At 53.6% G+C, this 55,066-nt stretch overlaps 1 protein-coding gene across 6 annotated transcripts; it reads right to left on the reverse strand.

Moving 5' to 3' along the window:
* Window positions 1-1,011: 1,011 nt before the first annotated feature.
* KIAA1614 (KIAA1614 ortholog) lies at window positions 1,012-45,984 on the reverse strand. 6 transcript variants are annotated; one of them, XM_045165677.1, is made up of 11 exons: window positions 45,136-45,981; window positions 44,683-44,921; window positions 42,533-43,479; window positions 41,576-41,660; window positions 30,092-30,235; window positions 18,534-20,020; window positions 15,742-15,871; window positions 13,564-13,822; window positions 10,094-10,221; window positions 9,239-9,423; window positions 1,012-2,265 (listed from the first exon to the last, which is right to left on the reverse strand). In XM_045165677.1, the coding sequence occupies exons 3-11, from the start codon at window positions 43,443-43,445 to the stop codon at window positions 2,072-2,074; spliced, it is 3,525 nt and encodes a 1,174-aa protein (XP_045021612.1). In that variant the 5' UTR covers window positions 43,446-43,479; window positions 44,683-44,921; window positions 45,136-45,981; the 3' UTR covers window positions 1,012-2,071. The 6 variants fall into 6 exon arrangements, with proteins under 6 accessions (XP_045021612.1, XP_045021611.1, XP_045021608.1 ...); XM_045165676.1 differs by having other exon boundaries at window positions 44,683-45,024; XM_045165673.1 differs by lacking the exon at window positions 44,683-44,921 and having other exon boundaries at window positions 45,136-45,982.
* Between the last annotated feature and the right edge of the window lie 9,082 nt (window positions 45,985-55,066).

Genomic DNA, 55,066 nt, shown 5'->3' on the forward strand with positions numbered 1-55,066 from the left:
AGCACCCCACTTCCCAGCTGGGGCTGAAGAGGCATGTTATTCTGATTATCCTCACCAGACAGAGAAAACAGCGGGTCTTTTTGCCTCTAGAAGCATCTTTCAACATGAAATTTCCTCAAAGTCTTATGAACACAAGGCCACGAGTTGGGGTGCAGGAGATGCCAGGGTTTCCCCACTCTTGTAGTTCCTGTTTTGGGGCCATTTCAGCTGTGGGGGGCCCTGGGCTGGTGTCTGAGTTATCCCAGGGCCTCTTCACACCTGGAAGACCCAAGTAGTTGTTCCACTGATCCTGCTGCTCAACCCCATCACCCTGACCCCAAGCCAACACAGCCTCCCCAGCCTGCAGTGCCGGGGGCTCTGGGAGCTGTCCCTCCCCCCTAGCCTCCAGGGAAGTAAAGAGGGGTTTTAACTGGCTGCTGCTGCTAAGGCCCTGGGAGAGGAGAACACTCACCACCCCCACACACAGGACTGCCTGACTTCCCCCGCAGCTGCCCGTCATCTTTCTCTCAGGCCACATGTCTCCTGGGAAAGAACACTCACCACACACACACACACACACACACACACACACGACTGCCTGACCTCCCCTCCACTGCCCGTCATCTTTCTCTCAGGCCACAAGTCTCCTTCAGCAACCGTGCCTGCTAAGAGCTGCAGCCACACACACGGTAACCTGATTCTGCAGTGTTTTCACCACAGCCTGCCCCCAGCAGCCCGGGGCTGCCCACCCCAACTGATCCCATCTGAGGACCCTTAGCTCCAGTCTGTCTCCTGCTCCTAAATGCACCTTGCCCAGGGCTCCTCTTCCAGCCAAACAGCGACCTCTGGAGGCTTCCACCTCAACCCTGGCATCACCCCAACCCCAGAGGCCTCCCCAGCCCCTGCCTCTGGCATGCCAACACAGCCCACTGCCATGCCTGTGTCCTCCTTCCCCCTCCCCCCAGGCCCCTGCCAGGCTAGTGAAGGTCAAGTGAACACATCAGCCCAAAATTTAGCGACTCAAGAGTGGGAGACGTTTCGGTTTTGCTTTTTAATAATTTAAGACTACTTCCAGAGAGTCCCAACACTTTGGGCCATGGAAGAGCCAGGTGGGATGGCCCCTCCCTCTGCTCGCATGCCCTGCCATCTCCCTGCCAGCGACCCACCCACAGCTGCCCTCAGGGAGTCTGGGCTGAGAGCTTGTGGCTGGAGACAGCCTGGCACCAGCTGCAGCCTTGTCCAAGGCCCCAGGAGAAGGAAGACAGAGCCCCTCACGGCCAGGCTGCAGTGGCTCCAGCCTCCCTCTGGGCGGGAGCAGAGGTCAGGGCGGAGTGGGGCAGGGCTGCCCTGGCCAGTCCCACTGGCCACAGCTGCACTTCCCTGAAGTTGGTCTCGGTTTCATTTTGTTCCTTCAACCTCGTATATCATAAAGATTTCCCAGAAATCCTTAATATTCTGACTACCAGATAACATCTCTCAGCTGTTCTCACACCAGACACGTTGCCAACTTTTGGTTTGGGATATATGGTCCATGGCTGTAAGGCTGTGACTCCCGGACACTTGGTCCATTTTTGGAAAAAGAGCAAAGGCGTCAGATGGGAGCTGGGAGGAATGAGACCAAAAAAGGCAGGCTCAAGGCCAATATGGCCAAGTACTTTCTTTGGCTCTGGAGTGAGAGGAGCTCGGGGAGCCCGACAGTGTGGAACGACGGGGCCTGGGGGTAAGGCGATGCTGCTTGGGGACCATCCGAAGGACCCACCGAATCTCTCTCCTCCTGCTGCCAACAAAGGTGCCAGAAGACGGTGACTCCACCTCAGGCCTGTTCAGGGCGGGAGACCCATTCCCTTCCCTGCTTCTACATAAATTAACATCCTTAAACAAAACACACAAACAGGCTCCTTCCCTCTGCAAGGACGGTCAGTCACAGAAGCCTGACTGAGGCCCGAGGGGTTGCACGCCACCGTGTTCATTTTCAGTAGACAAAGCAGCTTTGTGTAGCACATTCCCAGCCACCCCGGGGGCGGTTCGGGGTTTCCATTGGGCGGGGCGGGGTGGGGGGTGTGGTAACAGTGAGGGGCAAGGCACCTCTGCGTCACCGTGGGACAGGCCTCTGCCTCAGCACCCGGATCGACAAGCTCTCCGCGTGGGCCAGGAGCTCCCTCACGTGAGCCAAGCCCAGCCCTGCAACCTTGGCCCCGTTCACCTCCAGGATCTCATCCCCCACCCCCAGCAGCCCCGAGTAGAGCTTGGCTGTGTTCTTGTCAGCCATCTCCTGCACGTAGAACCCTGCAAAGGAAAACAGGAGAGTTAACGCAGGAAATCCATACTGAAGACACGCAGTTCTGTGGAATGCCGACCAGGTGGGTGGCGTTGGGGGGGGTGCGTGGAGGGGAGGCAGGTGCTTATATAAGGTGCTTCACGCATGCACGCACACTCCCTCATTATTCCACTTCACAACCACAACTCGCTTTATAATAGATACAGCAGGCCTGCCTCCACTTCATTTTTCCTTTTTTCTCTTTTAAAATGCCCCTAATACAAATAACACCTTAAGCTGTTATTATTCATGTATACCTCAGTGTGAATGAGCTAATCTTATCTTTTTCTGGGAGAAGCCTTGATTATAAAATAAGGAAAATGTTAAGACCTACGACATGCCCGGCACTGCTCTAGGTGGGGATTCACAAATAAGACCCACCTGCTCCCTTCAAGTAGCTGGGGGTGGATGGTATCACTGGAGCCGCAAACAAGTGAAAGAGTTAGTCACTCAGCCATGTCCAGCTCTTTCAAGCCCAGGAACTGGCCCATCAGGCTCCTCTGTCCAGGGTTAGCCATTCCCTTCTCCAGGGGATCTCCCTGACCCAGGGATCGAACCCATGTCTCCTGCCTTGGCGAGCAGGTTCTTAACCACTCGCGCCACCTGGGAAGCCCAGGGAGTTGCTGGGCTGAGGTCAAATCCAAACCTGGTTTGCTTCACCGGATTGTCTAGGGCCAGCCCCGGCTTCAGTCTTCCCCGGATATGGATCCTTAGAATTCAGAGGCATCTGGGCAAAAGCCCAGGAAACAGAAATTCTGGTCGGTTGATTTAGTCGCTAAGTTGTCCGACTCTTGCGAGCCCATGGGCTGTAGCCTGCCAAGCTCCTCTGTCCATGAGATTCTCCAGGCAAGAATACTGGAGTGGGTTGCCATTCCCTTCTCCAGGGGATGTTCCAGACTCAGGGATCAAACCTGGGTCTCCTGCATTGCAGGTGGATTCTTTACCAACTGAGCTACGAGGGAAGACTCCGTAGAAACTCTAGCCCCCTATTTACAGTCCCAGTGGCTGGCTTTTCCTTTCTGCGTACACTCTCCCCTCCAGTGCCCCCGAGGGGCCCCACCTGGCGGGGACCATTTCCTGGGTGTCTGAGGTAGGGTGAACCTCGGAAGGAGCTGCTTCTCCTTCTTTCCCCAGTTCAGTTTGAGTAACTCATGTCAGCGGAGCAGGCTCTGGGCTCCCTGGCCACACAGTGTAGGACAGTCCAGCTGACTGAGCCGCTCTTGCCTCAACTTCTGCGGAAAACCTTTCAACCCTCCCCTTCAGCTGTCTCTGCCTGAGGGAGCAAGGGAGCACAGGCTCTTCCAGGGAAGACTGGGTGTCCCTCATCCATGGGTCCCCCCAACCCACCAAATCGCACTAAGTGAGCATAGGTGTGCAGAGCAGGAAGACTGCAGGCTGGGGAGCCTGTGCGGTGACGGCCCCTGCAGGGTGCCCTGGGACATGCTGGCGTGGCTTTAAGCACCCTTGCTGCTCCCCAGCCTGAGCTCGGCTGGCTGATTAGGAACACTTAGCAGCTGTCCACGCCCAGCTCTCTACCTCCTCTTCTTAAAAATCAGTGTTCTCCTGGAGAAGGAAATGGCAACCCACTCCAGTATTCTTGCCTGGAAAAGTCCATGGACAGAGGAGCCTGGCTGGCTGCAGTCCATGGGGTTACATGACTGAGCATGTGTGCATGAGGTGGAGGGTCACGGGTTGGTAGCAATAAACTGGTAGAACTAAAAAAAAAAAAAAAAAAAAAAAAAATCAGTGTTCTTAGAAGGGACCTGAAAGAGCATCTCCTCTCTGGCTGCAAGCCTTTTAAGGGTGGGAAGTCATCTTTACAGTCCACCCAGCCTCGTAGGAGCTTCTGGTCCCAAGAGAAGTCAACCTTTTCAAAGCTGGGGTTTGAATGTGCACTGAAATCTCCTCTAAGGCACCCGAAGGTTTGCAGCTCTTGGGTTTAGCCAAGCCTATCTGTTGACATGTTCCTGCTTCCCGGTCTGAGCTGTGGAACTCGCTCTCAGTGCTTCTTGGCTGAACTGATCCTTTCCTGCAAGGCCGGCTCCCTCCTGGCAAGGCCTGTCTGTCATCTTGGCTGCACAAGGCTTTTCTCGAAGCCCTTGCCCTAGCCTTCCCCTCTTCTTTTTGGGTTCTCTAACTGCTTGCCCGCCTTGTCTGCGTGCTGGCAGTAGTGGGGGGAAGGCAGGTAAGGAGGCAGGGGAGGAGCCTGCAGAAATGGCTGCTGTCCAGCAGAGCGTGTCAGTGCGGAGGGATGAGAAAACCCAAAAGAATGGAGTCGGAGGACCAGACACTGCTGTCACGCCTGCCATGTAGGGGGACGACTCCAGGGTGCGTTTCACAGTTGGAAGTCGTGACACAAGTATGACAGAGAGGCTGTTGTGGACGTTTATTGTCTGCTGCCAACGGCCTCTATTCAGGATGTATGATCTCTGTGTTGTTTTCAATGAGAAGCAGACGGCGAAGTCTGCCGTTCTCACATGCTTGTATGGACTTAGATGTGACAGCCAGCAAGGACCACCCACATTATGATGTTTTAGTGAGGAATGCAAACCAGCCCCAATTCACAGCCCCTCTGAGGCCCAGGAGAAGTGACCCTGGGGGGCTGGAGCACGGTCTGAGGCAAGGACGCACCAGTACCAGCCACATTCCAAGGGTGAGGGCATCTCTGTGGGACAGCTGATAGCCAACCGCAGTGGCCGGAGGAGGGTGCCACCTGGGCAGGACAGGGAAGAGCTGGCACTCACCCAGGCAAGGGTTGCCCCCAGAGCAAGCCAAGGCAGAACCCAAGAAGCTCCTGGTCACTGGAGACCCCTGCCCATCAGCAGTCCGTGATGGGTTGATCGGGGAGGGAGTCCCACTGCTGGCAAAGAGGCCTAAAGGGACTTGTGGGAAGGATGGGGGGCAAAGGAGAATGCCTGGTTGGGCCTGAGCTCACACTGGCAGCTGGTGCAGATCATGTCTCGGCCCCCTTCCCCCCTGCCCTCTGTCTGGAGTTCTACTCCCCTAATACACATTCTTTTTCTGAAGAGGGAAGGAACACATGTGCCAGGTACTTTCCTAAACCCCACTGAAATGACTTTTCCAGGCAGGGTTTCATTAGCTTGATGTTACAGGTTAGGTGTTCTTTATTTATATATGGGCTTCCCAGGTGGCAGTAGTGGTAAAGAACCTGCTTGCCGACGCAGGAGACGTAAGAGACGTGGGTTCGATCCCTGGGTCGGGAAGGTCCCCTGGAGGAGGAAACAGCAACTCACTCCAGTATTCTTGCCTGGAGAATCCCATGGACAGAGAAGCCCTGTGGGCTATAGTCCATGGGGTTGCAAAGAGTCAGACAAGACTAAAGCGACTTAGCAGCAGCATTTACTTATTTATTGGATCACATTGCCTGGCATGTGGGATCTTAGTTCCCCAACCAGGGATTGAACCTATAACCCCTATAGGGGAAGCACAGAGTCTTAACAGTTGGACCCCCAGGGAAGTCCTTCATTTTACAAATTAGAGACTAGAGGCTCAAAGAGGGTAAGTAACCTGCTCAAGGTCACACAGACAGCAGAGGCGCTGGAGTACAAACCATGCTCTGTCGTCTACGCCTGCATGCTGCCTCTCTGGCAAGGCCTGACCCCCTCACTGAAGGGTAGAGGAAACTGGAGGAAAGGGCAGAGTGGCTAACAGCCTGTGGAATGCTTTACGATGGTCAACACATGCTCAACACATCCCCCTTAGAGGATAGACGAGTACCCTCCTGAGGGCCAGAGTGGGGAGACTTTTGTCCTCCCTTCCTCTCACACTCATATAAAACCTACCAGCAAATAGTCAAAACTACCTTCAAGTCAGCCAGAACCCGGCCACTTCTTACCACCTCCACAGCTGTGCCAGTCTAAGCCGCTGCCACTGTGTCTATCCCAGATTATTGAAATAACCTTAAAACTGGGCTCCTTGGCTCCACTTGCATCCCACTAGGGTCTATTCTCAACACAGCAGCCAGGGACCCTGGTAAAAGCGTTAAATCAGAGCATGTCGGTCCCAGCTCCAAGCCCCTGTAACTCGTCTCATTTCAAGGAAGACGGCCCCTTCTGAGCTCAGCTCAGTCTCTCTCCCACATTTCGAGGCTCAGCTGTCCCCCAACCTTCCTACCCTCAGCTTAGTCTCTCCCCCTCACCCCCTGCTGTCCAGCTTGACCTCCTTGTAGTTCCTCCCATGGGCCAAGCTCATTTCCAGCCCTCAGGGCCCTGCATGGACTGTTCCCTCTGCTTGGAATTCACTGCCCCAGACATCACATGGGGCCACCCTCACTTCATGCCAGTGTCTGTCTGCTCAGGGGTCTCTTCTCAGAAAAGCTGCCCCATCAGGACTCCCAACTCACTGCCCTTGGGCCTTATCCTGCTATATATATATGTAGATGTAGATAGTCGAATCTAACTGCCTCATGAGAATGTATACTCCTGAGGATAAGGATTTCATCTGTTCCATTTACTGCTCTGTCCCCAGTATCTACAACACCTAGGAGATGTGCCGGGAGCCGGCGAGAGACATTCCACTCGTGACAAAGGTCATGAGGAAGGGGGCTCGGCATACGCAAAGGCGGGATCGAGCCTCGGGAGTGCCCCCGGATATTCTCGAGCATCTACCCCGCAAAAAACCAGAGTCTGCCTACTTTATTGCTTTGTGCTCTCACCTCTGACTTTACTGGGGGCTGTCCCCCACCACCATCTCACTCTCTCTGTCAAAGAGTTAACTTACAGCTCCAATTAATAAAGTTCCTGGGCAATTAGGAGTGTTTAAATCCAAACCCCTCAGATGGCTCTCTAACTCGCCTGACATGTTTACCCGGACACCTACAGCTATGCATACGATTGTTTACAGTCTCCCAGCCTCCAGAGGCACGGGAAGCTTAAGATATTCAAATAGCTTAGAGCCTCTCAGAGAATTAGAAACTGTCAGAATAAAACTAGTAAAAGATTTCATTGATGAGCCAATGTTTGTTGCCAAGTTTTCACATCCCCTGAATTGTATCCTTGAATGTGCATTAATTAATATAGTTGGTATGTAGAAAAAATAAGTAGTGGCCTGGTGTTAGTAACTTTAGACCCTTAAGGTAGTAAATTCTTTACTTTGTAAACCCATTACACATCCACCCTATAGGAATGTAATCTTATCTTCGGAAGATGGCGCCAAACCTTAAAATAATTACTCTTAGAGAAAATAAGTCTTTGTTGATAAGTGCTTGTCAAGAGTCATAAAATGTTAATAGGCCTCTGGCCAGAAGATGATGTAAATCACCTAAACCATTTGTATATGATAAATCTGCAGGAAAGAAACCCTGGTTTTTGATAAGCATCAAAGACTGCTGATTTTGCATCCCCTATTGTCCTCTATGTGTAACTTAGGGTATAAAAGCCCCTGTTGAAAATAAAGCTATGGGCCTTGCTCACCAACGCTTGGTCTCCCCATGTCATTCTTCCCTTTAACTTCTAGCTGAGTGTCCATCTGGAGCGTGGATATCCTCTGTGACCATTTATTTGCCTGGGCTTCTAAGACCCACTCGAGAAGGTGTCTAAGGTGGGGCACCTTCCGCTATTCGAGAGGGCGCCTGCGGCCTCCGGTGGTCAGAGCTAACCTGGTGTCACGGGTTATATTGATTTTCTGCGTAAACCAAGCCACTCAGCTTCTTTTCTCCACTGAATTTTCCTACTGAGCTATTCTCATTCTATTCCTCTTTATTATCTCTAATTAACATTTGAATAGGTCGCCTAGCCGTCTCTCCTTCGAATACCCTGGATCAGCCGGGGCTGGACCCCGGCAGAGATGCTCAACGTACATTGTTGAAAAACAAATGATGGAACACATGCAAGAACTCACTTCAGTCTGCAACTCCAGCAGCAGTAGTGTTCTGCCACCTAAATGGCTTTGCCTCAGGAGATCAAAGCACAGAAGGACTAAACCCACCACGGCACAACCCATCCAGGGCAGCTTTGAGTGTCTTTCTGTGTCTGCCTTTCTGTTTTTCCTCCTCTCTCTCCTCTCCTTCCCACTCTTGCATGTCTGTCTTCCTTCCCTACTCATCTCAGCTGAGAAATACCTCTCAAGGTCCATTGCCCTGTGGTGGATCCCTAGTGGCTCAGCTGGTAAAGAATCCACCTGCAATGCAGGTCCCTTGCCCTGTGGTGGATCCCTAGTGGCTCAGCTGGTAAAGAATCCACCTGCAATGCAGGAGACCTGGGTTCGATCCCTGGGTTGGGAAGATCCCCTGGAGAAGGAAATGGCTACCCACTCCAGTATTCTGGCCTGGAGAATTCCATGGACTGTATAGTCCATGAGGTTGCAAAGAGTCAAACACAACTGAATGATTTTCACTTTCACTTCACTTTGGCTCACAGACCTCGGGTAAAGGCCTGGGCAAGTCATTTTTTCCCTGAAACATTCATGCGGCAGGGCTGAGAACTAGCCGGGGTGCAGAAGGACGTCCAGAGACCCTCCCTGATCCTGCCAGTGCTGAATCGGGACCTAGCAGGCCGCCCGGCCAGAGGCTTAGAGCCAGGATCCATGCGAACATCCCCAGCAGGAGCCCGCCCTGAGGGAGGGGCACAGACAGGCAGGCAAGGTCCACGTGCCCGGACACACTCCGCAGCTAGAGGAAGGGAACCACACCAACCACATCAAAGAGATCTGGAGAGCCAGCCAACACAAACAACCTCCCTCTGACTCTCCCGTGAAAAGATGGGAGTCGGGATTCTGATTTCAAGATGGACGGAGGGACAGTGGAGCAAGCCTGCCGTCCCCACCGCCTGGAGGGGAGAATTCCAGTCTCTTCATTGAGAGGCTCTCTGAGTCCGGAGCTCTCGGTGAAAACCCGAAAACAGATACGGCCACGGCCAGAAGGCACTGCTGCGGCCTGCTGATGCGCCGGGGCCGTGGAGCCAGAACAGGGCGGCGGGGGCCTACCTGAGTCCCGGCGTCCATCCCCGGAGGCCACGCTGAAGCCGAAAGTGCCCTCCGGGGGGCGCTGTAGCTGCAGCTGGCTCGTGCCGTCGGGGAACACCTCCACCAGGCGGCCCACGGCGCGCGCGGGGCCGGGCGCACTCACGTCCTCCACGCTGAGGGCGCGCCGGGCTGGTGCCTTGCCCGGCCTGAAGGGGCGAGAGGCGAGGGAGGGCAAAGGGGGCGGGCACTGGGGCCTCTAGGCCTGGAGGAGGCCTCCAGCCAGGCCCGGGCCTGGCGGTGCCCACGGCTGTGTGAGGTTCCACAGAGCCCCCTCCCCCAGTGCTTTTTAATCATTTTAATTGGAGAGATCTCTCTGGGAATGTGACGAAGTTTTTAATTTTACACAAGAAATTCCAGGAATTAATGGACCCCCTGAAGTCCCTCCGTGGAGCCCGCGGTAAGAGCAGCTAGCCTAGCGGGTCTCATCAGAGAGGGCGGTTTCTCTAAGCAGACCTGGTCAAGGGGCAAGGACCTCTTTGGGGACCCTGTCTCTGGATCTTTAATCAAATCTTCAACTGGACCAAGGAAGCTCTCTGAACATTCAGATTTCAGGATGTCATTAGATAGTAAAGGGATGGAGGAATCAAACCTTCCAACTCTATAGAACCCCCAACCCCTGTCCAGTTGCTCAGGACAAGGGCACTGAGGTGTGCGCTCTAAGACCCCTGCGGTACCTGAGGCACAGGTAGCTGGCCTCGGTTTCTCTTTTAAAGGGACCCTCCCCTGGGCCATGCTGCTAAGGCAGGAAGGAGTTAAGTGTAGAGCTCCACTGTTCATGCTCTGGGTCTCCCCTCCAAAACACTTGCCCACTCTCACCTGTCAGCTGCGCTGTGATCCCCTGGCTCCCCTACCAGGTAGAGGTTGGACCGGTCCACCTTGCCACTCAGCAGAGAATGGAGGTTCTGAAAGGAGGTGGCTTTCCGATGTTGGTGAGAGGGTGACACCTGGTGGGGAAAACCCAATATTGCAGGTAAGAAGAGCCATCTGATAGGGGGTTGACAGGGATCCCCTCATTAAGAATCTGCCTACAATACAGGAGACTGGGTTTGATTCCTGGTGTCAGGAAGATCCCCTGGAGAAGGAAATGGCAACCTATTCCAGTATTCTTGCCTGGAGAACCCCATGGACAGAGGACCATGGCAGGCCACAGTCCATGCAGTTGTAAGAGTTGGACACAACTTAGTGACTAAACCACCACCAAGGGGTTAACAGAGAGGGAACCCCAACCATGAACTTGAGGGCCTGCTAAGAAAGTGCTTAACAGAATAACCATAACTCACTTAAAGAGATGGGCCTATGCAGGCACTCTGAAGCTTCAAATAATGAAAAAAATGTGTTGGTTGAAATAGCAACTGAATATGATAATGCCAATTATCTCACTGATTAAGAAAAGCTAACTTTCTCCTTGATTAAGAAAAAAAGGTAGGACTTCCTTGGTGGTCCAGTGGTTAAGAATCCACTTGGCAGGAGACAGTTCGATATCTGGTCTGGGATGATTCCACACATCATAGGACAAATAAACCTGTGCACCACAGCTACTGAAGCCTGCATGCCTAGAGCCTGCACTCTGAAACAAGAGAAGCCACTGCGGTGAGAAGCCTGCCCACTGCAACTGGAGAGTAACCCCACTCACCACAACTAGAGAAAGCCCACGTGAGGCAGTGAAGACCCAGCACAGTCATAAATAAATACATTTTTAAAAAGGTAAAATCAAATAATTACAGAATAATGAACACAATTTTAGAGTTGAAATCTTAGTTTGTGATTCTTTAGTATCCCTTTTATGATTGCTGACATTAAAAATTTTATCAAGTATGCACCTAAAAACACTGTGCATGATGGATAAGACTGAAGTCCCTCAAGGAGCTCAGCCCACGGTGGGGGTGGGGTGAGCATGGACAGGTCAGAAGCCCTAAATGTATATTGTAAGTGTGAGGCTAGAAGCATGGATGACGCTGTGCAGGGAAGCAGAGTGACTCAGCTCAGGAGGCCTCGGGGCCCTGGAGGAGCCGCTGCCTGCGCAGCACCTGAAGCAACAGCTCTCCAAATGAAGACAGGGGTGGGGAGTTCCAGGCATAAGAAACAGTAGAGGCAGGCAGACAGAGATGGGAGAAAGCACGAATGTTCTGGAACATACTTGTGGTCTGGGGGGCTGGGCTGCAGAGGTGATGGGCGGTGGGCTGGAGCCAAGGGCCAGACCCGGAGAGACCTCATCTGACCTGCAGAGGAGCCACTGCATGATAGTAATCAGAATAATTACAAGGTCCTATCTGTGTTCTAGAAACTGACCCAGTGAGGAGGCTATTCTGAGGGAGCGGGTGGGAGGCAGGGAGAGGCAGACTTCTAAACAAATACTGCACACATTATTTATCACATTGGGAATCTGTGCTCTCAGGAAGTTGTATTATCTAGAAGCTTACAAGGGGGCCCTGAGCTTGCTCTGAAGTTCTGGAGGGCTTCCTGGAAGAAGTCGTGTTCAACTCAAGAGTGGAAAGCCAGGGAGGAGGGGAAAAGGGAGGAATGAACGAGCCACAGCCACTAGAGGACGTGGGAGCCGCCCACATGGTGAGGATGCTCACTGCCTACTTAGAAGGGCAGAGTGGAAACCAAGCCCGTCTGCACTCTCACCACGCACACTCGGCAGCACAAGAGGAAGGGCTTCACCCTGAGATAGGTCATGAATATACCAGAGTGAGGCGGAGTCTTATTTTGTTCTTTTTTTAGTTCTTGAACAATTCTTTCTGCTGCTCAGTCCTCCCGGCACTTGCTCCCACCCTTTCTCGGCCAGCTTGCTTCCTAACTTGGCGCACTCGGATTACATGGCAGATGATGGGCTGTCATCTCCCTTGGGTACACAGACTGAAGCTCTGATGGCTATACATCTGAGCACCATGGCTCAGACACACCGGGGACAAATTTAACTTCAGGAGAAAAGCGGTGAATTCCTGGAGCACCATGTCACTCTAGGCTTTTGTCCCAAGCTTGAGATCATTTTGCTTTTGTTTCTTTGCCTTCCAACTTCATCCAACCAGCAAATATTTATACTCTACGTGATGCAAGACGACCAATGGAACGTTCATTCAGCCTGCATTCTCTTCCCTACTTCAGACTGAAAAATGAAAGGCTCCAATGCCCTGAACTGCAATCACCTGCTTTGTTCTGCCCAGGGGAGAGGGCGGGGAAGAGAACAGGCATGATACCTGGAAAACCTGGACTAGAACAGCACTTTCAGAGACCTGGCTGAGAGTCAGGTGCTGCTACTGGCGTGCTGTTGGTATCCGCTAGCACACGAGAAGGGAACTTGAGCAGGCTGCCCGGTGTTCACTCACTCATTCATTCACTGCGTACTGCGTATGTCTACTATGCTAATTACCATACTAAATATGTAGACTCTAAAGATCAAGTAGTGTTCCGTCAGAGAATCACATTCCACTGAGGGGAGACAGACAAAAACCAACATACTACATGAGAAGTTCCATGAAGGAGGAAAGCGCAGGATGAGAAGGGAAGCCGGAGCAGAGGTGCCCAGCTCAGCCCAAGGAAGGATTAGAAGTGGTTTCCTGGAGGAAGCCGTGCCTTACATATTGATGGATGAACAGCATTAGCAGGTGGAGAAGATGGGAAGAATATTTCGGGTGAAGGTTCAAACTGTGTGGCCTGATTTCAGAACTGCAAGGTCAAGGATAACTGGGGTTGAGTATTAGGGGAATCATCAGTCAGATTACAGAAGCGGTCAGATTATAGAAACCCTTTGGCAATGTTGCGTGGCCTCAAAGTGTTTTCCTGGGGGTGATAAGGGACCAATGATGGATGTTCCACAAGGGGGGGAGGCAAGACCAGATTTGCATGCAGGAAGGACCGTTCTGGAAGCCACATGGGGAAAGACAGGGCAGGGACGCCAGTGAGGAGGCTGCGGAGGCAATCCAGGTACGCGGTGATCTGTGCTAGACAAACAGAGTGGCTGTGGCCGCGGGGAAGCTTCCAGAATAATCAGGCAGTGGATGCCAGGCCTTGGCAGAGGTGGTGGAGTGAGGGAGTGGGAGGGGTCTAGGCTGAGCCCAGGCTGGGGCAGTGGGGTGGAAGGACAGAACTCGCTCATCGCACTGTGTCCAGGGAGTCCACGTCTTGCGGATGGACTGTGGGGATGCCAGGAGCGTCCCTTTCCCCACCCTGGGATCCTCAGGAGCACCCCCTGGCACTTCTCTTCTCCTTCACCTTTCATCTCAGTGGTGGCTACCACCCCACTGCCCTCACACACCCCTCGGCTGGGCCCTTGGGAATCTCACCAGATGCAGGGATTGTAAGGACGGGGCTCTCTTCACTTTGGGGGTGCCAGTGTGTGAAGCCGGGCCAGGCGCCGGGGGCTGCAGCTGATCCATGCTATAGCTGCGGGACTTGCCCATCTTGGGCCGCGTGCCCTGACTCAGCGCCGAGAAGAACTTCTTCAGCCCCAGGGCAGAGGCGATGCCTCCGCTGCTTTTCTTGTTCTTGTCAGAAGCAGCGGCGGAAGGCAGGCTGGGGCCCACATTGACCCCAGACAAGGCACTGAAATGCAAAGGTGGATGTGAGGTGGGTGGGAGAGGGCTGGGGGAGGCAAGAACCTTAGGGTCCTGTGGGGCCCAGGTGGGCCAGCACCCCAGCCTCAAGGAGGAGGTGACAGCCAGGCTGCAGACAGAAAGGCCGAGTGGACTTCTGAAGGAGCCTCTGCTTGGGCAGCAGAGAAGACCCTCAGGGTCACAGCCAACTATGGGTTCCCCAGTCATCCGTTCACCAGTGATTCCTCAGAACCTCTCAAGGCTTCCTGCCAGCATTGGCATGTGGCAAATAACGAGGGTATGGGATAAACCAGATGGACAAGACCCTTCCACTTGGGAGCTTATGAACAACAGGCTAGTAAACGAGGGAGAAGCCCTCTGAGTGACCGATGAGCAGGGTGAAGCAGAGGGTGACAAGGTGGCTGGGGAAGGCCTCTCTCACAAGACGACACTTAAACAGAGGGCTGAATGGCAGGAAGGAGTCAATCTTGCCCAGCCTGGAGGTGAGAATTCCAGGGCTAGGGAGCAGCTGAAACCACAGGCCTACACAGGAAGAGACTCGCTGTGTGGTGGGTTCGAGAACATAACGGGGCCAGGCCTGTAGGACTTTGACGTAATGAGGAAAGAGGGATCAGCAGGGATCTACAGGTGAGCGAAGCTGAATTATGTTGAGTGCTATGTCAGGGTAAGGGGTTTGCATCAGGGTAAGGTAAGTGAAGGCGATGGCACCCCACTCCAGTCCTCTTGCCTGGAAAATCCCATGGACGGAGGAGCCTGGTAGGCTGTAGTCCATGGGGTCGCGAAGAGTAGGACACGACTGAGTGACTTCCCTTTCACTTTTCACTTTCATGCATTGAAGGAAATAGTAACCCACTCCAGTGTTCTTGCCTGGAGAATCCCAGGGACGGGGGAGCCTGCTGGGCTGCTGTCTATGGGGTCACACAGAGTCGGACACGACTAAAGTGACTTAGCAGCAGTAGCAGCAAGGTAAGTGAAAGGATAAACCACTGGGGTTTCAGTCAGAGAAATGACATCACTTAGTTAAGGTTTTCAAAAAACACTTCAGACCATTGAGTGGAGAAGGAATTGAAAGGGCAAGAGGAAGGCAGAGAGCAGAGAGGGAATGTTAGGTTTGCACAGAAAGAAGGAACACGCTGAGACCAGGAGAACGCCATGCAGGTGGCTGCAGGGGCCAGAGAGGATGTGCCAGTGGATGAGGGTGGGAGGGAATGGGGAGGAGGCAGCCAAGACGGCGGGGTGCGAACACCGTGGGGATGGCGGTGTGCTGTGTGTTTGCCCGGGGGAAGCAGCTTTCATCACAGGAGAGATCAAGAGTTCCACTAGGCCTTTCAGGCACCCTAGTGGGGATGTCGGGGGAACTGGGTGCACAAATCCGGAGTTCTGGGGCACACACGGGGCAGGAGGTGGCGATCTGGCTGCAGTCACATGTGAAGCCCTGGGCCACGTCACCAGGGATGATATGTAGTGGAGAAAGGAGAACCCGGCCAGAGGACCAGCTCACCAAGGTTCGGCAGCCCCAGAGTAAGGACTCACAGCCTCGGGACTGAAGGAGAGCGTGGAACCATGAGTGGCAGGCTGTTTCCCGCCCCAGGGTCAGGAGCAAGTCCTCTGACAGAGAGCCCATCCTGGGAGCACCTGGAGGGCTGGGGCCATATGCACAGCTGTGCCCAGCACAGCACCTGCAGCTTGAGGCCGTTCGGGGAAAGCTTGGGGAATGAATAAGCACGCACACTAGACTGGACAGGGCAGGGAACGGAGTGCTGGGGTGCCATGCTTGCACCTAATCTAGAAGCCTCCAAGGATCTGGGAGTAGTTAACTTATCCTGCTGCCACTCTGGGGGGCTCCTTCCCCACCCAGCACCCCAACCCCCAACCTCCCAAGTCAGGCCTGTCACTCGCGTCACTTACCGGGATGACACGTGCCCTACAGAACTCGGCTCTGTCCTCCGCAGGCCTCCTTCTGCTTCCTGGCTGGACTTGGGCTCCTCTGAGGCCGGGGAGAAGGTGATGCCCACGGAGCTGATGGTGCCAACAGCTGCTGAGGCAAGACAGCCCTGGAGTCCTCTTACAACAACCACAGCATTCCTCCCGTGGCACTGATCCACCCCCACAGGTCATGGGGGCGAGGGGGGCAGTCCTAGCGACAGAGGCAGGAGAGCCAGAGGAAGATGCAGGGAAGCGGGAGCCCCACGAGAGCCATGGAGGCGGTGGTGAGACCCACACGCAGCAGGGAGGGGTCCTGTCTCCCTGGGCTGAAGCCCATCACCCCCAGCATAGCGCCTGGTATGCAGCAGATGAGAAATAAACACCTGTGAAATGAAGGGCTGGACTTCCCTGGTGGTACAGTGGATAGGAGTCTGCCTGCCAAAGCAGGGGACACAGGTTCAACCCTGGGTCTGGGAAGATTCCACATGCCACAGAGCAGTTAAAGCTCATGTGCCTGAACTACTGAGCCCGCATGCTGCAACTTCTGAAGCCCATGTGCTAGAGCCAGTGCTTGGCGACAAGAAAAGCCATCGCCATGAGAAGCCTGTGCATAGCAACCAAGAGTAGCCCCCACTTGCTGCAGCTAGAGAAAGCCCACATGCAGCAGCGAAGACCCAGCACAACCAAAAATAAAAATAAATAAATAATTTTTAATAAGTGAAAGGCTGCTTATAAGTCATGTCCCTCCTGTATCAAGAGGTATTATGAAAGGACTTGTGGACCCAGTGGGGGAAACAAAGAGTAGGACGAATGGACAAAGTAGCATCAACATATATACACTACCTGTTTTATGTGTAAAACATAGCTGATGAGAAATTGCTATATAACACAGGGAGCTCAGCCTGGCACTCTGTGATGACCTAGAGGGGTGGGATCAGGGTCTTGGAGGAGGCTCAAGAGGAAGGGGATATATGTATAATTATGGCTGATTTGCACAGCTGTATGGCAGAAACCAAGGGCTTCCCTGGTAACTCAGCGATAAAGAATCCACTGGCAATGCAGGAGACACGGGTTCCATCCTCGGGACAGGAAGATCCCCTGGAGGAGGGCAGGGCAACCCACTCTAGCATTCTTGCCTGGAGAATCCCATGGACAGAGAAGCCTGGTGGGTTACAGTCCATGGGGTCGCAAAAGAATCAGACACAACTTAGCGACTAAACCAACAACAACAATGGAAGAATCCAACACAACATTGTAAATCGATTTTCCTCCAATGAAAGAAAAGAGAGGGACATCTATGGCAGCGGGTGGGGGGGGGGGAGGAGGGGATTTGTGTTCCTGGGACAAGACCCACAATCTGGTTGGCTGTGAAGTCTAACAGCTAAACGACAGCCACCACGCCTAGAGCATCTGTGATATGCTAGGCAAGAGTTAAACCCTCTACGGGGATGATTGCCTGAGCTCCTAGGAGATGGGTTCTAATGATATCCTCAGGTTAGAGGGGAGAACTGGAGACAGAGGGGTGATGTGAAGAGCCCAGGACCTCATGGTGAATGAGAGGAGGAGCCTCACCTGGCCCTCTGCTCCAGCAGGTGAAAGCCAGGCTGGCCAGAAAGGTCAGCAACTCTCAAAATAAGAGCCCCACAGGAAGTGGGTAGGAGCAGCCAGCCTAGAGCCCACCCAAGGGAGGAAAACCACACTTGAGCACAGGGCAGGCGGGAACTCAGGGTGGGGCCTGCTTCCTCAAGCTTCCTGTGAGTACCAGAGGGATAGGGCAGCGTTGGCTCCCCATATGCAGTGGAGGGGTGGTGGCACCCCCGAGGTGGGGCGGGCACTGGGCACCAGCATCCTCCGTAAGGTCAGCACGGCCTGTCACCTCTCTGGCCTCTCCCCCCTCACTGTTCCCAAGCCCTGGATTCCTCCCGAGCCATCACAGCACCAGGGCTGCCAGAGCCGCGGGCACGTGAAGGCAAGGCTGCTACCTCTGCCTAAGAGTGGGTGGCCGAGTTGCTCACCTCAGATCACAGCATCAGGGAAGTTCACGATTTGCCCACGACATGAGGACCCCTTCCAAGGGCAGAGGGGACACCCTCTGGCCTTCAGCAGCCTTGCCTGCTGAAACCTACCAGTGTGCCCAGTAGGCTTGGGGCTCTAGGAGGGCTCGAGCACCAGAGAACAACCCCAGCACTCCTTGTAGGAGCTCTGCTTACTGATCACTGTGTCATCTGGACAACACACCTGCTTGGCCGCCAAGGGTCTCAGGGGGTAGACTCCTGCTGAATTAATTAACTTATGCATCCCCTGCAGGGCCTAGGATGGTGCCTGGCCTGTAACGGGTGCTCAAACTGTAATGAATGAATGAGTGTATGAAGTGATGATGTTGAAGGGGAGGGACCTTAGCTGTGGGATTATCTGGCATTTGCTGCTCTAAGCAAGTAGTAAATCCTGGAGCTGCTGCCTCTTTCTGCTCTGTTGGTAGTAAAATTCCCTCAAAGCCCAGGCCTCCCACAGCCACAGAGCTTGGAGCTCCTTTAGCATCCCTACCACCGCCTCCCCAGGAGGAGTTGGCTAATCTGCCTCCAGGCTGATGTCGAATCCTGCACCCACTCACAGACCCTGCCAACTTCCCCAACATCTGCCAGGCTCTGGGAGCTGCTAGGAGCAATGCACAGCTCTGTCATCTATTAAGATGAACAGTTAAGTGCCTGGTGGGCCACAAACCCAGCCTGTGATCTCTGGGCTAGCACCACCCTAGCCCCCGGGCCATCCCTTACCATCTCTGCGGTCCTCCAGCGGTGCTGCGGGCTCCTGGCTTCGGGCACCTGTCTCCCCCACGAGGATGGCTCCTTCCCAGGGCTCCTGCAGCCCCTGGGGCATGCTGCTGTTGCAGTTGTTGGTGGACAGGGCCCGCAGGGGGTGCCTGCTGTGGGGACTGTGGGGCTGTGGCTGTGGCGAGGTGAGCTCACAGGTCCTGGGAACTGCGCTTCTGGAAGCAGGCAGGGGGCTGTCCATGGGCCCTCCCTGGTTGCCCAGCCTGCGAAACCCAGCCAGGGCTGCCTTCCTGTGAGACACGGGTGAGGTGGTTTTCTTTGAAGAGGGAGGGGTTGGCACCCAGCTGTCAGGGCAGAGGGAAGCAGTCGGCTGTCGGGCCTGGTGGTGGGCAGAGAGCTCTGTGCGGCTCTGTTGCGGGCAGTCAGTTCCCAGAGACTCCTGGCTTTCTATAACCGGGCCTTGTCTGCCTGGCCCCGAGGACCCCAGCTTCATGGGAGAGGCAATGGTATAGGCTGTCCGAAAATCCCTGGGGTGAGCCCAGTGATTTTCCAGCCCTGGTCCAGACTGCCACGGGGACCCGGGGAAAGCCCTCTTCAAGTCCTGGACAGGAGGCTTAGACAAAGCATCTTCTCTGGGGAGCAGAGCCCCTGCCGTCGTCTGGCCCGCGCCTTCTGTCACCTCATCTGACACCTCCAGGAGCTCCAGCCCAGGCAGGTCGTGTGAGGCCTGAGGGCTCCCGGGCGGCTCCATCTCAGCCTTGCGCAACCACCTGTGGCCTCCCCGAGGCCTGGAGGCCCGCAGGCGGGTCTTGCTGGGCTGAGAGGTCCCGGCCTCCTCACTGTCGGTCCGGCAGCTGTCGGAGGTGTCGGTGCTGTCCAGGGCCGAGTCCGCCTCCTCTGGAAGCGCCTGCTCCCCGATGTGCGTCTCCCGGATCCACTCGGTGTGGAGCCGGGGCTCGCCGGCGGAGAGGAGCCGGAGCGGGACGCTCAGGCCCTGAGAGCTGAGGGGCTGCGCCGACGCCCCCTCCCTCCCGCAGGCGGGGTCGCGCTCCCGGAGGACCCTCGGGTCGGGGGCGATGCAGTGGCCACAGGCTCGGCACCTCCTCTCGCTGCCCCCAGCGGGCGGCGGCGCCGAGAGGCCCCCGGGCTGCAGCCCACCCAGCAAAGGGTGCAGAGCGCCCGCGCCCGCGTCCCGGCGCCGGCAGCCCGCCTGGATGTAGTCCGCGAGGTCGGGCTTGGAGCGCAGGGGGCCCTGGTCCGCCATGCTGAGCACCTGCCGCTGACGTTGCTGCAGCCGCTCCAGGTAGCGGGACTCAGCGTCCCGGGCAGACTCATCCTCAAAGCGGACGTGGGACGGGGAGGTGCCCCGCTTCGGCCACTGCCCGCTGCTGGACTCCCCGCTGGAGGAGTCGCTCGTGTTCCCATTCTGGAGGTTGTCTCGGCAGGCAATGGTCATCCTCGGGTCCAGGGCTGGGCTTTTCCGCCCATCTCTGATGGGCAGGCAGGAGGAGAGAGGTCATGAGCAGGAGGAGGAGAGGAAGGTACAAGCCTCCTCCCTGGGCGCTAACCCGTCCACCCTGGGGCCCGGTCCTGCACAGCGCTCAGGCAAAACTACAACCCAAAGTTGCCCAAATCAGGTTCCTCAGGAGTCCAGCAGCAAAGCAGAAAAGCTTACAGGCCCATCCCCATCCTGAACACAGTGCTGAACAAAACGAATACGACCTTCTCTACTTTCGGCTTTGCCTCTGTTGCCTGCCTCCGTCTGAGTTAAGATGAAACGCTGTTAACCGCAGGACTGTAGGAAAGGATAATACTGAAGTTCTGGTGTGTGTTTAGAAGTCAGTCTGGCCATCACGGGCATCTGGTGAACTGTGATGAATTGTGGCAGTCCTGCATTAGTTATAAAGGTCTAATGGGAAGAGCAGATGTTTCCATGGAGACCATGTGGGACCTGCCGTCGAGTTTCTAAGCATTCCTCCCCTCCGGATTCACTCAGGGTTCCTAAGCATCTTGCTGGGACAAAATTTAGACAGAGTAACACTAGTGTTTCTCTTTGGTCTCGCCATCTCGTCTGTTCCAGCGCTGCCTCCTGTATCTGCCCCTCCCCAGCCCCTCTCACACGCTCTGTCCCAAAACACTGTGACAACAATGACTAGGCTAGGAAGAGTCCTCACATTCTGTCGTCAGCCTTTGCTCCGAGAGACACTGTAGCTGGTGGTCAAGTCCTGCTCAGATCAGGAAAACACCTGCACAAATCTCATACCAGGCCCCCCGGAGCCAGGTGAGTTTCAGATTCCTGTGTAAATGGACCCTACAGGCCCTTGTCCACCAGAGGCCACCTAAGTAAGGACCATGCTTCTCCCTGCCTTTCCCAGCAGCACCTCGCCACCCATCTACTGATGAGCAGCTGGGACTCACATCCTTTCCTGCTTTTATCACTCACCCTGGACCCCTGCAGTGGCCTCCTATTCATTGGTCCTCCTGGATCTCAGCTTCATTGTATCATCTCTCAAGAGGGCACAGGATCAAGTTCTCAGTCTTTGGGGTCAAGACACAGGCCTTCCACATTCCTCTCTGCCTTCCTTTCCAGCTGTGGCCCACTTGCAAGGCCCCCAGGCTTCTCACCCCATTTATCTTATGCAACTCCCCTGCCACTGTTTCCTAGACTCTTTCTTCTTAACCTGTGTGCCTTTGATTACCAGTCATTATATCATACCTGTGTATAGATGCCATGTGTAATGTTTAATTTTATGTGTCAGCTTGGCTGGGCCATGGTGCCCAGGATCTTGATGTTTTTGTGAAGGTTTTTTTTTTTGGATAAGATTAACATTTAAACTGTGCTGTGCTTAGTCATCACCTGTGTCCAACTCTTTGTGACTTAATGGACTGCAGCCGCCAGGCTCTTCCGTCCATGGAATTCTCCAGGCATGAATACTAGAGTGGTTTAGCATTTCCTTCTCCAGGGGGATCTTCCCAACCTAGGGATCAAACCCAGGTCTCCTGCATTGCAGGTGGATTCATTACCGTCTGAACCACAAGGGAAGCCCAAGAATACTAGAGTGGGTAGACTATTCCTTCACGCAGGGATCTTCCTGACCCAGGAATCGAACTGAAGTCTCCTGCATTATAGACAGATTCTTTACCAGCTGAGCTACCAGGGAAGCCGCCTTAAACTGGTAGACTTCAAACAAAGTTGATCATGGTATGGTGGACCTCATCTAATCAGTTGAAGGTCTGAATAGAACAAAGACTGCTCTTCCCTGAGCAAGAAGGACTTCTGCCCGCTGACTGCCTTTGGATTTGAGTAGCAACTCTTGCCTGGGTCTCAAGCCAGCCAACCTACTCTGCAGAATTTGGACTTACCAAGTTTCCTAGGTACCATGAGCCAATTTTTTAGAATAAAATTTTCTCTCTCTATAAGCACACATTATGTTGGTTCATTCTCTGGAGAACCCTGACTGATACAGCTTGATGCTGTCTCCTCCTCTGACTACCCATGCCACCCATTTGTCATCAAAGACTCAGGAGACGTCAGGGTTGGAAGGGACTAGCACGACCAAGTGACCCCTACTTGTTTCCACGAAGGAGAGGGCACACAAGACCAGTTTCCCGACGGACCAGCACCTGAACAGCTGGCAAAGGCAAGCTGCAGGGAGTTTTTCTCTCTTAGAAGGAGCCATGAATACGGAACTAGTCTTTGACCATCGTCATGGTCAGGTTCTGACTGGAGACAGGGGCTTGGATTTTAGAGACCTGTTACTTCTTTCCTGCTATGTCCTCTTATATGCTGGCAAAGTAATGCTCAAAATTCTCCAAGCTAGGCTTCAACAGTATGTGAACTGAGAAATTCCAGATGTTCAAGCTGGATTCAGAAAAGGCAGAGGAACCAGAGATCAAATTGTCAACATCCGTTGGATCATCATAAAAAGCAAAAGAATTCCAGAAAAACATCTAACTTCTGTTTCACTGACTACGCTAAAGCCTTTGACGGTGTGGATCACAACAAACTGGAAAATTCTTAAAGAGATGGGAATACCAGACCACCTTACCTGCCTCCTGTGAAACCTGTATGCAGGTCAAGAAGCAACAGTTAGAACCAGACATGAAACAACGGACTGGTTCCAAATTGGGGAAGGAGTACGTCAAGGCTGTATATCGTCACACTACTTATTTAACTTACATGCAGAGTACATCATGCAAAATGCCAGACTGGATGAAGCATAAGCTGGAATCAAGATTGTAGGGAGAAATATCAATAACCTCAGATATGCCGATGACGCCATCCTTATGACAGAAAGCAAAGAGGAACTAAAGAGGCTCTTGATGAAAGTGAAAGAGGAGAGTGAAAAAGTTGGCTTAAAACTCAACATCCAAAAAACTAAGATCATGGCATCCGGTCCCATCACTTCATGGCAAATAGATGGGGAAACAGTGGAAACATTGAGAGACTTTATTTTCTTGGGCTCCAAAATCACTGCAGATGGTGACTGCAGCCATGAAATTAAAAGATGCTTGCTTGTTGGAACAAAAGCTATAATAAACCTAGACAGCATATTAAAAAGCTGAGACATTACTTTCCCAACAAAGGCTGTCTCTAGTCAAAGCTATGGTTTTCCCAGTAGTCTTGTATGGATGTGAGAGTTGGACTGTGAAGAAAGCTGAGCAGCGAAGAATTGATGCTTTTGAACTGTGGTGTTGGAGAAGACTTAAGAGTCCCTCGGACTGCAAGGAGATCCAACCAATCCATCCTAAAGGAAATGAGTCCTGAATATTCAGTGGAAGGAGTGATGCTGAATCTGAAATTCCAATACTTTGGCCACTTGATGCCAAGAACTGTCTCATTTGAAAATACCCTGATGCTGGGAAAGATTGAGGGCGGGAGAAGACGGGGACAACAGAGGATGAGATGGTTGGATGGCATCACTGACTTGATGGACATGAGTTTGAGCAAGCTCCAGGAGTTGGTGATGGACAGAGAAGCCTGGCAAGGTGCAGTCCATGGGGTCATAAAGAGTCGGACAAGACTGAGTGACTGAACTGAACTGAACTACTTTTGAATTACCGGGATCAGTACCCATGCAGTTATCTATGCTGGCATACTTTATGTGTTGTTACTGCTTTTAGTCCTCAAAGGCACTTACCAAGGCTTCCCTAACTATACCCTCCTCCTAGCACAACTCGTTCAAGCTTGTCTTGATACTCCAACAACTTATTACAAATGAAACATATGTGAGTGATTGGCTGATTTTCTTATCCTTCCTCTAACTGGATGCTTCAGCGATTCTGGAGGAAAGATGTCAGTGCTCTCAAAAAGGCTGCCTTCGCATGAGTTCCTTCTTCACCAAATTTACAGCTACCCAACAGAAAGACAGGTGTGGTTTGCAATTAAAAGGAAAGGAGTTCAATGTGGACACAGCACGGGTCAGGTCGCTAGTGGGAAGCCGCTGTATAGCACAAGGGGTTCAACTTGGTGCTCTGTGATGACCTAGAGGGGTGGGATGGGGGCGCGGTGGGAGGAGATATAGTATACATATAGCTGATCCACTTTGTTAACACAACACTATAAAGCAATTATACTCCAATAAAAATTTTTTTAAAAGGTCAGACAATGGCAGGAAGAAACCATCCATGCTTAACAATTACTGTTAAAATATGCCAACCAGTGGGGAGAGTGGCCACTGAACTGGTTGACTTCCTTAACTATACATGGCATTGACTAGTCTGGACAGTACATCCTTCCAGGCTGTGCTTTCTGTATGCATAAATGGCCTTGCCTGCCTTACTCAGGTGGACATGTGCTCACCTGGGCCCTGAGGGTATCCTGACCATTCCAATTCATCCCCTTCCTGGGTGCCTCGACAGCCAGGCTGCTGACTAATCTCAAGACCCTGATGGGTAGTATGGTCTGGATCACAGATGGCGTGGAGTATGGCACATAGATGCTACCCTTGGGGGTCCTGGGGTTGCCTGAGATGTCAGAGTTAAATTGTCCAAGACTGATTCCCTGCAAAGCTCCATAGGAAACAGCTACAGCTGAGAGCTTATTCCCTCACTTGTGCCATGTCAGCTCACTACAACCTCAAATCTTGGACCTGGGGCCTCTGGTCACACCAAGAGAGGGGCTGGTGCTCACCCAGCCATGAATGCTGAGCCAGCACAATAAAGCTACAGCCAAGGTCCTGCTGTGTCACACTGCATTGTACCTTAGCCCCCACTTCACACCAAGGAGTGGGTGCTGCTGCCACTGCTGCTAAGTCGCTTCAGTCGTGTCCGACTCTGTGCGACCCCATAGACGGCAGCCCACCAGGGTCCCCCGTCCCTGGAATTCTCCAGGCAAGAACACTGGAGTGGGTTGCCATTTCCTTCTCCAAGGAGTGGGTGAGTACTTCCTAAACCAAGGACGCTGAGAAGTGCCACGGTGCGAGTTCTGGGGCCCCCCTGAAGCCTGACGCTAGGTGTTCCCTAGGTGGTTACACTGCCCTGGATGCGGCGGGCAGGGGCAGCCTGCCCACCTGCCACCAACCCCGACTCCAGCATTTTCCCCAATTGGCGCTGCTCCAGGATGATTTAAAAAAAAAAAAAAGAACCACTGCTAAGCAAGTGGACCTGCCTGCTTTGAGATCTAAGCAGATTCTGACACAGTCAGTCATCCTGTTTCCTAGAATCCACATGCAAAAAGGGCCATCTTTTCCATCAGGCACAATAGCCACGGTACCTGGGAACCACAATTCTCCTGGGGCCCATAAAAATGTTTTAGCTTCTTTTAAAGTCAAAAGAGAATACATAAATACACTTTTAAGTCAAAGAAAACATTCTCAGATATAATATTAATATATTTACCTTTTAGCCAGCATGGTCATAAAATTTAAATTTTAACTTTGTTTATGGGGAAAGGGCTTCCCAGGTGGCTGAGTGGTAAAGAATCTGCCTGCCAGTGCAGGAGATCCAAGAGACATGGGTTTGATCCCTGGGTCGGGAAGATCCCCTCGAAAAAGAAATGGCAACACACTCGGGTATTCTTGCCTGGGAAATCCCATGGACAGAGGAGCCTAGTGGGCTACAGTCCATGGGGTCGCAAAGCACCAGACACGACTGAACACGCACACAGGTAGTATGGAGGAAGAAGTCACGAAGGCCAGAGTGCCTAGGGCCCCCCAGAGTCACTGTGGGCCTGCCTTTGGAGAGGGCTGTGTGGCTGAGATGTAAAGCTCCTGGGTAGAATCACCCCTGGTGAGGAGGTGCAGTGTCTCTCTCTGCTCGTCTCAGCATGGCCGGGAAGTGCCTCTGACCCCCCTTCTGGCGACCGTTCTCTTGAAGTGACTGTGAGGGGCTGCAGCCCTTGGCGCCCAGGATAAGGACCCCATCTGCAGCTGCATCTCTTGAGCCTGACAGGACCTGAGAAGGCACGGTGAGACAATCCCTCTGGTGGGCTCACTGGCAGTGTGGGGCTCCTGGGTCAGGTGTCCAGAGCATTCCTACCCAGAAAGGAAGGCTCTAGCCAGAGAAACAGCACCATCTCACCCTCTAGAAACAAGAGCAGCCCCGCTGAGCAGCTCTGCCCCTGCTGCACGGGCAGGGTGCCCTGGTTTGCCAGGCCTGCCCAGTGCAGGAGAGGCCCGCCAGACGCTCAGCATGCCAGCTTAGATACAACACCCGACACCAGGCCCCGGGGGCAAGGCCCTGCTCTGCTGACAGCATATGGGCTATACTTTCTAAGAGGAAAAACACTCAGTTGTAGAGGTGGTATATTCCTAATCTAAGAAGGAACTCCAGGTCCTCTCAGCCACATCAACGACCTTAGACTTTACAGTCAAGCTGGTGAACTCAGTCATCCTGGAATTCGTGCCAAAGTTAGAAATCATATTTTTGTTCTAAAAGAAGAAATGGAGGGGCTTCCCTGGTGGTCCAATGATGAAGATTGTGCTTCCAATTCAGGGGTTGGGGCGTATGTTCCAATTCTGGTCAGGGAACCAAAATCCCACATGCTATACAGCAGCACGCCCAAAAAAAATTCTCAAATACCGCCTTCATTAAGAAGAAGAAATGGAGAGATGCAGAACAGCTTAATCCCATGAGGTATGCTGCTGCGTGATTGCTCAGTCATGTCCGACTCTTTGCGACCCCATGGACTGTAGCCCACCAGGCTCCTCTGTCCGTGGAATTTTCCAAGCCAGAATACTAGAGTGGGGTGCCATTTCCTTCTCCAGGGAATCTTCCCAACCCAAGGAGCAAACCCATGTCTCTTGCGTCTCCTGCATTGGCAGGCAGATCCTTTACCACTAGCACTACCTGGGAAGCCCCAGTCACATACCTTCAACTCAGTTACTGAATCCCAGAGGTCCCCACCAGCTGTGCTGGGACCAGGGCATAAAGGTATGGCAAAGGTCTTAGGGACGAGGGCAGAGCGAATAAGGCACTCCAGCAGCAAGCAAACAGCAACCTTGTCAACATGAGGCACTACTGACGCCTCCACAACCATCCCTCTCCGAGAGGATCCTGTCTGCTCAGACGCTGGTGCCCAGTGGCCTCTGTGCGGAGGCCCCTCTACCACAGTGCTGTCCTAGCCACACAAGCTCCAGGCAGCCCGACCCGGCCCCTGACACAGGACGCCAGCACTTACGGCATCCCCTCCCAGGCCCTGCCTCTGGTGGGTGTGCTCTGCCCTCCTGGGATCAGGAACACCAACCCAGGCGCGCCTGTCTCCCCAGTAGCAAGAGCTTGCACTTCCAAGAGCTCTCCATTTCTACACTGATTCGCTTCCAGAAAATGCAGCTGCGGCTGGCCCCCTCTTCACCTCCTGCAAAAGCCTGTCTGTTCAGGATGGCCCCAGCCATCTCCAGCTAGACCTGAGATAAAGAAGACCTTCTGGGGGCTGCTGTGCCTGTCTGTCCCGCTCTTCCGTCAGCTTTCATCAGGCTGCTCTTTGGAACAAGTGATGTCTCTGGGCTCGGGGGTTGGAGGGGGTGGAGGAGGGACTCCTGCATCTAATGAGGCCCCAGGCCTGTGTGGCATCGCCACGTTAGCTCAGCATGGCTCTCCAGGGTGATCTGACAAGCGTAACCTTTAGAAGCATCTGCAGCAAGCCATCTGGCGTTGATTTTTCAGCTATACCCTCTGAGGATTTACCAGTGCTGCCAAGTCAAAGTAATTCTTTTCTGGACACAGCAGCTGCTAAAGTGGGTCACCTTGCATTTCAATTGCATTTCTACTGCTGGAGAAGAGCCTGGTGAGAGGGAACCTACTTTAAGGTTAGTGGCTGGGGTTGTCGTGAGCTGTTGATGAGATTTGGGGAAGAGGAAGTGTCCCAAGGTACATTTACATCATCCAGTCTCCTTTGCAGATTTTTGTTATCGTTCAGTCGCTCAGTCATGTCTGATGCTCTGTGACCCCATGGAATGCAGCACTCCAGGCCTCCCTGTCCTTCACCATCTCTCAGAGTTTGCTCAAACTTATGTTATTGAGTCAGTGATGCCATCCAACCATCTCATCCTCTGTTGCCCCCTTCTCCTCCTGCCTTCAATCTTTCCCAGCATTAGGGTCTTTGAATCTGCTCTTCGCATTAGGTGGTCAAATTATTGGAGCTTTAGCTTCAGCATCAGTCCTTCCAATGAATATTCAGGGTTGATTTCCTTTAGGATTGACTGGTTTGATCTCCTTGCAGTCCAAGGGACTCTCAAGAATCTTGCCTGTTTTGCAGCTACCCAACTCAACCTTAGTACCTGAAGAAAGTGGAACAGGAGGGCTCCATGGAAGTCTAAGGCTCTGGGCCACATACACATGCAGAGAAGAACAGTCAGGATGCTTCAAAGGAGGCACTGCCATTCCTAATTAGTGTCCTCCAGCCAGAAGAAACAAGGCACAAAATGCAGAGATAAAAGGGGAGCCAGTTGGGGACCTCTCACCAGGATTTAGGGTCTCCTGAGCCCCTCCCCTAGAGGTCACCATGACACTGACCCAGAAGCAAGCCGAAGCCCTCTGCTCTTGCTGAAGTCAGTCTCAAAGGTGTCCGGAAGGTCCTCAGCCTTTAATAAGCCAGCTCAGCATCCCCGTCAAAGAGCATGGCGTCCAGTTCCGCCAAGAATCCTCGCTCCCTCTAGTACCCACTGCGTCAAAGAAGCCACAGGCCTGGTCAGCCACAGATGGTCCTGCTGGGGCCTGGGGCATTTGGACCTGAGCTGGCAGCCTCACTGCAGGTCAGGGGCACCCTCCAGCTCCACCTGTAAGTGATTCCTTAGGGCGCGCAGTACACGGAACAGGCGCAGAGATGGGGATGGGATGTCATGCAAGGTGCATCTACCTGTGTGGAGTGCTGAACGTCCTTGAACTTGTCCTTTTCTCATCTCTCCATCCCTGACGAGCTCACCTCCCTCATGGCCCCACCACTGTGAGATCGGGATGATGTCTACATCTGCAGTCTGACCTCTGTCCTCCTCCTCAGCTCCTGTATCCAACTGCCTGATAAGCATCTCCAGTGGGTGTTCCATGGACAGTCCCTCCCAGGCTTAATACTGCACCGAGGGTTCACTGAACCTCCAGACACCAAGTCAGAACCCTGGGCTCCATCCTGGATGCCCCCCTTCTCAGGCTCCCCTCATCCAGTTGGTTCCATGATTCAGTCAGAGGTAACACTTGTAGGATAGTCACTACATGCCAGGGGCTGTTCTAAACACTTTCTATGAACTCACAGAACCCTCACAATAACCCTGAAAGACAGGGTCTGGTATAATTCCCATTGTGCAGAGGAGCAAACCAAGGCACAGGGGCTTCCCCAAGAGCACACAGCTCGGAAGTGGCAGAGCCAGAACTCAGCGGTCCACTTCCAGTCTTAACCACTTCTCTGCTGCCTCATTAAGCCTGTTGCTCTGGCTCTGGGCAACCTTGCATCTCCACCCTCTCCTCCCATCACCACACACTGTCCCCCTAGTCCCCCAGATCCAACCGTCCCTGCAGCCAAAGCAGCTTTGCTGGAATGCAAAGGTGACGGTGCTACCCAGTTGCTTGAAATCCTTTGGTGGCTCCTAGCTATTACAGGAGGCTTCCAAATTGCCCATCAGTCCTGGAGGCCTCCAAGACTGCCTCCACTGGGCCGTCTGGCCCAACTCCTGAGAATACTGCTTCTGTTCAGTTTCTGCCCGGGGATGCTCACCCCTGCCTCCCTCAGCTGCCCAGTAAATATCTGTTTCTCCTTCAAGCTCCAGCTTAGAAGCCACCTCCTCCAAGCCTCCCCTTCCTTTCCAGGTGGAGTTACAGTAGACTTCCAGCCCTACACACACGTCTTTCCTCTCCACACCACAGTCCACAGAACTGTACTGACCCACCTGCTTGTCTTTCTCCCTGGAGACTGTCTCCCCCAGGGAGACTCGGGTTATGTTCCCTAATATGCCATCAGTAGGCTCTCAGCGAAGACGTACTAACTGACTAAAAGCATGAAAGCGATGCCTGACACGGGAAAAGCTCCCACACGGACAAGCAGGGAGGAGTGAGCGCTGGCATTTTGGCTGGATCCCATCTCTTCTCCTGCCGCAGCCCATACCGGCCGGCCTGGCCCGGGCCCCACTCACCGGCTGCACAGGGCAAGGGTGGGCACGATGTCGTGGCTGGCACGGACAGGCCGGGTCCTGGCCTTCATGCGGGCTCTCTGCAGCAGATGCTTGGCTTCTTCATGCCTGGGGCTCAGCACGGGCTGCGGCTTGGGACCGAAGGTCCTGCAGGGGGGCATGTGGGCCAGAGCGGGTGGGGGGAGGGATTAGAAGAAAATAACATGGATTAGGAGGGCTTTAACAGTGTCAAGCATGGCTGTGCCAGAAACAGCCCTGCATGGAAGCCTTCCTTGGCCAGCTCCCACATGGGAGGGCACCAGCCTGGGGCCTGGGGCCTGGGGCCGGGGGCCTGCTGACTCTGGAAGGGACTGGCCCACCCTGGACAGCTGCTCAGAGACCGGAGGCAGAGACCCCAGGAGGATCTAGAAAAGGGTAGGGGAGTCTCCAGATTACTCCATTGTTCTTCCCTGGGCAGACAGCAGGAGTTATCTGGGAGGAGGGGAAGGAAAGAGCCCAGGGCTGCTGGGCTGGGCCTGTGCCCAGCCAGATGGTCTCTACACGCATCACCTCCCTCTCTCCTTCTGTCTCTCGGCACCCACACACACCCACTCAAGCTCACAGCGCACCGTCCTGAGCTCTCACCGCAGACACAAGGCATCAGGGCCCTGCCCATCACCACTCTGCTCCTCTGAGAGAATGACATTTTTATAAGTCCTGGTGATTTCTGGCCTCAGTTCCAATCCTAACCCAACAGACATCAGGTCAGGGCCGAGAGGAACTAAGCTGGACCCACACCAAGTTAGCAAATGGCTCACTCCTCATCATAACGAGGGTCTGCTTCCAGCAGCCCTCACCACCTCCCAGTTGTGCTGCCTCCCCAGCCAGTCCAGAGCTGCCGAAAGTGACAGCAGCCTTTTTTCAAAGCCATCTCCCGGTGACACAGCGGCAGGTCGCGGGGATAACAGCCGCCCCACAGTCTCCCGCTGACCGGAGGGCCCTCTCTGCAGCCAGGCGGGCCTGGGGGCAGGTGCGCTCTCTGCCTGACAGGTGAGGGTGTTCCTGAGCAGAGAGGAACATGTGACGTGTCACTCAAGGTCGAACATCAAGTGAAGCAGAGCAGACGACAGCCAGCTCCACTGCCTCCAGCATCCTTGCTGCATCCTCCTGCTCCTTCCCGCCCCGGGGTCCCAGAGCAGGCTGAGCCGGCATGTGGCTGAAGCCAGACTCACTCTCTGATGTGATGTCTGCACCCCCTGCAGCTGCCCTTGTCCTTCCTCACTGTCACATACGCTGGGCTGTCCCCACCAGGGAGGGTCTGCAGAAGGAGGACTTGGGCGGCTAGAGGCTCAGGCTGGCCTGCATCTCAGTCTGCAGACAGCCAAATCCCGGGCCTTCCCCAGCCCATATGTCACCTGGAGAAAGGGGCCTCGTCTTGACGGGGGACGGTACCAAGTCGTTTCCTAGGTGACGGATGATAGAGATGTGAGTGGAAAATGGCCCAACCCTGAGGCCTCCTTGGGACAACCTTGGACGAGCACTGGGCAGTCTATGATTTTTTTCTTTCTTTCTTTCTTTTTATTTTCCCATTATTTGCACCTAATCCTGCTTTGGGGCCAAGATTAAAACTAAGAACTGCCAGAATAAAGGCACCATCTGTGCCTATGGACCCTGGCAGGGCCCAGGCATGGTTCTGGAACCAGGAGGGCTTCCAGGAGAGAATGAAGAGTGAGCTCTCAAGGCCCGCTGCCCTGTGAGGCGAGGCAGCCCTCTGCACAGCTTCCCGAGCAGGCAGGGCCTCCAACGCACCGCTGAGAGCAGCTGTGCTCCCTGGGGCTCCGGCTCCGCCAGCAGAGATAATGAGGTTACCAGCCTGGAGCGACGCCTCTGCAGCCACGGGCCTCTGGCTGCCAGCCCATGCGCTCAGAGCCTTCCGGTGACAGCTGTGGCCGCCCGGCTGTCGGAGGGCATTTGTCACAAGACCTGGTGGGCAGCCGGGAGGGCTCCAGGCAGCTGGCCAGATGCTGTCAGGAACAGCCTCGCCCCAGGTTTCGAAGCCATTTTCCAGCTTTGCTGTTTTTTTCTTTCTGCTCCCTCTACTTGGAGCTGTTATTTATTTTTTTTCCTTTTCATCAGCTGCCCTGCTTTGGTTTCTGGCAGACAAAGCTGGTTTCTCCACTGATTAGAAAAGCAGGGTTTTTTGGAGGTGCCTGGAGGCATCCATGCAGGAACAAACTGAGCAGGGAGGACAGAGGCAGCCACCTTCACAGACCGCGGCCAAGGTCAGGAGGGCAGCTGGCTCTTGGTCATGGTGCGCTCTGGAGTGGGCAGGCCTGACAGCCCTGTGGCTGGAAAGGGGTCTTTCTCCCCAGTGGCAGGGGGCAAGCAGGTGCAGCCCCATGAACCTGTCCTATTCTCACACCCACCTCGCCACCCCCCAACTTCGCTGGATTGTCCTGGTCCACCCGAGGCCACTGACCCAGCCAGCCAGACAGGTTCAGACTCCGTTATCTGAGGCAGACCCTCCACTGTCATGTGACCACAGCCCTGGAGCCAACTCCTTCCCATCGTGACTACAGCCCAAGGTCCCCACTCCCACGGTCCCTCTGCAGATCGTCTGGCAGGGCTGGGGCGGTCCCTGTGTGGCTCGGCAAAGACTTTCCACCTGAGCACAGACAGCTGTTGTCACTGCGTGAGAGCTCGCACACCTAGGGCTCGTGAGCTCAGCGGGTGGGGCACAGGGTCAAAGAGGCTGAGTGCTTCCCCCGGGCCTCAGTTTCCCCGTCTGTAAACAGCTGGAGTTGTACAGAGAGAGAATCCACGTTGCTATCTCATGAACCTACGTCTTAAGCCAGGAAGTCTGAAGTACCACAAGGCCAGGTGGGGAAACTTGAGGTCCTCTCCTAGGGGGCTCACAGATGCTTGGCCCTCAAGAAGCAGCAACACCTAAAAGAGCTAATTGTGGGGGACAACGGGAGATCCACGTGAGTATCCTGGCCCTTCCAGCTGCCCTTCCAACCACAGCGTCCTAAGCTGACCCCAGGACAAAGAGCAGCGGGAAAGCCCCTCCCACTCTGGTCTCTCCATCTAAGCCCCGCTTCCTGGTAGAGAGGCCAGCTGAGCCCTGCCTGCAGCTCCCCTCCCAGCCAGGCATAGCCAGCTCAAGATCTCCAGTCAGGACAACCACCATTTCCTCCCAGTCAGAGAGGTCAGGGAGACAGAGCAGCCTCCTTCTGCAGCCATCATAATCCTGGATTAAAATAATAAGCTCCAGCCAGTCTGGCTTTAACCCTTTCATCCTAAGAACATGAATTAGGGAAACAATTTGGGATGGAAAGGAATCTGATATTTCCCAGAGTCCAGGATGCAGCAAGGAGAAGGAACATCTATTGTGACCAAAACACATCTTCACCTTTCTGCCTAGCAACTGTGCCATTTTTGCACATTAGAGAGCTTTCAGATGGCCACGAATAGAGTGCCCTTACTGTCACACTGTGCGCAGCCCCCCGAGTGAGGGCAGCAGTGGGCTCGGAACCTATTCTGGACCACGTGTTCCATGTGGGCAGGGGTCTGTGGGCTCACTGTTATAGACGCCTGCTTCCCAGGGCTGCAGGACATGGACAGAACAAACCCTACAGTGAAGGTTAGAAGTGTGTTTCCGGGACAGCCTGTTGTTGGTCCATCACCAAGTTCTGTCTAACTCTGAAACCCCATGGACCGCAGCACGCCAGGCTTCCCTGTCCCGCACTATCTCCCAGAGTCTGCTCAAATTCATGCCCACTGGGACAGGCCGCCCGGCCTCTCATCCTGGGCTGCCACTTCCTAGCTGTGTCACCCTGGTAGCTTACTTAGGGGTTAAGGTTCGGCTTCCTCTTCTCCTAAAAAAGGGCTCAGTTGTTAAGTGAGACCGATCCCCTCAGAAGACCTGAGCACAGAGCCAGGCACTTGATGAGAGTCAATCAATATCAGCATCTATTATCATCGCTGCTTTTATTATTTGCACCATTATTTTGTTAAGTTCCTCTCACCCCCTTGCTGAGCTTAAGATGGAATCCCTGAACGAGAACTAAAAGCACCTGCCAAAGAGATCCCCTGTCATCTTGGGGATGTCACACAAAGGCATGTTCAGAAGCGAGAGACTATTTTGAAGCTAGAGAGGGCTTGGTGGGTTTTGTTCTAGACCTTTGGAGCCCTGCACAGGGCTCAACAGAAAAGGCAATGTCCATCGAACAGGGAGCTGGAGGAGGCTATCTGGTAGCAGAAGGAAGCTGCTACCCAGAAAATAAATGGGCACCTCTCGAAATAGAAGGAGGACTGGCATCCTTAAGAATGGCACATATCCAGAGAAAACTATAATTTGAAAAGATAACGTGCACCCCTCTGTTCATTGCAACACTATTTACAACAGCCAAGACATGGAAGCAAACTAAACATCCATCAACAGAGGAACAGAAAGAGAAGATGGAGTACGTATATACAATGGAATACTACTCAGCCATAAAAAAGAAAGAAATCATGCCATTTGCAGCAACAAGGATGGACCTAGAGATTATCACACTGAGATAAGTCAGAAAGAAAAAACAAATACCCCCCTATAATATAACTTACATGTGAAGTCTAAAACGTGACACAAATGAACCTACCTACAAAAGAGAAACAGAGTTACAGACACAAGAACAGACCTGTGGTCCTAAAAGAGCAGGTGGCAGGGGGAGGGAGGGACTGGGAGTTTGGGATCAGCAGATGCAAACAACCGTATATAGAAAGGATAAACAATAAGTTCCTACTGTGTAGCAAAGGGAACTGCATTCAATGTCCTATGATAAATTATAATGAAAGAGAAAATGAAAAAGAATATACGTATACGTATAACAATCACTCTGCTGTACCCAAGAAAGCAACCCAACACCGTAAATCAACTATACGTCAACAAAATAAAACAAATAAATAAAAACGGATGGCTGCGTGGGATACACCGCATTGAACCCCTTTGAAAAGATGTGTGTGAGGGTGTGCAGAGCTTCCCCAGGTCATTGACTCCTTAGGGAGAGCAAAGTGGTTCTGTCCTTGCCTTCTTGAAGAAGGAAAAGGAGAACAAATTCCTGTGGGCTGTCTGTCCCCTTGGTCAGCACCGCATGGGTGGAGGCAGGTGACCAAGACACCCCCAGGTAGGGAGACAGTGGCCTATTCCCCTCTGAAGACCATGGAGGAAGGCTTCCTCTTGAATTTCAGCCCAGCTCCTCACAGATGAATGATCTTGAGCAAATTAACTTTCCTGAGCCCCTCTATTCATAAAGATTGGGACCAATGAGATTTTCACGTGTGGGGTGTATGAATGTGACAATGATGTGGAGGAAAGTTGCAGGTGACACGCGCTGTGAGGGAGGGCTTGCAGGGACAGCATCCTTCCTTCTCCACGGGGACTCAGAACCCTAGATGCTTCAGGAGTGTGTGGGTAGTTGGGAACACTGGTGAGTGGCTAAATGTAATTTTCTTCTTTTTAGTTTTAGTCTTTGCAGGTTTGAGAGTGGCAAGGGGTTTCCTCGAGTTCTCCTTCGTGTCTGTATATCTGAGTCAGGGGGAAGGATGGGGAATGACAGGGGGTAAGTACGCAGGACAGGTAGGGGCTCAGCTAGTCTTCATTACACCTTGAACCTGGGGGTGCCCTCAGGTATGCCTGCAGCCCTGCGACTCCTGGGAGGAGCAGGAGCTGCTTCTCTCACGCTCGCGCCCAGGACTCCCTCCTGCCACCCCACACCCTCCCTGGTAGGAGGACCCCGTCTCCTGGCAGTGCTGGGACGCTGCCATGCACCGTGGCCTCGTACCCGGTAGCCTGGGAAGGGGGTCTGCAGGTCATTCTGGCTCCCCAGCCAGCTTCTGGACTTTCCGGTTCCCTAGACTCAGGGGGTCATGAGGAATCCTGGAGGTGAGGATGAGACCCTCAGGAGTCACAGGGCTGCAGGTATATCAGAGGAGACACCTAGGAAAGGGTGTAACCAAGACTAGCTGAGCCCCTGACCATCCTGCATACACCCGGCCATTCCCCATCCTGCCCACCAACTCAGGTGTGGGTGTGTTAGTCGCTCAGTCGTGTCTGACTTTTTGTGACCTCCATGGACTCCTCTGTCCATGGGATTCTCCAGGCAAGAATGCTGGAGTGGGTAGCCATTCCCTTCTCCAGGCAAACTTCCTGCTCCAGGAATTGAGCCCGGGTCTCCCACATTGCAGGCGGATTCTTTATCATCTGAGCCGCCAGGGAAGCCCACTGGCTCAGATACACAGACACAAAGAAAAACTGGAGGAAAGCCCTTGACACTCCGAATCTTGTCAAGAGGAGAGAGACAGAAAATGTCTCTCCAGTTCCTCCTACCTTCAGTTCAGTTCAGTTCAGTCGCTCAGTCGTGTCCGACTCTTTGCGACCCCATGAATCGCAGCACGCCAGGCATCCCTGTCCATCACCAACTCCCGGAGTTCACTGAGACTCACGTCCATCGAGTCAGTGATGCCATCCAGCCATCTCATCCTCTGTCGTCCCCTTCTCCTCCTGCCCCCAATCCCTCCCAGCATCAGAGTCTGACCTGGGGAGTTCCTCTTTCAGTATCCTATCATTTTGCCTTTTCATACTGTTCATGGGGTTCTCAAGGCAAGAATACTGAAGTGGTTTGCCATTCCCTTCTCCAAAATCTAAATTCCCAGGCTCTCCAAAATGGCCTCAGCCCACACTCCCACCCTGTGTCCTGATAATATCTTCCATGCAATCCACTGCATACCTCTCCCATGCGTGTCTGCAGGTCTTACCCATCTGGAATGTCCTCTACTGGCTCCAATCAGATCCGATCAAGCCCAAAGGGGCGTCCACCCTGGGTGAGCCCTCAGTTACACTCAAACACGCGTGCTTCTGGCAAACATATTCTGAGTGCCGGTACCGTGCTGACACTTGGCAGGTCCTGGGTCCCAGAGAGAACAGCACGGTCCTTGCCCCTCAAGGAACTCCAGAGGGAAGATCCACCAGCAACAGCCAAAGTTGGTGTAGGCAGAGTGGGCAGTGAGGGCAAAGTGGGAATTCCTTCTGAAATTATACACGGTGTAATGCTAGGTAATAAATTAAGTTTTAAAAGCCCAAGGTTTTCTCACAGTTGTGGGCCTGACCACTTGAGCCACAGCCCAGGCCTCTGAAATTCTTGAGGGTTCCCTGTCTGCCCCTCCTGTAAACTGGAGCCTGCAGACAGCTTCGGGGCAGGGAGTTTTGGCTGCTAGCCGTCTGCGTGGAGGCCTGAAAATCGAAACCCAACAACGTCTGCGCCTTCTTTTCTCGTGATGAGGTATACATGCTGAGACTGGGCTCCCTCCTCTGAGCCTCTGTTTCTGTATCTAGAAATGGGCATAATTCCGCCACAGGGATGGGGGAAATCAACAAGTCAGGAAGTCCTCTGTGCTTCCATCATCATCACAGCACAAGTGAAACAACCCCAGAGACCCTTTCCCCTCCATTGACCTCACAGCGGAGCAGGGGTTAAAGCCCCCGCAGACACACGTCAGGGTCTGCCCCTCCGCCCCCCAAAGATGACACACACGGAAGGCCCTGATTTGAAGCAGAGCAAGCCTGGGTCCCACAGCACCGCCTTCCCAACAAGCTTGCCAAGGCAGGCCCCGGGCCTCAGGGGGCCTCCCTGGTGCCTGCAGCGGCCCAAGGCTGAGTGCTTTTTTGTAAAGAATCGACTCCCTTCCGGTGCAGGGCCTGGGGTGAGGATCACACTGACTGCAGCTGCTCCTCTGGTTTTACATACTTTTTGCACAAGCAGGGCTCAGCTGGGGCCCTAAGGCAACGTGTAATCCCGCTGTGCCCTCCCAGAGCCTCAAGACAGTGGACAGACCCAGCGGGTCCTGGCCGTTTTACAGACAGCGGGGACGGGACACCACAGGCTTCTAAGAATGGATGGGGGCGGAGCCCCCTCGCAGAGCGCCCTTCGATTCCCTCCTCCTCCCATCTCTGACGAGTCCAGTGCTCACACATGGCTGTGAGCGAGGTCACGGCTGACAGTACTGACCCCGCTGGGCTTCCCTGAAGTGCTTTTGTTGAGTTGTTCCGTCACTCAGTCGTGTCTGATTCTTTGCGACCCCATGGGCTGAAGCATGCCAGACTTCTCTGTCCTGCATCAACTCCCAGAATTAGATCAAATTCATGTCCATGGAGTCAGTGATGCCATCCAACCATCTCGTCCTCTGTCGTCCTAAAGTGCTTACCCCTCCCCTTGTCTTCTCTCCACAAATCAAAACCCCATTTCCCAAATCATGTCAATGGCGACTTAGGAGAGAAACAAGCTTAGCCCGTGGAGCCTGCCACCTCCCTTTCTTGGTCTATACTTGAGAATACCAGGCTGAGGGAGGGGGCCAAGGGCCCCCAGATCCCTAACCCAAGGCATGATCTGTGGGGACAGCTTGTAGCAGTGCAGCATAATGGTTAGAGAACAGCCCTTGGTGTTTTTGACTGTGAACCCTGACTCTAACACTTAATAGCTTTATCACCAGGCAAGTCACTTAGCCTCTGCCCAAGAGGGTCTCTGTCAGTCAATGGGAACAGTCAATACGTTGTTATTAGGACACTGTCAGGATGTGGTACAGCACAAGGGCTGGAGCTGAGTGTCAGCATGGTCTTCTGGAAGGAAGGACCTCCAGGTGGTTCCTGTCCTCTGGGGTGGAGTCTCCTTTCGTCCCTCAGGAGAAGAGACAACCAACTGGCCCTGGGACATATCTGGTGTTCCCTCAGCATCTCGGGGGTCTCGCCTCCACGGCTGACTCTCCTTGTGACCACCTGCAATGAGCTGGGCCGACCCCGCCAGTCAGAAAGGGTCTGCTGTCTTGGGCTCTGCTGTTTCACCATCATTTGGGGGCTTCCTATCTTACGACCATGCAGAACAGTAACAACTGAGGACATAAATACATGCTGGGCTAACCTGGTCATTACTGACCAGACTAATGATCAATCGTCAACCTGGTGATTATTTGGTTCTAACACTGAACTGCACTGACGCTAAACTTGACTGGGTGTGAAACAAGACCTTTTATGCCTCAGATGCTGAGACTTAAGGGGCTCACTGCCAGAACACGTCCTGACTGATGTCCCGGCCCTTTCAGGATGACCATCATGACGGCTGCCATGGTCTCAGAGTCTACGCTGTCCAGGGTCCTCAGCCCCTCCATGTAGACCCTGTGGCCAGGGGTACAGGGCTGAGGGAAGTGTGCCTTATTTCAAAAGTCTCTCAGGAAGCTCAGACATAGAGAAGGAGCAGCAACAAAACCGTCCTGCTTACGGGAGAGATGGAACCTGCAGGGTCTCAGGGACCGCTTTAGTATCTGCCCAGAAGACTCAGGAATACAGCCAAATGAGGAAGCCTGTCCCAAGGGGTCTCTGGACATGGATGAACTTTCTCCATGAAGTAGGCGTGCTTTCTGGCCCTTCAGCCTGGGTGTCTACTCAGCAGGGTGTAGATCACCAATAAAGGTCCATGGGGCACTGTGAACAACCTTCTAAACAAGCCAGGGGACAGTTTTCCCCAGGCCAACTCTGTGCCTGGATATATGCTGGGCACCCACCTCATTCCACACATATACACACATGAGATCATCATACAATATACATATGCACACACCTACACAGCCTACACCTAGACAGATACCTCGGGTGTGTGTTTAGTTGCTAAGTTGTGTCTGACACTTTGCAACCCCCTGTATTTGCAAGAATACAGGAATGGGTTGCCATTTCCTTCTCCAGGGGATCCTCCCGACCCAGGGATCGAACCCACATCTCCTGCATTGCAGGTGAATTCTTTACCGCTGAGCCACTGTAAACTGCAGACCCTAACCCACTGCAAACGGTCTGGTAGGTGAAACAACAGTTCAGAAATTCCTACCCTGAGCATTCTACACAAACGCCATCTCCTTGTAGGACTGGGGGAAAGCTCCTCCCGACCCCCCATGGTTGAGGTTCTTGTCCTTTAAGATGGTATTTTAATTACCTAGTATCTAAGATGCAAATCAGGAGCTTCGGCTTCTTTCAATAGTGACCTCTGGGCAACCCCCCATGGATATCCTGGAGTTGAGCCTTCCTCCCACCCAGGGAAGACAGAGTGCGAGCAGGGGGGAGAAGGGAGACATGTAGCTGCAAAAGAGGAGGCCCCGGCTCCTCTAGGCACAAGCTGTGTCTGCCCAGGCAGGTTGTCTCCTTTATGGCTCCCCAGGAAGGACAAAGGGGCAGGGCAGGGGATAGGATGTCACGAGGACCCATCACACGCCTCCACACTGTGGCTGGGCTAGGTGTGGTTGTGAGGGGAGGCTGAACATCGTGGCCAGGGAGGCGGGAAGAGACCCCCGGAAGAAGGAGGGGCAGCTACGATTCCAAATCGTAAATAATGAGGGAGGAAGGAGCCAGACAGCCCCCTCTCCACCAGGCTCTCAGCCCAAGTCAGTGAGAAGGCCAGTGGCCAAGCAGAGGTTGAATCTCCTGAACCAGGGCAGCCCTCACTGTGTGAAAATGGAACTGGGGGTCCACATATTCTGGAGGGGAGGTCAAGCCAAGTGGAACTTAGCAGGCAGGGAATCTGCAGAAGTAACATTGCTGCCCTCTGCCCTCAGCAGAAACCACGAGACCCTCAGGACGGTGACATCCCTGCACAGAAAGGGGAAATGCGGCTGCTCCCAAGTCCTGAGACCTCGCTCAGCTTCACATGCCAGGTGCGCAGTGGAGACGGAGCATGAGGCCAAGCCCTGGGCAGCCACCGATGGATTCACAGACGGCCCCCCTGCCCTCCCAAAAGATACTCCTCTCGCCTACCTGGTCATGACACAGCCCCACGGCCACCCACCCCGACCCCAGGTGCCCAGCTTTCCTCAGACATCGATGGAGGGGCTGGAGCAAAGTCCAGGAGGTTGGGAGAGATGAAGACCTTTACACCAGTCAGCACACCCCTTGACTGGGAAAGGAACTGTCAGAGTAAAAGCCTTGCATTCGCATGCTTTCCCCAAGGATTTTCACATCCATTGAGTAAACTCTGGGAGTTGGTGATGGACAGGGAGGCCTGGCGTGTTGCAGTCCATGGGGTCCCAAAGAGTTGGACACGACTGAGCGACTGAACTGAACTGATCTTGTGTTCAGTCCCACAACAGTCCGAAAGGTACATGACACAAGTTATTACTTGGCTCTCTTGAAGGATAAAGCGACAGAGGCCGGGGCAGGGAAATGAGTCCCACGTCGCAGAGCGGGTGGTTTACAGTGCTCCTTGCACCAGGCTCTGTACCCCGCAGTTTTGCACGGGGAGCAGGGGCCCCACCTGGGCATTGGGGGGTGAGGGGTGCCTCCTAGGAGGCCTCCGGGAGGAGACCTGCCTGCGGGTGCAGCTGCTTGTCCCCTCCCCTCTCCGCATCTCCTACTCTCCTGCTGCAGAGGAAATGAAGGGACAGGGACAACTGTCCAGGAGAGACGCAGAGAAGATGTGTGCCCTGAGCGCTCACCTGCTCTGGTCCGAGTCCTGAAGGGAGATGCCCGAGTCCTGAAGGGAGATGCCCGAGTCCCAGTCCATGTCGCCGGCTCGTCGCTCTAGGACCCAGACCAGAAGCAGAGATTAGGGCAGAGCCAGGACCTGGGCTCTCAGCTGCCGCTTAATGAGCACAAACTCTGAGCACAAGCTCGGAGGAGAAAGTTTTCTCCAGCAGCCATTTACTCCCCCAGATAATTCCGACCCCCCCAGGTGGAGGCTCAGCCTGTCACAGTGACTGCTGGTGGGCACTGTCGTGAGCTTAGGGCCCACGGGGGTCTTCTGAAGCGCTGGGTGTGGGAGGAAGGAAGGGCAAGAGCCGTGGCTAAGCCGTGAACACTTGCAGCGGTGCGACCACCTGAGCTCAGCCCACCGGCCTGGAGGCTGGGTCTCTCTGTGGGGAGGGACTCCTACCCAAGGACAATGAAGTCCACTGCAGGCTGAGGACGTGTCATCGTCAAAAAGCCACCGTTGAAAGAACCACAGGGAACAAACTGTGGAGGATTCCCTGTGGTCTGGGACAGGGGTCTCCAACCTCTGGGATCTAATGCCTGATGATCAGAGGTGGAGCTGATATGGAAATAATAGAAATAAAGTGCTCAATAAACGTCATCCTTGAATCATTCTGAAACCATCCCCGTCATCCCACCAGTCTGTGGAAAAACTGTCTTCCATGCAACCAGCCTCTGGTGCCAAAAGTTGGGGACTGCTGTTCTGGGGGGTTTGGGGGAGCCTTTAGCAGATGGGGCTGGCTGTGAGGTGATGCAGAATCTGTGTCAAAGCCCAGACTAAGAGACAACCTAGGAATCTGGTGATAAACAGCTGTGCTCTCCCACTTTCGCACCCCTCCCCTCCGAGGTAACCCCCATCTCCCTTTCCTTCTCCTGGACTCTCCCACTGCCCCCAGCCCCCAGACCCAGAGAGTGGGCCTTACCTGGCACAGCTCTATCCCAGCATGAAGTCCAGCCTGGGACTCCCACCTTGGAGGGGCCCTGCCCCCCAACACTTAGCATCTCCTGCAGCAGAAGGCGGTTCCTCTCCACGCGGTCAGACAGGGACAAGGTGCTGCCCCCAGTGCCCAGCGCACCCAGGTCCCCGGTTTTCCAGAGCTCCCCCAGGAGAGCTGGCCTGGGGATGAAGTTCTCCTCGGAGGTCGGAGACAAGCTGTCTGGGTCTCTCCGGGTGCCGAGACCATCCTGCTGGGGGTGTGACCTTCCTTTCCGCAGGGTGAGCACGTGGGTGGTTTTGTTACAAGGACGAGAGCCCCCCGGCCGGCCGGGAGTGACCCTGTGGATGGGGCCCTCTTGCAGAGAGCTGGGCCCGGCCGGCAGAGCTCTGTCGTGCTCAGGCCGTGTTTGAACAGCCTCTGGAGGCCACGGGCTCCTCCTGTTCCAGCACTTGAGTCCGGGAGCAGGCGACCTGGGAGGCCTGGGGTCCTCGTTCCTGGCGGGCTCCTCCTCGGGGACACTGCGGTCCAGCGGCCTGTCGTTTGGCTTCTGCGTGTGATGGACCACCACAGCCTCGGGTGGGGAAGGCCCCTCTGACGGAGGCTTGGTCCCACCCACCTTGACTCGTCTGCACTTGGGTTTCTTGAGGGCCAGCCGCTGATGGGAAGTGAGGCTGGGGCCTGCCCCCTGTCTGCCCGCTGTCATCCTCTCCTTCAAGGCCCTCACCTTGGACTCCAGCACGGAGGGCCCCTGGAGCTGTATCCCCCATGCCCCAGGAGGCTGGGTGGCCTTCGGGCTGGGTGTTCCATCTTCTTGAGGGCATGGCCAGGGTCTTGGGAGGTGTCCATTCTCTGGCTGTGGCTCGGGGCCACTTCTCTCCACAGCTGAGGTCACCTCCATGGAGCTGGCCGTTCTGCTCCCTATCTGGGGTTCTCTGGAGGAGAAAACAGACAGAGCTCCTTAGACCCACTACCTGGCCAGCTCCCACGACCTCCTGGGTCTCCATATTGCCTTGGTATAGAGCCCTGTCTGGAGGAAACTTGGGGTCAGATCAGGGGGTGCCCCTAGACAATGTGAAAGCAGCTTGGGGAGCACGAGCCTTTGGATGGTACAAATAAGTCATTACTGAGTTTTTTCTTCCAAGTCGGAGTAGTAGTCTTATTTTTCTATCCCCATTTTATAGGTGGGGACAGTGAAGCGTCAAGCAACAGCTAATCTGCCTAGTGTGGACCAGAGGGGAAATGGGGGCTGCATTCCCAGTCCCTGGCTTCGTGTTTTGCTGACAGGTGTCAGGCCTCAGGGGAGGATGGCAATTTCTGTTCATGCCCACAAGCTCTTCCCTTTCCAAAGGGAACCAATGCAGAGGATGGGCTTCAGGAAGATACCACCCTGGATCTGACCCGCTGGTGGAAGGTGTCCCCCTCCCTGTGCTGAAACCGCAGGCGTGAGCAGAGCTGTGCTCACAGGGCGGCCAGGATCAGGCACCAAGGCCTTTCAGCGTCTGCTCGGTGCTGGGCAGGCCTGAAGGTACTTTCAGACGCTCTCTCTCAAATTCTCACACCATTCTGCCGGAACAGAGTTATGACCCTCATTTTTACAGACATTTTACAGAGAGACAGAGGCACAGAGCCATTAGGAGACACCAAAGCTGAGGGAGGCCTGGCTAGAAACTCAAAGCTTCTCCTCCCAAGGTCAGGGCTCTTCCAAAGCACCCAGTGACCAGGACCCCAACTCCCCTTAGTCCTAGACAGGTGACCTGCCCAGATGACCGCTCCTTGGTAGCACACTTGATGTCAATGTCTTCACAGGGAATAAAAGTGAGCTCGAGATTTTACTCGCCAAGCAGTTCTGTGCACACATAGAAGCCACAATGTCTTAATATTTATCCTGCTCTCTGAGAACATGCCCCTTCTACACCATACATCTAGGAATGTCCCACTGCATGCATAAAAATTCATATTTACATAAATTACAAACTAGAGGTTAACTATTCACCTAATACTGACTGAGGATTCACTACAGAATCTCTTAAATGCCAAGCCTTTCTATAGTCATTTATTACAACTCCGTTTTTAATATATTTCATGAATACACATATTCCATAAAGCAAAATACATACACACGGTCTGTATGTTACCTCAGTTTTAAGCCTGTGACATTTAAGGCCTGTCTTCGGGAGGACGGGATCAGTCTCTCTACCAGTTCATTTAGAATTGACGAACTCTGTCGTCACAGCCCAGCCACTGAGTCCTCTCTTCTAAGGTTCGATCCAGGAAGCAGGGGATTTGAAGGGTATGGGTGCAATTTCCGTCACATTACAAGAGCTTTCAGGTAAAGTCTTGAACAGCATTCCAGAGATCACCCCTCTCTAGAGACCTGTTAGGATGGATGAGACTTTCCTCGGGGGAACAGTGGGTACCGATTTGTGCGGCTCGGGGCCTCTGGAGCGCTGTGCTCGTCTAACCCCAACCCTGAGACGCTGAAATGAAGACGGTCGTGACGGGCAGGCCTCCCCCCGCGACCCTTCCTTCTCGCTCCCCCGGTCCCGCCATCCCCGGCCCGCCCGGGGCCTCGCCTCCTCCGTACTCACTGAAGGCTGCCGCCGGCAGGTCTGGCCGCCGCCTCCATCCCCTCCATCCCCGGGGAGACCAGGCCCTCCTCTCGCCCCCTCTCCCTCCCGGGCCCGTGGCGGAGAGCAGGGCGCACGGGCTCCGGCCCGGGGCTCCGGGAGTGCGGCCCGCAGGCCTCGGCTCTCGGGGCGCGCCCGGCTCGGCTCCGGGCTCTGCGGGCCGCCCCGGGGTCCGGGTGGGGTCGGAACCGGGCAGCCGCCCCGCGGACCGCGGCCTCCCTCCAGGTCCGGGGACGGGACGCGGGGTCGGACGGGGAGGGTGCGGGAGGGCAGGAAGCGGCATGGGCGGCTACCTCATGGCTCGGCCACGGAGGGGGTGAGAGGCCAAGCTCGGCGCCTCCCCCGGCTGGGACGGGAAGAGGGAGCGGGAGAGCAGAAAGGAGGCGCGGCGGAAGGGGCTGGAGGAGCAGCCCTCGCTCCCACCCCGCCCCGCCGCCCCGCGCGCTCCCCGGGGCCCGGGGCCCAGTCCCCAGAGCCCTGCAGGGCCGCCCCTCCCGGGACCGTGCAGACGTCTAAGCCGCCGGCCCGGCCGCGAGCTCGGCGCCTTGGACGGGGCGGGGCGGCCTTCCGTGCCGCCGGACTTCACCCCTCCCGGCCCGGGTCGCCCCGTCCGCCGGGAGGGCGCTCGCAGCCCAGGCTTCGGGGAGAGCGCGGCGGTGAGACGCGGCTCCACGTGAGCCAAAGCTGCGGAAACACCGCGCTCTCCCCCGAGCTTCGCGGCGAGGCGTGTAACCCTACACCCGGGGCGCGGGGGTGGAGGAGGGAGGCTCGGCCGGCGGCTGGCGGCTGTCGGGGTGGAAGCCGAGGAATGCCCTTTGTCTGGACAACTTTTCCGGAGGAGGCGCCCTCTCCGAGGGGCTGTCTCCTTGGAGGTCAAGGTCATTTGTTTCCGCTTTCTAGCAGCGCGAGGGGGCACACGTGGTGGACGCGAGTCCCCTCTTCTTGTGCAGCTAAGGGGAGAGCCAGGTGCCTGCATGGCCAGACGCCTTGGATAGGGACCGGTTCTGGGGGCACTCTGGGGACTCCTGAAGGCCCCTTGTCACTTTTCCCAGACCTGGCAGGAAGTATTAATAGCTGCAAAGGACTTGACCTGCAGCGGTGGCCCCAACCAAGGGAGCACGCTTTCTCTTTCCACCCAGGGGGAGGGAACGGAGCCCCAACTATTTCCAAACCTATTTCTCCACAACAAACGATAAGAGAATTAGGACCCAGGAGATTCCGGAAATCTCTACAAAGGGAAGGTGCTGACCATCTTTCCGACTGCTAACAAGCTTCACTCTCCAGCGCCCGTTGCTCTCTGTTTGCACGGAGGCAGACCTAGAGTCACCATCTAGGTGACAGACCTAGCTGCCTACCATAAGGACCCCAGCGTGCCGACTGCTGCGCAGAGGGTATGGGGTGTCAGGGGAGGATGGGAAGGAGGCCTGCCCTTGAGTGAGTAAGAGTTACTCTGCACAAAGTGGGGAAGAGGGCATCTGGGCAGGACAAGGCATCCAGGCCTGAGAGCAGCTGTTTGGGGAGCTGTCTGTGGGTGGACTAACCTTTGCTAATTTAGGCACCTGGAAGATTATCTAGGGCACACCCTCAGTGTTACAGAACAGGCCCAAGGTCACACAGGTGGTCTCCAGGGTCCTGGGTTGTGCTCTTGCAGCTAGCCCCACCACCCCCATATTCCCACAGCAAGCAGTTCCTCCAACAGGGACTTACCATTCTGTGCTGTAGTACCGATCACTTCATAATACAGTAACTGGTACCACTTATGGAGGGCATTCTATCACCTGGCATTGCTGCAGCCTTAAGAGATGGGTACTGTTTCCTGTCTTCTTTATACAGATGAGGAAACTGTAGTTAGATGATCTGTCCCAGGTCACAGAGCTGATAAGTCCAAGACCCTCTCCATTAAACACCCAGAACAATGCTGTTGCCAGCATTCCGCATATTCAACATGAAAAGATTTTGTTTAAAAACATAAAAAAAAATTGTGAAGTACTGGGATAGTCAGATTGTTGCTGCTATGGTCCAGCCCTTCCTTTCTGGATCATCTCTGCCTTCTTCTGCCAACCCAGATAAAATCCTGTAAACCTCGATAGACTCCTTCCTCACCTCCGTGCACAATGTCAACCCTACAAACAACACTATTACTATTATTCGGGACCTGTTATGAGCCAGAGTCTGAACCCAGTTCTGTCCAGGTCCAAGACGCTCTGCCTTGCTTCTTCCTTTCAGAGTCACTGCTTTGGAGCTCAGACTCTTAGAGATTTCAGTTCCACGACTTCTGCTCTCTACCTCCCCCAGAAGTTAATGATCTGTAAGGTAAGTTTCTGAAAGTTCTAGCAAAGGCTTAGTATTTAAAGGAAACCTGCCCTCAGCCTGTTTACCATGCAAATATTCACCTTCAGTATACTCATTAAATTTGTTATTTTGCAATAAACAAGGGGATGCAGTGACACAGTTATACAGAGGCTTTAACAGGCACCTGTAGGAGACGTAAGAGACGCGAGTTTGATCCCTGGGTCGCGAAGATCCCCTGGAGAAGGAAATGACACCCACTGCAGTATTCTCACTGGGAGAATCCCATGGACAGAGGAGCCTGATGGGCTACAGTCCATGGGTAGCAGAGAAGTTGACATGACTGAGTGTCTGAGCACACAGCACACAGGTCCTAAAAACACCATAAGCCGATCCTTAGAATGCTCTTCAATGATAGTGGCACTCGCGTGTCTCAGGGCATGTCTCATTCATCTGGATTCTGTTTGGCTCGGCAAATATTTCTTGAGCTCCTACCGTGTGCCAGGGGCTGGGGAGACAAAATGTAGTACCCACAAATCCTGCCTTTGAGGAATTTCTGGTCAACTCAGAGTAGGGCAGTGCCTAAACTGTGTATAAGTGGTCACATCAAGGTGAGCACAGGTTGGAGGTGTGGGTCGTTCACAGGAATAGCTAGACTGAGATGCGTGCTGGGTGGTCGGGGAGGTGTCAGGGCGAGCTGGGTCTTGCAGAACAAACAGGAATTAGCCAGACAGAGGGGGAGGGGTGGGAGAGGCAAGTCAGAGGAGGAGGGATTAGCATAAACACTGGCATTGAGGTGCGAAACTGCCTGGTTTAAGTGTCAAATATAAAGGTTAATCTGGGAAAGTCTGGGGCTGGGGGTGAGGCTGCAGAACAAAGGTGGTGGGGCCTGGTTGAGGGCTCTAGGTCCCCGGTGAGGCGCTTGGACCCTGTCCTTTGAGGTGAGAGTCCCTGGAAGGTGGTCTAATCTGGGCCTTAGCCTTGAGCACCTTTCAAGGCTGGGGAACTGCCTTACCTCCTTGAGTATCAGACTCTTTCATTACCACCCTTTGGAGAGGAATCTACGAGGAACCCAAATGTAGAGTAAATAGCAGTCACAGAGCCCCCCTCCTCCTTTTGGATCACCTAGAGAAGTCTCCCTCCCCCTTAGCCTGGATGAAAACACAAGCTTCACTCCTCCTCTCCACCCTCCCCCAATGGGCTCTGAACACTTAGTTTGAATAGGGAGCCTTGTGGGTTGTGGAAGTAGGGATTTCCCTTAGGATGGAGGGAAAGAGTGAGCTAGTACTTCGAGGTCCCTCCCTTAGAGCAGGTGGAGTCCGGTGGGAAAGGGTGGGAGGGACACCTCTGTCATCCCTCCCCTTACTGCCTGCAGGAGCGTGTCCAGCTGGAGATCTGCATTTCCTGTCCTCATCAGGGGGCACTGGTCCAGGAGCACTAGAGCATCTGATCCTGGCGACCCTCCTTGTGATACTGTTCACAGTCCCAGGGCCTCCCCCTCGGACCCTGTTTTTCCTTCCAGCAGAGTGTCAGGACTGGTTTCCCATGTACCCGCTTCTCCCTTGATAGGAATCCTCCTGCTGTTTCCCAGGGTCCAGTCTACCCAGAGCTCAGGTAAACCCTCCCAGGACGCTGCTGAAAAGGCTGATTCTGAGGTCTCACCCTTGGGGATTCTGATTCCTTAGTTGGAGTTAGGCCCAGGAATGTGTTCCCTAACAAGTTTCCTAGGTGATTTTGAGGCCAGTCAGTGTGAAGAAGCAGAAATCCTCAGCTTAAAACTCAGAGTCCTTTGTATGGTACAGCAGTCCCGCTAGCCCCAGTTCTCACCACCCCGAGAGCCTGTCCAGCCCACCCACCATATTGAATTGCTTCTAGTTCCCCCGACTGGCTCATGTCTCCTCACCTTTGCCCAGTCTTTCCTTCAGCCTGAAACACACTGCTTCACGCCACACACACATACACACATCCCAACCCAACTTGGCTGTCTCCTAGACCGTCCACACTCAGCTCAACTGGAGCCTCTACAGAGACACCTTCCCCGACATCCTGTGCTGTCCTCCCGACCTGGATTAGTGCACCCCTGACCTGCTTCTGCCCGAGCACTTATCACTCTTGAGTGGTCAGCCTCTGACACCTCACAGTGCTTCCTGCTCCTCAGCCTTGTTCCTGGCTCCAACACACTCCCAGCACATAAAAGCTACTGACTAGAGGCCACGTAGTTAAAATGAAAGCAAAAAAATCCCTGTCAGGTAAGGATGCCTAAGAGCATAACAGGGGGCTGCTCCTGCTCAGTGGATCAAGGTCATCTCCAAAGGATGTGGTTCATTCCCTCAGTGTGGCCCATCCTGCCCCAGGGCCTGCGAGATAGTCGGCCACGGGCAGGGTGAGGACCGGCCTCCGGCCTTCATGACTCCCACTTACACCTGATGCTCCTGCCCGCCTCGCTTTTCCCTCAAATGGCCACTGATCCCAGACAGTGGTGTGGCCCTTACACTTCAATTCTGAGTGAGCCTGGAAATTTGCAGATAAAATGGCTCTCAGAAGAAGAAATAGATGGGGAAGAGGAGAGAAGAAAAGCACGCGAGAGAAGCAGGTAAATCTAGGTGGAGAGGAGATGCCTGGTACAGTCAGGCAACATGACAGCTGGGCACCTCCAGAGAGCGACCACCTAGGTTTCTAGTCATGCCACTCCACACACACTAACACACACGTATACACACGCGTGGGAACACATGTATGCCATGTTCTCCTTTGCCACGCTTGCCTGAGTTGACTAAGACTCAGGAAGAGCAAAGGCGTGGTTCCTACCTGGTCAGCCCGCACCGCTCCCCGGGGCAGGCAGGCGGGGAGCTGCCGGGATGGGACGGGCCTGTCCTGGAGACACTGACGGCAGACTCCTCCGCCCTGGAGGCCCACTCGCCCTGCGCCCACCCTGAGTCTGCCAGGCATCTGCTCCCGTGCGAGTGACACTGTAGCTTTTCATTTCATAATCCTAATCACCGGGAAATGATTGGGCTTAGGCAAATGTTCTAATACTCTCCCTCCGACTCCCCAACTCCCCATGCCTGCTCAGTGGGAGGCCGCCATCAATAAGAGGAGAGGCCCCTAGCTCTCACCTGTCTGCCAATAGCCATGGTCATCTTGGCCACACTGATTTTTCTCGTTAACAAAATGAGAGCAGATGCAGGGGGAAAGATACTGGAGGTTGACCGAGCACTGGAGTCATGTCTGTGACAGCTTTTGATCCTGAGAAAAGTCAGTGTTCAGTTCTATGTGATAATTCGATTAAGACATATGAGAAACTCTGAAAGCCTCACGGCTTTTCTACTGCAGATGGAGCCCTTTCTAGCCCCCCAGGCTCTGCAGTCCCTCATCCTGTGGGGGTTCCTGTCCCCCGTCCCCTCCTGCCCCCACCAGCCTGGGAGGTTTTGCTGGAGACGCAAATGAGCCTCTAGAGAGCCTCTCTCTAAGCAAACACCCTCCGCTTCCGGGGTCCCTCGGAAAGTTTTTTCCCCTGTGTTAAATGAAGGTATGTGGTGGGTGAGGTGTAGAGGAAAAGACCCAAATTTGCCAAGTCCAGGATTAGACTCTGGCGACCTGGGTTCAGCTCTGGCTGGACTATATCCCCTTGTGGGTCTAAGCACTTGGTCACTCCAACTTGGTAAGTTGTTTCCTTACCTGAAAGTGTCAGGCTGGACTAACAGGTCCCCAACTAAGCTTCTCAGAACCCCAGGGCCCTGTGAGACGTGAACAGGTCTCCTGTGAAAAAGAGATTTCAAGTCCAGTAAATCTGGGCGATAATGCATGCCATCTCACCCTCCTGGCAGTTCGTTAGGCCCAAAGGCATTTCACAGGCTCAGCCATGTCCTAAAAACAAAACAAGACTAAACCAGTTTACCTTTGCTTAACACTGCCTTTCTCAAAAGTAATTGACCACAGAAGCTGTTTCCCCACCCCACCCCCAACCATAGCAATTAACATCCTGGGGAACACACTTTGGGACACCCTGGACCAGACAACGTCTCAGGTTCCTTCTTGTCGGGATGGTCTGGGCCTCTTGACCTGGAGGGGAGGAGCAGGCAGCTGCTATGCAGCAAATTCTAGGATCCTGTAGACAGGTCCAGGTTGCAAGCGGAAAAGGCTTACTCGGGGGGCAAGTGACAGCCCATCCCAACTTAATTTTACTTTATTTTTTAAGAAAACCTAACGCTAAAAGGAGTTAGAGACCAAAAAAGGGGACACTTTCTTTTAAAAAATTCTTAATTTCCATTCCAATTCTTTGGCAGTTTAAGTAAGTCAGTTCACCTTAAAACTAACAGCCTCAGTTTGCCCATCTGAGAAAAGGGAGAGCAAGGGAGACTTGGCTGAACTCACTCAACATTAATCCTCAGAACAGGATTTCCCAACCTGGGTCCCCAGACACCTAATTGGGAGGGGAGCATAAGTTATCACCCATATTTCTCTCTTTCTCTCTTTTCTCTCTCTTTAGTCGCTAAGTCGTGTCCAGCTCTTGCAACCCCCTGTACTGTAGCCAGGCTCCTCTGTCCATGGGATTCTCCAGGCAAGAATACTGGAGTGGGTTGCCATTTCCTTCTCCAGGGGATCTTCCTGACCCAGGAATTGAACCCAGTCTCCTGCATTGCAGGCAGATTTCTTTACCAACTGAGCCATGAGGGAACCTGGGGTCCCCAGACACCTAATGGGGAGGGGAGCATAAGTTACCACCCATATTTAAAGAAGTCTAATGGAAATGATACATTTACCATGAGAAGTGTCTTTGCTTTTGACTAGTATTGTATCAGCTGAGTATGACAGTGTGGGTTGCCAAGGGGACAAGGATTATTATGCAATAAATATGGTTGGTTTGTTGGACAAAACTTTTATAGACTTAAGGATCACAGAAGTAATAAAAGGATTGGCTGGTAAGCAAAGGGTTACAAGCTACTGACTTAAGAGATTGGGTCCAAAACCAGTTTTAAGAGCTGTGGTGGAGAGTGAAGGAGCGGACAGGATCTGGAGGAGGTTAGGGTGTTACTTTGTATAGAAGAACTATACAAAAAAGATCTTCATGATAACCACAATGGTGTGATCAGTCACCCAGAGCCAGACATCTTGGAATGCGAAGTCAAGTGGGCCTTAGGAAGCATCACTATGAACAAAGCTAGTGAAGGTGATGGAATTCCAGTTGAGCTATTTCAAATCCTAAAGATGATGCTGTGAAAGTGCAGCACTCAATACATCAGCAAATTTGGAAAACTCAGCAGTGGTCACAGGACTAGAAAAGGTCAATTTTTATTCCAATCCCAAAGAAAGGCAATGCCAAAGAATGTTCAAACTACTGCACAATTGCACTCATCTCACATGCTAGTAAAGTAATGCTCAAAATTCTCCAAGCCAGGCTTCAACAGTACATGGACTGAGAACTTCCAGATAATCAAGCTGGATTTAGAAAAGGCAGAGGAACCAGAGATCAAATTGCCAACATCTGTTGGATCATCGAAAAAACAAGAGAGTTCCAGAAAAACATCTACTGCTTTATTGACTACGCCAAAGCCTTTCACTGTGTGGATTATAAAAAAACTGGAAAATTCTTGAAGAGATGGGAATACCAGGCCACCTTACCTGCCTCCTAAGAAATCTGTGTGCAGACCAAGAAGAAACAGTTAGAACCAGACATGGAACAACAGACTGGTTCCAAATCAGGAAAGGAGTACATCAAGGCTGTATAGTGTTACCCTGCTTATTTAACATCTATGCAGAGTACATCATGTGAAATGTCAGTTTGGATGAAGCACAAGCTGGAATCAAGATTGCCAGGAGAAATATCAATAACCTCAGACACGCAGATAACACCACCCTTATGGCAGAAAGCATAGAGGAACCAAAAAGCCTCTTGATGAAAGGGAAAGAGGAAAGTGAAAAAACTTTCCTCAACATTCAAAAAACTAAGACCATGGAATCCGGTCCTATCAATTCATGGCAAATAGATGGAGAAACAATGGAAACAGTGACAGACTTTATTTTCTTGGGCTCCAAAATCACTGGAGCCCAAGATGGTGACTGCAGCCATAAAATTAAAAAGATGCTTGCTCCTTGGAAGAAAAGCTATGACCAACTTAGACAACATATTCAACAGCAGAGATATTACTTTGCTGACAAAGGTCTATCTAGTCAAAGTTATGGCTTTTCCAGTAGTCATGTATGGATGTGAGAGTTGGACTATAAGGAAAGCTGAGCACTGAAGAATTGATGCTTTTGAACTGTGGTTTTGCAGAAGACTCTTGAGAGTCCCTTGGACTGCAAGGAGATCCAACCAGTCAACCCTAAAGGAAATCAGTCCTGAATATTCATTGGAAGAACTGATGCTGAAGCTCCAATACTTTGGCCACCTGATGTGAAAAACTGACTCATTAGACAAGACCCTGATGCTGGGGAAGATTGAAGGTAGGAGGAGAAGGTGACAACATAGGATGAGACCGTTGGATGGCATCACCGACTCAATGGACATGAGTTTAAGCAAGCTCCAGGAATTGGCAGTGGACAGGGAAGCCTGGCGTGCTGCAGTCCATGGGTCCGCAAAGAGTCAGACACAACCAAGTGACTGAACTGAACTGAACTGACCTGAGGGTGTTCACAGGGAAGATGTCGCCTCCAAGGAGCCCTGGGGGACATCTGGGGTTTGTGTGCAGAGGTGTGTTTAGTGTTTGTGTGTATGAGGGGCTGTGACACAGTGGCCCCTTTCAGAGCTTGCTGGAGAAGAGTCTCAGTGGGCTGGGTCAGGGTGTGAGGTGCTTCGTCTACTGAGCTGAGGAGAGAAGAGTGCCCACGTGGCCAGTGGGCTCAGGGATCAGGTCAAAGTGGATTCTGTATACATTCTTAGAAGGCCTTCGTCAGTGCCAGTGTCTGAGGGTTTGCAGGCCCTTGAAAGCTCTGATTTTGTGTGTGTAAAGTCCTATCCTATTGGGCCCCTCACCGCCCTTTCATGAGCAGCCACATCTGGAAAGGTTCTCTGCTTGTTTCATGGCTGTTTACTTCCGCCCAGTAGATGCCCTCACCCAGAATCACCCCTCTACTCTCCTGCTCCCCTTTCCTCCCCTCGGGCCTCTCAACCAACGTCTCTCCCACAAAGTCCGGCTCCATTTCTGCAGCAGGGTTGGGAACTGGGCCCCGGGACTTGTCTCTGCCCCCAGGAAAGCAGTGGTGAAAATCATGGTTGGTAGGTCCCTGTACGTCATGAGAAAGCTGCTTAGCTTTTAAAACTTCTTCAATATGGAACATCTAAGACAAAAACTTTCTCTTGCTAATATTGATATTGCTAATGATATCTCTCACCTAGAGTTTTGGCCATTTCTGTGAAGATTTAGAGGAAACAAGGAGAACTGAGGTGGATTCCATTTGCCCCAGGATCTGAGCCCGGCTGCTGGCTTTAGCTAATCGGCCAAGCTGAATGGGAATTTTTTCTTTGGTGTTGAGAACAAAGCATTTTGGAGTGTGAGTGTGTGTGTGTGTGTGTGTAATTATGTCAAATGACCTGATAAATGAATGCATAATTTCAAATGGGGAAGTTAGTCATAAAGTATAAGGGAAAACGTGAAAGACTTTA

The sequence above is a fragment of the Bubalus bubalis genome, chromosome 5, assembly GCF_019923935.1.
Source record: "Bubalus bubalis isolate 160015118507 breed Murrah chromosome 5, NDDB_SH_1, whole genome shotgun sequence".
Classification (NCBI taxonomy): Eukaryota; Metazoa; Chordata; class Mammalia; order Artiodactyla; family Bovidae; genus Bubalus; species Bubalus bubalis.

Excerpts from the sequence above, each read along its gene's own strand:
- KIAA1614 (XM_045165673.1), bottom strand. The coding sequence starts at position 45,182 with ATGGAGGGGATGGAGGCGGCGGCCAGACCTGCCGGCGGCAGCCTTCA. Across the intron at positions 43,480-45,135 it reads CCTGCCGGCGGCAGCCTTCA|AGAACCCCAGATAGGGAGCA; the intron begins GTGAGTACGGAG and ends TTTCTCCTCCAG. Across the intron at positions 13,823-15,741 it reads GTAGGGCACGTGTCATCCCG|TGCCTTGTCTGGGGTCAATG; the intron begins GTAAGTGACGCG and ends TTTGCATTTCAG.